At 43.0% G+C, this 72089-nt stretch overlaps 2 protein-coding genes across 2 annotated transcripts; one reads left to right on the top strand and one right to left on the bottom strand.

The window, feature by feature from the left end:
- Positions 1–448: 448 nt before the first annotated feature.
- On the bottom strand, positions 449–7697 carry LOC126323134 (uncharacterized). The gene is made up of 3 exons (XM_049994609.1): positions 7562–7697; positions 4837–4932; positions 449–872 (listed from the first exon to the last, which is right to left on the bottom strand). The coding sequence occupies exons 2-3, from the start codon at positions 4909–4911 to the stop codon at positions 663–665; spliced, it is 285 nt and encodes a 94-aa protein (XP_049850566.1). The 5' UTR covers positions 4912–4932; positions 7562–7697; the 3' UTR covers positions 449–662.
- An 18613-nt stretch (positions 7698–26310) lies between these two features.
- Positions 26311–32124, top strand: LOC126323199 (uncharacterized). The gene is made up of 3 exons (XM_049994614.1): positions 26311–26394; positions 28674–28786; positions 31673–32124. The coding sequence occupies exons 2-3, from the start codon at positions 28718–28720 to the stop codon at positions 31949–31951; spliced, it is 348 nt and encodes a 115-aa protein (XP_049850571.1). The 5' UTR covers positions 26311–26394; positions 28674–28717; the 3' UTR covers positions 31952–32124.
- Positions 32125–72089: the final 39965 nt, after the last annotated feature.

Below are 72089 nucleotides of genomic sequence, written 5' to 3' on the forward strand. Positions count from 1 at the left end.
TGACATGCATTTAAGCATTCTTGTGTTAGTCTGTGGTATTGCATTTGCTCACTCGTTACTCGTATTACTTTGATTAATTTAATGTCACGATTTATTCGGAGCTATGTGACATACTACTGGATTTGCTTATCATGTCAGGGTTTTCATGTATTGTATTGGATTTGCCTGACACCTTACAGCGTGTCAGGTACGATATGTGGCCTGCACGAAATCAGGCGGACACCCTCGGAAAGTGGCAGCACGCTCTTCACTCTCGGTGGGAGACTCTTTTGTTCTAGGCATCTTTACGTGCTCACTGTGCACTCAGAACTGAAAAGAGCTACGTGACGCGGTCGGACGGGCATACTAGAGACATCTCTGTGCAAAACTTCACCGAATTTTCACTTTGGTTTTAATATCGTGATACATTAGAACATATAACAATTTATCTTGGTGACACCCAGCACTGGGCGGAGCGTTACATAAAGAAAGGAAACAAAAAAGTTTTTATAAGGCGTTATTTATTACCAATTAAAGGTGCTGGTAACTAAATGTTGATGGTAAATAGTACAGGTACGAATGTGGGACTCGTTTCTGAAGAAACGTTGCATGGCGAAGTACAGCAATTCTGGCGACGAGGTACACTCCCTGGGGCTGTAGCGACAGGCAAGTGTTACAGGTGGTTACCGCCACCTGTGGGAGAAGCGGATGCCGCCGGAGTAGTTGGGTTTGCCGGCCCCAGGCCCGCGGTACACTCTCTGCCAGGAGCCTTCGGCGTCCACCCGGGTGTTGCCGTCGTCGCTCTTCCACACGTTTCCGTGGGCCTGGGCGTCCACCACCGTGCCCACTCCCTTCTCTTTGTGTACGTCCACGTCCACTCCGCCACGGTCCTCCTGAGAAAAATGGTTCAAATGGCTCTGAGCACCATGGGACTTAAATGCTGAGGTTTTCAGTAGCCTAGAACTTAGAACTATTTAAACCTAACTAACCTAAGGACATCACACATGCCCGAGGCAGGGTTAGAACCTGCGACCGTAGCGGTCGCTCGGTTCCAGACTGTCGCGCCTCCTGAGAAGCATTGGGAATATTGTCAAAATTACATCAAATGCAAAGTCACCTGATTTCTGCTGACCATAGTTTCCTCTACTGTCTAGGGCTACATTTGGTGGGACGCGGGTGGAGGGAGGGGGAGGGGGGGGGGAAGAAATTTGGTCAAAACATGACTATTTGTCTCCAAAAGACACTACATTTCGTTTAGTTAGTTCTTCCTTTCAGGAGAGTCAGTAAACGACGATGGAATTGGAAGATATGATGACGATCTTGTTGTGGTTGTCTCAAATACAAGGAAAAAAGAGAACAAAGCAGTGGTGTATCAGACAAAAAAATGGCTCTGAGCACTATGCGACTTAACATCTGTGGTCATCAGTCGCCTAGAACGTAGAACTACTTAAACCTAACTAACCTAAGACATCACACACATCCATGCCCGAGGCAGGATTCGAACCTGCGACCGTAGCAGTCGCGCGGTTCCGGACTGAGCGCCTAGAACCGCGAGACCACCGCGGCCGGCGTGTATCAGACAAAATCTAGCAATAGGCATCATTAAAAACTCATTTGTAGCAAATAACGAGGAAAGTTATTTACACGGAAATATACTTTAAGACAAAAGAATGACGCACCGCAAAGGAATTACCCAAATGGGATGGAAATCTGTAGATGTGATGAACGTGTACAGACAAACGAACTATTACTATTTCAGAAAAAAATGGATGACTTCTTCAAGAGAAACCGCTACACAAATTTAGTAAGTCAATAACGCGTTGGTCAATCTTTGGCCCTTATACTAGCAGTTATTCGCCTTGGCACTCATTGATTTGTTGGATGTCCTGCTGAGTTATATCGTGCCATTTTCTCTCCCACTGGTCCGCTAGATCGTGAAAATCACGAGGTGGTTGGAGGGCCCTGATCATAGTGTCCCACACGTACTCAACTGGGGAGAGGTCGTTCTTGTTGGCCAAGGCAGGGTTAGGCAAGCACGAAGACGGGCAGTAGAAACTTTCGGCGTGCGTCAGCGAGCGCTATCTTGCTGGAATGTAAGCTCAGGACGGCTTGCCATGAGGGCAACACAACGGGGCGTGCTGTAAAGATGACGTAGGTGGCAACCAAAGGACTAGAGGTGAACGAACGCATTAATGACCTGCTCTGTCTCTCGAATGAATCATATAGTTTTTCTGAAACTGTAATGATTTGTCTATACATGTACATCACATCTACCAATTTACGTCCCATTCGGATAGTTCTTTTGTGGTGCGTCTTTTTTTTTCCTTTGTATATTTCAAAAAGCAGTAACATCAAATGTACTCTTGTCACAAATATAAGCTCCATTCACTAACGAAGCAAGCGTAACATACAATACCGAACAAAGTTGTAGTTCAAAACAAGCCTCGTAACTTGCGGAAATTGACACGCTTATGGATACTGTATAGCACGCTATCCCACGTAGCTATGCAGGGTGTCAACGGTATAAAGTGCCAAAAAACTCCAATTAACAGAACACATGTAATGGATTTAAAACGTCTAGTAACATGTTGGTCCATTTCCTACTGTTTTCCCAGCCAAAACTGTTCATCTCGTGACAATGTTTTTAGAAAGGACTCTGGACAGAACATACGGATTAGGCGTGACTTGTGGAAACGTTTTGCACAATGAAATGGGAGAATTCATGAAACAGGATGAGTACACTACGGGTTACGTCGTCCATCCCTCCCCCAACACAGGTACATTTATATAAGCGATCGGTTCGAGTTATTTGCCTCTGCACGTATTGACATCGCAGGCGTAAGTCGCAAACAAGTAGGCAACAATGTCCTGCTGCCGCGTGAGGTAGCCGCGCGGTCTGGGGGCCTTACCACGGTGCGCGCGGCTGCCCCCGTCGGAGGTTCGAGTCCTCCCTCGGGCATGGTGTGTGTGTGTGTGTGTGTGTGTGTGTGTGTGTGTGTGTGTGTGTGTGTGTGTGTGCGTTACCATCAGCGTAAGTTAGTTTAACTTAGATTAAGTAGTGTGTAAGCCTAGGGGACGATGACTTCAGGAGTTTGGTCCCATAAGAACTTACTATAAATTTCTAACAATGGCCTGCTTGGTTGAGTCACTGTAATATGTCGATCGTCGGCAGTCGTCGAGTTATCTGTGCAGACGTAGCAACTCCGTTAAATGTTAGGAAGGAAGGGAGTTTTACTATCACTGAACTAGGCGATATTCATTTAATTTATGGCGAGGCAAATGGTATTGTGATGGGAGCTCTACGAATTTATCCAAAACACTTCCCACAACGAAGACTTCCTGCACGATCGATACTTTTCGTTACTACCGCGACCTTCGTTCTGACAATGTAAAAGAGAAAACGACTGGTTGTACTTAATTCATTGTTTACGTAAAACGAATTACACGGTCTTGACACCCCAATGACTATTTAAATTTCTTGTTTCGGTAGTACCTAGCCGCCGGCATGCGCTGTTGTACACGCCCAATGTTTACATTGCTTGACTCGTCCGTTATCTTTCTTGGCCGCCACATCGCTGTCGATAATACACAAGCAAGATCGTGTGCCGACAGTTGACAAAGTAAACAGAGATGTGTCTACTATCAAACATACAAATATCTGTCTTTTAGGAACAGGAAAATAAATAACGTGACACAACGGTATGCCAACGGGCTTGCCGCAGTGTTTACATTGGTTCTCGTCAGATCACCGAAGTTAAGCGCAGACGGGCTTGGCTAGCGCTTGCGCTCTGCCGACCGCTGTTGCAAAACGGGATGCAATCACCTCTTCTGAGGCAAATCGAGGAGCGACTTGAAATGGCTCTGAGCACTATGGGACTTAATTTCTGAGGTCATCAGTCCCCTAGAACTTAGAACTACTTAAACCTAACTAACCTAGAGACATCACACACATCCATGCCCGAGGCAGGATTCGAACCTGAGACCGTAGCGGTCGCACTGTTCCAGACTGTAGCGCCTAGAACCGTTCGGCCACCCCGGCCGGCGAGGAGCGACTTGATTGAGAAGTAGCGGCATTATGACATCACACCCCTCCATATCCGCATCCGGTGACACCTATAGGCTGAGGATGACACGGCGGTTGGTTAGTACCGTTAGGGGTTTTCCGAGACGTTTTCCGTAAAGCACACCGGGATGTACCTTTCCGTATAATATTGGCAGTTTATTCTGTTTACACCCTGTGTGGTATTACTGATGATGATATTTGCCAGACGTCAGCGGTAACGATGTCACTTTATTTACGATTATTTCCTCTCTTTATCTTCCTAACAAAGCTAACGTATTGTAATTTTACTTTTTACGTAATTTGGTTTTAATTACATTGTTTCAAACTGCAGAGGTATAAGCGTAAGAGACAATACGAACGGAAAATATGGAGAGCCTCTTCCAGTATACCTGTATAATTTTAAGTCTCTGTATGTCCATCTTTTCAAAGATGGTTCCGGGACTCGGCCGTTCACTATAGGGTGTCAATTCAAACACCTTTCAGCCATCTAATTTCCAAACTTATTTTAATTCGCTATCTGTTTCGGGATTTAATACGCCATCTTCAGGCCCCTGACCGACGTGTAGGAAGATTCCACCTCGGTTCTGGTCAAAACAATACTTGTGTCTGTCGATTTCTGCTTGTTGTATGGATCACTTCAACCATCATCTGCCGACTGATGATAGATCGATTTCATTAACTCTTGTCTGATTTAATTACGAACCAGTTAGCTTTCAAGCCACGTAATAAATCTCTGTTGTTTGGGCAAATGAAAGTTCTTTTTTTTTCTCTGCAAACAAATAAACATGCTTTACCTTGTCCTCTGGAGACGGGAAAGCACAGCTGAGAACTACGGCGTTCAGAACGAGGAACAGCACGACTGTCTTCATAGTGGTTGACTCTGCGTGACTCTGGAACAGAAAAGTTGATGGCTGCTGCGTCCAGATGAAACGAACAACAATAATAAGGGAGTATCATAAGTTATGATCTTTGTATCAACAGGAATGCGAGTATCCAGCGACTCCAAAGTACGAGAGTGCGTATTGTAATTTAATGATTGGGGCAAAATATTTCACACTATGAGTTCTTTTAACTGGAAAACCGATATTAGTGTGTGTCACAGAAAAGTAGCTTAACTCTAATTATACAAAAAGGAATAACTACATGTTAAACGTGTCGGGTGAGAAGAATTTTATAGGTTCTTGTATGACCAGCACATCTGGGAAACCAATTCTACTCGGAAGCGATTCAGCTCGGGTTCGACTCTGAACTTCGTACGGTCCTTCTATGGCTGTTGAAAGATCAGACCCACAGATATAAGGCAGACCTTGCCTGCAAATTCAGTGCGGTCTTAAAGCAGACGTTACACACCGCTACCATGTTCTATTTTGCCATCGTCCTGTTACCCACGATTTTATTTTACACTTCAACGCAGGAGATGTCCTCTCTACAGGATCTCTCCTCTGTCCCAAGAGCTGCCAGTCAAATTTTCCCTTGTGTTTCGGCGGATATTTGCAATTTAGTTTTTCAACATTTAGCTGGAGTTGGTCCAAACAAATACTGCTTTCATGTCTTTCATGCAACGAGCGGGGTCGACGGGAAGCGTCAGTTTGTTTCTTGTTACTGAGAAAGTGATTTTTAAATCAGAATTTCAAGAGTCCACTCGACAGACCGGTCCCAAATTAGTTTAATGAGACAGTCGTCTTATCGATATGTATTAAATGTGACAGTGAAACACGAAGACTAACCAGTACTCCAGCATTCGCTGCTGGAGTATTGTGTTTCTTCCTGTTTTAATGTCCCTGTGAAAACACATCGATATAAAGGACCATCGCAGTAGACTAACTAGTGACTGCACTGACGATTGAGTGTGTACAACTCCAGCTTTCATGACATGATAAGCAGTATGTCTTAGGGCTGACTTCAGCTATCCAATGGGAAAAAACGAGCTTTCAAATATCTGGTGAAACATCAGAGAAATGAAGATTCATAGGAAGGACAACCGACATAAGATTAAATAATTCTCCCCGTCTTCTGATCTATCGCCATGAATTAAACAAGAGCGGCGTCTTACTAGAAAGGAAGTTATTTTTTGTACGAACGCCCATAGCTGAGCGTAGCTCACTGTTGTCCCTGGAGGTAGCTCATAAAGCAAACTAACTGGTCATTACCAGCACTTCACTAGACCGCACGAGATTCGGATATTGATGAAGAGATTTGTCACCGACGTACAGACTTCATTCCAGTGTTGAGTATAGCAATCTTTACCATTCTTAACGAAAATGGAAATTCAATTCTTCGGAACGTATTGTTAACTCATCAGACGTGCTTAAGAATTGGAAACATAAGATTCCTGAAAATAACTTATGGTAAAGTCACATTGTCTACCCGATACTGTAGCAGCATGAGGGTCAATGTGGAGATCAAACCGATTATTCTACACAGATAAACGTCTGTGGCCTCTTCTCTATTAAAACTGTTCTGTTGCAATATAATTAGGCAGTAAGTAATTCCGTATATGTTGCAGCTCGCAAGATATAATTGAAATTAATTTTTTCTCCTTGAGAACACGTTCCTGTCACACAGAGAGCTTTTAACAATTAGATAACTGAAGAAAGCGGGAAAACTGTTTTAAAACATAGTCGTGGTTTTGTTCCTTGATGGTGAATGGTTAGGCTGTTGTATAAAAAGGATTGTATTAATCATTAATCTGAACCGATGCTAACTGTAGTGTAATGTATATTACTGTCGAACGATACGTACTAGTCAACCTGTATACGACTGGGGTCCAGGAAGGATTAAACAGCTTCTAGTGGAGAAAAAATTCTTAGCTGCTGTTAGTTTTGTATTACCAGTAGCCTGCTCAAGGTGAAACTTTGTTTCAAAATTGGTGATTATCATACAAATTATAGGCCCTACTGTTAACACATTAACGTGATATGATGAAAAATTAGATATGTGATGACAATGTCAAAATCGACAGTAATTTCTAATTTCGTTGGCCACAGTATGTTACTTATTGTGCTGCAGCTGAGCTTGAAGTGCATGAAACATGTAAAATGCGCCCTCTGACATAGATTCCGTACCTACGCTGAAAAGGAGAAAGAAGATCGCTATTAACTGCGAACGTCAAGATTCTCAGTAGCTTCGCACGGTGTTAAACTAAATGTGCACCTCCTGTTGACTGCATATCAAACTGGTTAAGGGCAATAAAGCAATAGGAAAATACTGTCTGGCTGCCATCAGTTCCTTTAGTACTAACTGACTAATATTGTACGACATCTTTCTTTATTACCAATTGGCAAGACTAACAGGGAAGGTGCGAATAAACTTGCCAGTAACAGTAACAAAATTTAAACATTTTGTGTGTCACTCTCACCTATTAGTAATCTTAATCAGTGTCTAGCTTTACTAGAATTAACACGTAAAATGTCTGTATTACTTCCATATTTCCTATGAAAGTTCGTAGCATTAATACTGTGTATCTCACATCAAGGACCAGCATCTTTGCCGGAAGTATAGCTGCCTCCTCATACTTACTTGTTCCTCCGCGGCGGTCGGGCTGATGCTGCTGTTTTCTCTGCCAGCCAGTGGATGCCTCAAGCTCCCAGCTGACAGCAACCTTTATACCCCGGCGTCTGGGGTCAGTCTTCCCGTCGGTGCATCCCCACACTGCGCGCAGACGACATTGTTTGCTCCCGGTTAGACCGCGAGGCGCGCCTGCGGCGGCCGTGACGTCAGCGCCTTCCTGGCAGAGAGCAGTAACCGCCGTGGACTCAAAGAACGGACTCGGCCTTTCCTTAACGATGAATGGCGGTGGCAAGTGCTACAAGTTCTCATTACAGTCTATTCGTCACGGTTAATGGATATTTCCAAGAACAATTTCATCTCAAGTAACTCTATTGCATGTTTTCTTTGAGAGAGCTTTTACATTAGTCTGCGCAGTTATAGCTACAGTCATCTTGTTTCCCTTACTCACAAAAAGAGCCCTAGAAATAACACTATCAGGTACAGTGGCGGGAGCCGCTCCACGGTAAGTGGCCCCGTAATTATGGAGGACACGCAAACTTTTTCGAAATCATATATTTTTTCCGGAAGATTGTATTGGAGCATTCTTCACACTAAAAAGTAGTATGATATGTTACTTAATGAAATTATAAAATCCAATGGTATAAGAATATACTTTCGTCGATTATTTTATATTTTTTCCATCCTTTGCATATCAGTCGTTTTAATTTTTGAAGAGGAGTATTAATCAGACGTGAAATTCTGAAGTGAAAAAAGGTATTTTTGTTTCAAAAAAGTTTCAATTCCACCGTAAATGGACATTAAACTAAAGTATTAAGCTTTGAAGTGAAAGAACATTGACTCGAATAATCTAAGCTTCATAAAGCACTTGTTTAACAGAATAGAACAACATCGATATAAATAATGTAACGTTCAGTGACACATTTATGACACAAGTGTAGTGCTCAGCTCTTTACGGGCACAATTCTCATGGGCCCAACACCAATGAATGTAGCACTCAACCCAGTCTTGTGAGAGATTTTTCGAATTAGTTGATGTGTGAGAAGTGTGGCAACCTGTATAGCTGCTATAACTTAATAATTATCAGTTAAAACTTTAAGTACCGATTCAGTTATTTCTTTCTCGGTGAGATTAGTACCTGATTTTTCATTTGTTTTCTTTGTTTTCTTTGACTACACACTTGCACTGCACATCGCGAGTTCTGTGCTGAATAACATTTTTGAGTACTGATGAAATCCCACCTCCGTTTGCACATCGCTTGATTTTGGCAATCAGATGGTTATTTTTTTTATACACTCCTGGAAATTGAAATAAGAACACCGTGAATTCATTGTCCCAGGAAGGGGAAACTTTATTGACACATTCCTGGGGTCAGATACATCACATGATCACACTGACAGAACCACAGGCACAACGACACAGGCAACAGAGCATGCACAATGTCGGCACTAGTACAGTGTATATCCACCTTTCGCAGCAATGCAGGCTGCTGTTCTCCCATGGAGACGATCGTAGAGATGCTGGATGTAGTCCTGTGGAACGGCTTGCCATGTCATTTCCACCTGGCGCCTCAGTTGGACCAGCGTTCGTGCTGGACGTGCAGACCGAGTGTGACGACGCTTCATCCAGTCCCAAACATGCTCAATGGGGGACAGATCCGGAGATCTTGCTGGCCAGGGTAGTTGACTTACACCTTCTAGAGCACGTTGGGTGGCACGGGATACATGCGGACGTGCATTGTCCTGTTGGAACAGCAAGTTCCCTTGCCGGTCTAGGAATGGTAGAACGATGGGTTCGATGACGGTTTGGATGTGCCGTGCACTATTCAGCGTCCCCTCGACGATCACTAGAGGTGTACGGCCAGTGTAGGAGATCGCTCCCCACACCATGATGCCGGGCGTTGGCCCTGTGTGCCTCGGTCGCATGCAGTCCTGACTGTGGCGCTCACCTGCACGGCGCCAAACACGCATACGACCATCATTGGCACCAAGGCAGAAGCGACTCTCATCGCTGAAGACGACACGTCTCCATTCGTCCCTCCATTCACGCCTGTCGCGAAACCACTGGAGGCGGGCTGCACGATGTTGGGGCGTGAGCGGAAGACGGCCTAACGGTGTGCGGGACCGTAGCCCAGCTTCATGGAGACGGTAGCGAATGGTCCTCGCCAATACCCCAGGAGCAACAGTGTCCCTAATTTGCTGGGAAGTGGCGGTGCGGTCCCCTACGGCACTGCGTAGGATCCTACGGTCTTGGCGTGCATCCGTGCGCCGCTGCGGTCCGGTCCCAGGTCGACGGCCACGTGCACCTTCCGCCGACCACTGGCGACAACATCGATGTACTGTGGAGACCTCACGCCCCACGTGTTGAGCAATTCGGTGGTACGTCCACCCGGCCGCCCGCATGCCCACTATACGCCCTCGCTCAAAGTCCGTCAACTGCACATACGGTTCACGTCCACGCTGTCGCGGCATGCGACCAGTGTTAAAGACTGCGATGGAGCTCCGTATGCCATGGCAAACTGGCTGACACTGACGGCGGCGGTGCACAAATGCTGCGCAGCTAGCGCCATTCGACGGCCAACACCGGGGTTCCTGGTGTGTCCGCTGTGCCGTGCGTGTGATCATTGCTTGTACAGCCCTCTCGCAGTGTCCGGAGCAAGTATGGTGGGTCTGACACACCGGTGTCAATGTGTTCTTTTTTCCATTTCCAGGAGTGTAGAAAGAAGCAAGGTTGGAGTGAAATATTTTATGGAAGTGCTACATTGTGAATTCAAACAGATTTGACAGATAAAGTCAAATGCGTTTTATTCAGTGATCATTTATTTTGTATTGACGACAACAGATCTGGTAAACAGTCACAGCATTCAGGGCCAACATTTAACATAAAGTCATCAAAATTTAATTGAGAACAGATTTCTTTCTCGCAGTCCAATTGTGAGCTCGACCGATTACCTGGAATTCACATGAGCTTCACAGACTCCATCTCAAGCAAGTTACTCAGCTTTGCATAGTTTACTGTTTGACTTCAGAATTATAGGAACCTTAAAACATTTTAAAGGATGATTTTACATATAACTTGTTGCCATTCCGAAACTTATTATTGTTTTGAAACAAAACATGAGAGGTATCGTTGCTCCATTGTCCAATCTTCAGTGGCGTTTCAAGCGCTTCCATCAGCCCCAGAGTTGAGAAACTGCTGTCCGATACTGCTCGACTGTCTCTTACAAGCGTTAACGGTCACAGTTCCCCCTGAGCAGCCATAGCGTACGGATCACCTGATGATGGCGACATGTTTGATCGCCGAAATATTGTGCTCGTTGGACGCTATAGACCGGCAGTACACCCGTGTATATTTTGATTATGACTGGTCTGGATTCTCCGCCTCCCCTGATCTACTCCACATATCCCGCGGAACAGTGCAAAAGGAGACTTGCTCATTGTGCCTTAACTGTTTTCAGTGGGTGATAGTTTGACTGTGCGATTCATTGAAATCGCTTTTTTTCCTTTCATCTCATTTATACATGATGGAGTAGGGTTTTATGTTCCGTCGTCATCGAGGTAATTGGATAGGGAGCTCGAGCAAGGAATGCTTGAAGGACGGGGAAGGAAATCGGCCATACCCTTTCAAAGGTACCATACCAGAATCTGCCTGGAGCGATTTAGCGAAATCACGGGAAACCAAATCTAGAGGGCCGGACGCAGTTTCGAAATGTCGTCCTCCTGAATGCGCGTCCAGTGTGCTAACCACTGCGCCATCTCGCTCGGTACAAAAGGTCTCATTGTATCAAACTAACATAAATCTCTGGTGTATGTAGTTCCAATCGCATTACATTTGTTGAGACTGTTCTCTAGGAACATTTTACTTTCATCAGTTAGTTTCGTAGACCTGAAAATCCTGTTTAACGATTTTTCGTCTCTGTCCTAAGTTTACCTTCTCTGCCGTCATGTTACATGACAGACAATGTTTACCTGTGATTGTACTAGTGGAAATGTTACTGTGGTCACGGATGCAACAAGTGAGCAACGACAATTTGTCGTCGTGCGACATTTGTAAGATACTAAATGATAGCAAATCGTCACACTACTACAACTATAACAGACAGAGTGATAGCTCAGAACGATTTCTCGGATGATCCATTGCAAATGGAAAACAAATAAGAACATTTTGAACACTGCATGAAGTTCAGAAACTGGTCTTCAACATGAGATGTTCACAAAGTGTGATGATACTATATACGCAGCGCCCCTTTATATGCGCCAAATTCGGTACGAATAATTTATTGTGTTTATAATAAAACGATATCATTGACTATGATTATGTGAGTTGTCGCATTTGACTTGTACTGATAATTTTTTTTTTATTTGCTTGTCTGGATGAACAGACATTAATGATGATTGACAGCCGTCTGAAATCGATTCGAAGTAAATTCCCTGACTGCGAATACTTGATTCAAAAATGGTTCAAATGGCTCTGAGTACTATGGGACTTAACATCTGAGGTCATCAGTCCCCTAGAACTTAGAACTACTTAAACCTAACGAACCTAAGGACATCACACACATCCATGCCCGAGGCAGGATTCGAACCTTAGTTAGGTTTAAGTAGTTCTAAGTTACAGGGGACTGTTGTCTCAGAAGTTAAGACCCATACTGCTCAGAGCCATTTGAACCATTTTCTGTTCCCCAGACATTCACGTAATCAACACATGCTGAAACGACCACAAGACGATAGTATAATAGGTCCGGTTTTCTCGTAGCCTCGTTCTCACTGGTGCAGGAATACAAAGTAAAGCTGCGAGTATTACGTTATGAATGCAGGTGACTATGGAGTAGGGTGTAGACAGTGTGACTTATGGAAATTTGGGTCAGTGCAGGAGGCGTACACGGATACCCGAGGAAGCTGAGGCGACGGCTAACGATCAGTGATAAATACGTGTTCTAGAAGAGGTCTGACACAAACTGTCATGTACCAATAATAGGTAGTGTGCTGACAGAGAATATGTTGGCACTAGCCATGTTAGGTATTAACATGGCTGGTGCCATCATTTTCTCTGTCAGCAAATTTATTTCGAATTGACAATTATTTGTTATTTTCAACAGAAGTCAATTCGTTTAAATAAAGAATATAATGCTATTGAATGACTGATGGAATAGTACAGGCAAGTTTAAAGAGTTATTCCTTCCTTCAAATTTTATAGAAAAATCCTCATATATATCTTTATTTGAGCTCGACACAATATAAAACAATATAAAATGATTTGTGTTACTGAGAATGTCGATTAAGAAATCTTTAGTCTAAACTTCATTAAGATAAGTGACTATTGTAAATGTTAGTTGTACACCGTGATACTGCTTGCCGCCTAAGATACCACTTTACAGACTATTTCAAAACTTCCGAAAATTCAGTAAATGCACTATCCATATGTTGAAAAAATCGTTCTGACGTACCATTTCCGACAGTTCACGCCCGGTACATCAATGAGATAGTCAAACCAATGATTCAGTTGACGGGGACTGAAGTACAATATTTATTTTTTACTTCAACTTAAGGGACCTTACAAAAGGAAAAAGTGAAACCTGGCAGGAGGAAAAGGTCGAGAGGGGCGGGGGTAGTAATAAAAGAAGATTACAAAAACGTAACGGCTTCGCAAAAGTGATAGCTCTCTGATGGTGATTGTATTAACTGAAGCATAAAAACTGTAAATAAATCAGCAAATAAAAGAATAATATTGTTTCACTTTTCGTTTGTTTTAGAAGCTTCTTAGGTGGCTGGAAATCTAAGTAGAAAGTCCATCAGAAAGCCTTCCCTGGAATCTGGGCTAGAAACAAGTGTTGCGTGCTTGGCTTCCTCCCATACAACATCGTAGTGCAAACTTCCTCCGATAACGAATGCCACACCTCGATGGAACGATGAATAGCAAAATTTTGGTTACTGATGAGACCAGATGCAGCCTTGGCGTCAGCATTCGGCAGCAGCTGCTCCGCCAGAAGACTATGACTTCCAGGGCCCGTTCCAGGCATGATGATGTGGGAAGTCATAGCCTGCAGTAGCTTTACACGTCGGCTGTCGTTGAGAAAGGATGCATCTTTAACACTGTCCAGCCCATTCTGTAGCCGTTCCTACAACGTCAGTGCGGGTTGCTCTTCCAAGAGAACACCACCAGTACACACACTTTATAATGGAGTACACACACTTTATAATGGAGCAGTGTTAATGTCCATGTATAAAAACGTGCTGTCGAAATCTGACGTGTTTATTCACTAAATTTTCTAAATATTTAATTGCAATGATAAATACACAATTAAATTATTATTTTAGAGTAAAGCAGAAAATCATTTGCGTACATTGAGAGTTTATTATTCACTTATTATTAATTATTATTGCAAAAAATATAAAAACATGCAAAAGAAAGAAGGAAGCCATTAGGCTTGATGGATTCCTAGCTTTTGTCCTTCCCGTTTCCTTTTGGTGAACGCCTTTTCAACAAGGAAAAGGCGGAGCATGCAGCCCTGGCGGACAGTGCTGACATAGAGGTAACAGGTGGCCTTGTCGCTTTACGTTTTGACAACACCTTTTACGTGGAAGACACTTTCCTGCACGCGGCTTGAGCATAGCAGAAGTAACCAGACAGCAGTGACAGTGGAAGACCACGTTTTTTTATGTGTTCCGCAAGACTTTACTGTTTATGCTAATACCTGTATAAACTATGAGAGGAAAATGTTTATAAATGCTTCTGTTCTAAAAAGTCGTCTCTGGTAATTATTAGCCGCGTCTGCAAACTTTACCAGGCTCAATGACTGCGCAACTTTTCTTCATGCACGTAGGAAATGTGGAGTCTGGCATTGCCAATGTCATATCGTTTGAACCAGAGGTGTGTGTGTGTGTGTGTGTGTGTGTGTGTGTGTGTGTGTGTATGTATGTGTGTAAGTATTTTTTCCGTTGCACATCCTCAGTTGCTCTCTACACAACAAGGCAGGATACGAAATACTTAATGGTCATTTTGTAGAGGAGAGCCAGGCCTAATTCAAATCGTTTTGTGATCAAGTGTGTTTTGTTGAGTATATTGTCATTTACAATACAGAGTGTTATTTTTTTATTTCGAAATCCATTGCATTTTTCTGGTCAGACTTTCAGCTGTAACTACAATTGTAACAGCAGAAACGGTAGCTGCAGTGTTTCCTTAAATTTAAAGAGGCAGAGTATTACTCATTTAACACTGGACTCGCATTCGGGAGGACGACGGTTCAATCCCGCGTACGGCCATTCTGATTTAGGTTTTCCGTGATTTCCCTAAATCGCTCCAAGCAAATGCCGGGATGGTTCCTTTCAATTGGCACGGCCGACTTCCTTCCCCGTCCTTCCCTAATCCGATGAGACCGATGGCCTCGCTGGTCTTCTTCCCCAAAACAACCCGACGCCCATTACCCATTTACTGATGGATCGCTTTGCTACATCACTTGAGGAAAATTGATTTCCACAACTGTAGTAAGGTCGCCTTCAATATTATTTATTGTTTATGACCGGTTTCAACAGTTAAGATTGTCATCTTCTGATCTGTAAAGTGATGGATTTACATACACAGCATTTGCAATTACTATTTCTATTTGCCATTACAAATGACGACATGACAAGTCTACTTTCAGATTTTCTTTTTATACTTCCTGTTTCGTTATGACTGTATCCAAATGCCATGTTCACGTTGTAGTATATAGTTGTTACAATATATATGCAGTCGGCATATATATCAGCATATCGTTTCCGTAAAGTCATATTCTTAAAGTATGAAAAGTACATTACCTTTATTCAAATGACAAGTATTAGCTTTAAAATACTGAAAAGAGTCAGTTTCATTCTGGTACCCAAAAGCGATTGTTTATTTCATTAAAAACTAACTTGAATAAGTTCCAACTTGAATGAACAGATTCAACTTTCAATCTTCGTGACGTCCCTATATAGCAAATGTTATTTTTAATGTTCAGCAGGAAGTTCTCAAGGTGAGTACAGTCACAGTTCTAGTCACGGCTCCTGTTCGAGTGGTGGATGTAGCCACTATGATATGGAAAACAGAAAGTAAGGTGCACAGTGAATGCTTCGAATACTTTGTTGGTAAATACAGCTACGCAGCTTTTGAACACTTCAAAAGAAGACCAGTAGCCAAATTAAATCTTAATGAGGTAGAGACGACATCAAGATTAACCAAAGCGTGAATTATAGATTAATATAGTGTTCAAATTCAAGTATTGTTGTTCAGGTTCGCGCTCACGCTTTTACACGCTGTGTAAGACAGGCGCGGTCGTAGGGATGTTAGTCTGCTTCACGCACGCAACAACACTCTCGAAAAAATTTACATAAAGAGGTATTTGAATATGGGAAAAGAGGCGACAGTATCGTTGTAACTTCTCTCATTATTGAACACAGACTCCAGATGTTCATCAAAACCCTTGTCCAGTACCATTCCCAAACCTGTACCCTCTTTAGTATCTGCGGGATCTGACAGGGCAGCGTCATCCCACGATGACAACCGACACTGCTGACTGGACAATACGAATTACACTACTCCATTGCAACTGAAGCTTAGTGAAACTCCGCTCATATGGACCCAACTCTGGTAACATCCCTTGAATTTGTATCGACAAGGGATGAGTAACACGGAACACCATCTCAGAAGTTGACATCTGACGCCTCTAGGATGACAATCTCTGTACACGATCTGCGAGACTCTGTTGCAATTGCAGGAAAACGAAATTGTTCTATAGTACGCTATAGTGACCTAAACCTGCCCTTAGTGGCTACAGCACTCGACATATTGCGTCAAGAGATGGAAATAACACAGAACACGATGTCCCAACATGAAAACCGATACCTTTAAGCCGACAAACTTTATGCATGAATGCACAGGACTCCACTGCAACTGAATGATAATAAAACTGCTCTCCAATACAGTATTTCTACTGGGACCAACGTCATCTTAGTAAGTACTCTGCCTACCGCAGTGGCCGAGCGCTTATAGGCGCTGCAGTCTGGAAGCGCACGACCGCTACGGTCGCAGGTTCGAATCCTGCCTCGAGCGTGGATTTGTGTGATGTCCTTAGGTTAGTTAGGTTTAAGTAGTTCTAAGTTGTAGGGGACTGATGACCTTAGATGTTAAGCCCCATAGTGCTCAGAGCCATTTGAACCATTTGAGTAAATACTCTGTTGTGGTCACCGGTGTAATATAAGAATGAAAATTTACTTGAACTCATTGCTTCAGCCTATTATTTTGTATTAATTTTCCGCTACTGGGGCTTATATACACTGCATACACCCTTGCATTTCATTGAACTGCTTAACGTGTACTATGTTTTACTAAGCAAAAGTGGTAATCGTCTTTTGATAGAGCTAATGCATATAAATAAGTAACTGTGTTGTGCTTAATTTAGTGAACACATCAATTATTTTAGGTGGAAGTGGTCAGATGAAAGCTTGAAAATGCATTTACCACGTATTCATAGCAATTTTCTAACTAAAAATGCAGAATTTTGCAGTATGACGCTCATTTCCGTCTTGTTTTCTTTGCTATTCGAAGCCTAATTGTTCATTAAGTTATTTGATTAGTTTGAAATCTCTACTTACCTCGATTCACGTTATTTTCTAGTGGGTGACAGCTACTTGTTTACAGGAGAGCTACCATAGCAACAACCGGTCAGAGCACGAGTTTTGTCATACCTTCCGTCCTGTGCACAGTTATCATATCGCTCTGCTCCCTCAGGTGCCGGTTGCGTCAGCTGGAGACGGCAGTTGTGGTCAGTAACACAACTGTTGTTATTTTTTCTCACATCCTTTGTTTCTCTGTGCAGGATGTTTCTTTTACGCAATGTGTTAATCTGTCTGTGAAACAACTATGGAAGTATTGTAAATACCTGATTTTGTCGGCTGGAGAGCGGTTAAAGAATTCAGTGTCAATAAAGTTTCAGATTTGAAGTTTTTTTATCGCCTTGATTGCGTTTAGCTACCCTGGATTAGTAGTTTTGACCGGGCTAAGCTGCCATCTTCAGATCCACAGTGTACAGATTATGAAATCACGCTGTACGATAAAACGTACGTTTGCTTCCGAACCGTCGTAACGGACTCATAATAAAACGAGAGTAGACACTGATAATGTTACTGCCCTCTTATGGCAAGACAGAGCCATACAAGTGTGCCACATCAAGAAGCGCCCCATATCTTCTGGCTTGGCTGCGGCAACATACTGAAAATCTGTGCTAAGTTCCTATGGGACCAAACTGCAACCTAGCTTCAACATACGCTAAGGACAACGCACGCGCACACACACACACACACACACACACACACACACACACACACACACACACACACACACACACACACCTGAGGGAGGACTCGAACCTCTAACGGTGAGAGCCGCGCGAACCGTGGCCAGGCGGTTACCCCGCGCAGCACAACATACTGATTATATGTAGCTACATAAAATACAGCCGGCAGCCAAGCCAGGCACATGGGGCACTTCTTGATGTGCCACACTTGTATGACTTTGTCTTGTTATGATGTCACAGTTACATTTTTAATATCCTACTCTCTCTTTATTACGGAAATAAAGTCCCTTTTATCGCACAGCGTCAGTTGACAACCAGTGGAGTGTGAATCCAAAGATGGTTGCTTAGTCCTATCGAAACTAGTAATCCAGAGTACCTACACGCGATCAAGGCAATAAAAAATTCCATACTAGAAACTTTCTTTACATTGAACTTAGGAAGTGATAAGACCATTTGGATTTTGCTTTGCGGATTCAATACCGCATAGTAAAGATAAACGTACGAATGTACTCAGTTCGGAATGGCGCAGCTGAATATATATATATATATATATATATATATATATATATATATATATATATATATATATATATATATATATGCACTTTCACGTAAAGCTGAATTGACAATGTCTCCATCCCCCATCCCCCTCTTCCATGCGCTCAACTGATAATCAACAATCGCTTTCTTATTACGGGTATCATTATGAGCAGTTTGCCATTAATTTCACATTTTCTGATATGATTCATCCATATTCTCTTTGAATTCTGCAAATAACTTTCTTGGTACCCCTAGTATCCGACTACATGTCTAGGTTATCTCTATTTTTTATAGGAGCAGGCGTATTACCTATAACGACACACAGCAATTGTGAGAATATTATAACACATTACTCATTAAAGTCACAGTTGCTATGTGTTATAGGTGATTACCGGCTTCGTTCGTTACCTTACCATAACAGTCAAAAATGGTATTAATTTAATCACATCACAACTACACTTACAAAATCTCCATTTTGCACTACGTAGATAAAATCTTAGTTTAATTTGTACAACGTAGACAATCTTGTACTCAGTTCCCTGATCCAGTCCTAACATTTGAATCGCTTTTGCATTAAAAGTCACTGTCTCACTAGATGAAAGCAAAATAGTAGGTTTAAAACTCCCTTTCCAGACGTAGTGAATGTAAAGGAAGACTTCATTCAGTTAACTAAAAACGTTCCAGGCTGTTTTTACTGTCCTGTCCCTGCGTCTCATCATCGCCGTACAGTCTTTATCTTCGATTTTGCTATACACAATAAGCCACCAAATTATTCAGTGTTCATATGTACTATTTTCTTTTCGATGCTTTGATTGCACATTACTTCAGGTTTATTATAATTTATTTTAAAACTGCCTTTCATTATTTTCAAACTTGCATAATTTTAAGTTTATCTGCACTGAAGGCAAACAACACAGCGTCATCGCCAACGCCAAGATTGTGCATAGAAGGTCAGTTAAAACGTATTTCTTCTTACTTTCCACTGAAAACTTTATTTAGGGCTCCTGGTAAAAGTAGCTTGTTTCTTCATTCAATTACGCGTTGTCCGCTAATTGGTGAAATGTAAAGAAAGCTACAGCACTGATGTGTTTTGGGTGAAGCAGTGCCTTCTTCCTCAAGGCTTTTTGTATACATTTCAGTCAAAAACAATGTTCTGTAGTTAGTTCACGACTCTCTTGTGATACATTGACCTATACTCACGTATAAAATCTGATCGTACGTTTAACTGATTGAAATTAAATCTTTTTTTCGAGCTGGCTGGTGATAATTGTAGACAATGTCTTGTACGTTACGGAGAGGAGGTTGATATGTTTACAGTTTTTTGTCTTGTCTATCTCTTTCCTTCAGAAGGAGAATAATAAAAGCAATGCTCCGGTGTTAAGGTATTCTCTTTCTCAGCAGCAATTCCGTAAAGGAGGAGACTCATTTCACAGAACTGAATGCGAGCGAATCGAGGTGTGTAGATAGAAAAGGTTGGAAGACAGTTGTCTACAAGACAACATTCTGGAATGATATTTTCATCTTTAACCCTCTGCATTTATTTTTAAAAAAACTTTAAATACTTATATCTTTTTCTCCCTATTGCTACAGACATTGACATCATAATTGATGGTATATCCACAAGAAAAATTGTTGTATTCGTTTTTTTTACACATATTTTCCATTCAGTTCGAGAATAATGTTGTATATACTACATAATTTTAAGTATCTTTGGATACAGCACGCAAGATTAGAATATTCAACGGTCACTGGCATTGAACCTAGTAATGCGTCCCTGTGGAATACGTATAACAAAACAGGAAGAAGAACCGAAGCTTGACGTGGCTAACGTGTCTTCACAGAGGAATCGTTAGGTGGATGACATTCTACATGCCGAAGGTGACCAACTAACCACAAGTTTTCACACATAGAACTGAGAATAAGAGTCTTGTAAATTGGCAGCCTGCCACACCGTCTCGTACCATAGTTTTCTGCACTACCTACTGCTTCAGTTTCACTTCAGCCGAATCTGCAAGCCTTCACCAAAAATTAAATTCAAAATTGCAACAGAAGTTTGATTTTTGAGAAAAGTAGTGCACTCTTGGCAGAACCACGATTTTAACCATTGACTATGTGCTGTTAACTATTTGTTACGTTATGGTTACATCCAAAATAACAGTCTGATTGGCGAACAGCGTGTATCGTAGACATTTAAGCATGTAAGACTGCTGCGCTGTCATGAGTGATCCTAAATTAAATATCGATAGCTCCTTGCTGAAGTCCAAGCAATAGCCTACATGCTACAAGCACAGGCAGCACAGTTTGAGTGAATAATATAATTTATTCATTAATCATACAGCTGCAAACAACCCTCACCAAATAGACGTTATTTATTACATCAGGTTTATCTGCTACCTCTCTCTGTCACGAGACACGCGTAAAGTCAACAGGCAAATTTGCAGATGGAGGGACTATCGTCAACGTCATTCATGCGTGAAGATGGCAGGTAATATCGTTCTCAGGGAGTGAAGTGGCATAGGAGTATTTGATGCGCACGAAATCTCTCCGTATCACGTCTTACCTAGTTATCCAGAACTGCCCACACTGAACGTGTACCTTCTCCAATGATGTCTGTGTCAACAGGAGGTTTAATATAAAAATCATTTCCCACTTTCATACCAAACTACGACTAAAGTTAGGAAGACTTTGGTATGGCTCACTGGTTGTTTACAAAGGAGAAAAATCTAGAGTGTGCACTATACATGTTAACATGAAAGAATGAAATTTTCAAGCTACAGCGGCCTGTGTGCTGATATGAAACTTCCTCGCAGATCAAAACTATGTGGCCGATCGAGATTCCAACTCGAGGCCTTTGCCTACGTGGATAAGTGCTCTACAGACTCTTTTTCCGACTGATCTACTCAAAAATAACACACAACCTCTCCTCTCAGCTTTTCTTCCGCCGGTGTCTCATCTCGGAAGGTAAGAGTCCCATATTCGAGTCTCGGTCGGGCAATTTGTTTTTATCTAGCACGAAGTTTAACATGAAAAGGCATTCGTACTTAATAAGTTACGGTGTACTGTCATCACAGAAACACTGTGCCCCTTACTATACGAAAACCAGGTATGTCTTGTTGTGGTTTTGAGTCCGAAAATGCAGCTCTCATGCTACTCTGTCGTAGACAAGCCTCGACATCTCCGAATAAGGACCCCGACCTGCGTCCATTTGTACTTTCTCGCCGTAGTCAAGCCTTGCTCTTCCACAACAATGTTTGCCATCCACACTTCCCTCCGTTGCCAAACTTCTCTCAGCAGTCGTCCTTCGAAGCAATACTTTCCTTTAGCCACCTTGTGCTTCAAATGCCTTTTCTCCACAACGTGGTTCTGTACTGCCTCGTCAGTTGTCCTAGCTACAGACCTGAACTACAGCGGCCTTCTCTAATACCACATTTCACAAGCTTCCGTTCTATTCTTAACTTCGATACTTACCATTAACGTTTCACTCCCGTAGAAGTCTACATTCCGAACAGCTTCAGAAAAGACAACCTAGCACTTAACACTGTATTCGATGTGAAAAGAATTCAGAAATAATTTCAGTGCTGTTGTTAGCCTGCAGTTTATATACTCTCTACTTTGGCTGCTGTCAGTTATTTTTATGCCCAAATAACGAAAGTCATCTAATACTTTCCGTATGCTATTCCCAACGTAATTCCGTCAGCGTCGCCTGATTTGATTCAATTATATTCCATTTCTCTCGTTTTGCTTTTAATAATGTTAATCTTGTGAGACACCATTCGTTTCGTTCAGCTTCTCTTCCAAGCCATTTGCCATCTGTTACGGATTTATAACGTCATCGGTAGGGCGTGCAGGAGGTAAACTCGGAAAATACCGGGAGATATGGAAAGATTTCCTTTGCACTACATCATGGTCAGGCATGGACTCAGAAATCAGCCACTGGATTGAAAAGTGTACAGAGTACAAGATATAGACTCAGATGAGTAGTGGTGAAGAGTAGCTTGAAGTTCAAGAAATTAGTCAGGAAGAATCAATATGTAAAGAATTGAGATACGGCAGTACCAAGGAATGAACAGATACTTATGAAGGCAGTTAGAAAAATCGAAACAACCTTCCGTGAAATTAAAAACAGGGCTGGTAACGTTAAAGCTGCAATGGGAATGCCACTGTTTAATGCAGAGAAGAGAGCGGATAGGTGGAATGAGCACACTGGAGGCCTCTGAGGGTGAAGACTTGTCTGGAGACGTGATAGAAAAAGAAACAGGAGTCGATGTAGAAGAGACAGGGGCTCCAGTATTGGAAACAGAATTTAAAAGAGCTTTGAATGAATTAAGAAAATCAGGAGGGATGGATATTATTCCATCGGAATTTCTGAAATCTTTGGGGAAGAGGCAGCAGGTGTGCTGAATGTATGAGTCTGGGAATATAGCATATGACTTTCGCAAAAATATCATCCACAAAATTCCGAAGACTGCAAGAACGGACAAGTGCGAAAATTACCGCACATTCAGCTTAACAGCTCATGCGTCCAATTTTCTGACAAGAATAATATACAGAACAATGAAGAAGAAGATTGAGGATGTGTGAGATGACGAATAGTTTGGCTTTAGGAAAGGTAAAGGCGCCAGAGAGATATTTCTGACGTTGCGGTTTATAGTGGAAGCACGACTAAAGAAAAATCAAGACACTCTCACAGGATTTGTCGACCCGTAAGATGGTGCAAGATGTTCGAAATTCTGAGAATAGTATGGGTAAGCTATAGGGAGAGAGGGGTAATATACAACATGTAAAAGAAGCAAGAGGGAATAATACGACTAGAAGACCAAGAACGAAGTGTTCAGTTTAAAAATGGTTTTAGACAGGGATGTAGTCTGCACCCCTGTTATTCAATACATCCCTAGAAGAAGCAATGAGGGAAATAAAATGAAGGTTCAAAAGAGGAACTAAAAGTCAAGATGAAAGGATATCGATGATAAGATTGGCTGATTATATTCCTATTTTCAGTGAAAGTGAAGAATAATTACAGGATCTACTGTATGGAATGGGCAGTCTAATGACTACAAAATATGAACAGAAAGTAAATAGAAGAAAGACAAAAGTAATGAGAAGTAGCAGAAATGAGAAGTGCGAGGAACTTAACATTAGGATTGCTGATCGCGAAGTAGAGGAAGTTAAGAACTTTTGCTACTTAGGCAGTAGAGCCACCCGTAACGGACGGAGCAAGGAGGACATCAAAAGCAGACTAGTACTGGCAAAAAGGGCATTACTGGCCAAGATAAATCTACTTATATCAACAAGTAGGCCTTAATTTGAGGAAGAAATGTCTGAGAATGTGATTTTGGAGCACAGTACTGTATGGTAATTACACATGGACTGTGGGAAAACCGGAAGACAATCGAAGTATTTGAAATGTGGTGCTACGGAAGAATGTTGAAAATTAGGTGAACTGATCAGATGAGGGATGAGGTGGTATTGCGCAGAATAGGAGATGAAAGGAATATGTGAAAACACTGACAAGAAGAAGAGACAGGATGATAGGATATCTGTTAAGATGACACGGAATAACTTCCATGGTACCAGAGGGTAAAAACTGTAGAGGGAGACAAAGATGGAATGCATCCAGCAAATAACTGAGGTCGCGGGTTGCAAGTGGTGCTCTGAGATGAAGAGATTGGCATAGGAGAGGAATTTGTGGCGGGCCATATAAAAATTAGTGACTCAAAAGAAAATGTACAGGCCCAAATCACCCACAAATCTAATCATTTATTCTTCCAACTGCGCACAGTAAGTACAATTTCGTTATTTGCTATCCTTACTGGTCTTGCAATTTTGATAGCCAGACGTATTTTATCGAAAGAGTGCTGATACAAAAATAAGTAAATTCCTGGAAGTCGAAGAATAGCACAGAGAAGATAGAAGACTAGCACAACTGCTTACGTTAGTGCTGCCCACAGTCTCGTATTCAGGAAGAGCCTGAAGTAGATTAAAAATCGATTACAGCGACGCCTGATTACCACAGAAGTGTTGTTGCGTTACACTAGAAAATATCATGTATTTGCTCTGAATCAGTAGACATGAGACTGTTTGCAACAAATTTGTTTACTTACAAAATATATTCATTTAGTGGAGGTTCCTTAAAAATTTGCACTTTTATTCTGCACACGTTTGCATTCGTTACTAACACTGTAAACAACATTTCTACATAATGGTACACGAGACGCCGGACAGGAGCTCCGCAGGTGTTTTGGCATTAGAAGGATAAAGGGCACGTCTCTAGAAAACTTCTCATATGTGCTACTGAACTGATCTACTCTAGCCGTAACCAGACAGTGAAAGCACTACTCCACCACGAATAACAGTTGTCTAATAATATGAACAGTTATGTTTGTTTTATGACAAACTCCGCACCAATATTCTTTTTGCTTTACGTGATTTTCATATGTCATAATAAATTAAGTTAATGTGATTAACACAACATTTCTCACATCGGTAACTGATTCTTTCTCTAGATTGACTTCTGCAAGGCGTTCGATACTGTTTCGTACAGTCGTTTAACGAACAAAGTAAGAGCATATGGACCATCAGACCAATTGTGTGATTGGATTGAAGAGTTCCTAGATAACAGAACGCCGCATCTCATTCTCAATGGAGCGAAGTCTTCCGAAGTAAGAGTAATTTCAGGTGTGCCGCAAGGCAGTGTCGTAGGACCGTTGCTTTTCACGATATACATGAATGACCTTGTGGATAACATCGGAAATTTACTGAGGCTTTTTGCGGATGATGCTGTAGTACATCGAGAGGTTGTAACAATGGAAAATTGTACTGAAATGCAGGAGGATCTGCAACTAATTGATGCATGACGCAGGGAACGGCAATTGAATCTCAACGTAGACAATTGTGATGTGCTGTGAATACATAGAAAGAAAGATCCTTTATCATTTAGCTCAATATAGTAGGTCAGCAACTGGAAGCAGTTAATTCCATAAATTATCTGGGAGTACGCATTAGGAGTGATTTAAAATGGAATGATCATATAAAGTTGATCGTCGGTAAAGCAGATGCCAGACTGAGATTCATTGGAAGAATCCTAAGGAAAATGCAATCCGAAAACAAAGGAAGTAGGTTACAGTACACTTGTTCGCCCACTGCTTGAATATTGCTCACCAGTGTGGGATCCGTACCAGATAGGGTTGATAGAAGAGATAGAGAAGATCCAACGAAGAGCAGCGCTCTTCGTGACAGGATCATTTAGTAATGGCGAAAGCATTACGGAGATGATAGATAAACTCCAGTGGAAGACTCTGCAGGAGGGACGCTCAGTAGCTCGGTACGGGCTTTTGTGAAATTTCGAGAACATGCCTTCACTGAGGAGTCGAGCACTATATTGCTCACTCCTACGTATATCTCGCGAAGAGAGCATGAGGATAAAATCAGAGAGATTAGAGCCCAAACAGAGGCATACTGACAATCTTTCTTTTCACGAACTATGCGAGACTGGAATAGAAGGGAGAACCGATAGAGGTACTCAAGGTACCCTCCACCACATGCCGTCAGATGGCTTGCGGAGTATGGATGTAGATGTAGATGAATGTGTACTGTATGACAAGGCAGGCCAACCACGTATCAAAAATACATTTGTTCTAATGGCGACGTTACTTCTTCAGTGACAATAAGATGACGCATACAATCATCGGCCAACGACAGATCTCCAGTTTGTGGAAACCACACTATGAGAAGTCGCTTAACACTCATTTCATTGGTGCCTGAGATGCACAATTTCGTAACGAATGCCCGCTTCGAGAACCAGAGGGCCCGACCGGTGCTCGGTTGATGACGCAATGTTCCTGGAGGTCTCAGCGCTGGCGGCGTCACACAGAAAGCACCAGAGAGTAGGTGCCCGCGGAGGGGATGCACCTACGGCCCCGCCACAGCCGTTAAATAGCGGGCCAGCGACCTTCGTCTGCACTGTACCACAGGCACAGCGCACGCACCGCACGAGGTAAGTGCTAGCTCTGCGCAGACAGATCGATTGTCTATTTCTGTAGTCATCAGACTTGTGATCTGATTTGATGCGGCCCGCCACGAGTTCTTTTCTTGTGCCAACCTCTTCATCTCAGAGTAGCACTTGTAACCTGCGTCGTGAATTAATTACCCGATGTACTCCAATGTCTCTCTTCCTCTACAGCTCTCTCTAGCACCATTAATTTATTCCGTGCTGTTTTAACAGATGTCCTACCATCGAGTTATTTCTTCTTGTCAGTGTTTTGTATATATTCTTTTCCTCACCGATTCTGCGTATAACCTCCTCATTGCACGCCTTATCAACCCACCTAATGTTCAACATTCGTCTGTATAGCACTACAAATCCCCAAGCAAGCGATTGTCTAGGTCACTATTGCGTAGTAAACCTGAGGCGAAAGCTAGCCAATACATAGGCTCTTGTAAGACTCTGCTTGCCCATCGATCCTTCTCGCGCTGCCTCTGCAGTGGAGCGCAGGATTAGACGAATCTTTGCTGTTTCTTTCGTTGTGTAAGCAGGCTTTACCGTAAGAGGTAATAGTGTAGTGCCTGGAGAAATTATAAATGTCTTTTTAAAGATTTTATGCTGTTGAGAATAATTCTATTACGTTACAAAGAACGTAGTTTCATTTTTCGGCGAGTGGGACGAGAAGATGAAAGAAATTGTACTGGACATAATAGTAAAAAGGTTCGCTTGTATTTAAGAAACACAATCTGACGGATTATCTTCATAAAACATCGGCTGTCATTGATTTCAAACTGCTGAAAGGTGAACTGACTGAGAATAAGTTGTTGCACTTGATACTGCAGACCGTTGATACTTTGGAAACTAGAAGGGAGTTGTTTAAGGAAGAACTGGAATATGCTATAAGGGAGTTGTCCAGACAATGATTCAGAATAAAGTGAAGAAAAGTAAATGGAAAAAGAAAATACTATTGATGGTGAAGAAAGTCTCTATGTAGAAAAACGTTGATGCCGTGGAAACTAGAAGTGAGTCGTCTAGGGAAGGACTGTAACATCCTATAAGGGAGCTGTCTAGGACGAATTGGAATATGGTACACCAAAAGTACATTGTTACTTAATTCTACAAATGATGCAAGAGGAAGAAGGCTGCCAGTGTCAGATGGAAAGTGGAAAATCCTTACTGAGGACTGGCGGGCATGTGCTAAGTAGATCAAGACTAGCAGTGTGAAGGATGGATGCGGTGGAAGAAGTTCAGAATAAACAGGTCCAAAGAATGTGTACTACAAACGCAGGAAGCGCTTTTAGACCTCAAGGTGATCAGACAAAGTAATGGCGACAGAGGAACTACCTGCAAAATGGCCCAAGAATTTCAAGTAAACGTGAAGAGAGAATCGTACACAAACACACACACACACACACACACACACACACACACACACACACACACACACACACACACACAAAAACCATGAAATAATATTCAGCATGAAGAGACATTAGTTGAAAGATCTTCTCTGGCTGTTAAGATAGTTAATTTGGAGTAGGTAGAATGACGTTAAAAAAAGCAAAATGTATTCAATCGGCTGTTCTATAGCTTACCTCTGACAGATGATAATAGTGCGCTTGGAAAGTACTCTTATTCTGCTGCCCAGAAAAGACTCAGGGAGTCTGATTCCAGCAGACATCCATATATCAATTCTGTAACTTCTTTTCATCTCAAAGATGTCAAGAAATGTTTCTGAAATCTGAATTGTATAATAGTTTAAATACATTTATGTCTTACTTTCATAAATAAAAATGGATTAGATTTATAAGGACTTCCAATGGTATACAATTATACAGTTTTACTGAACTTATAGGAAGGCCTTGTAGTATTAGTGTATAAAAAGCACTAAACTATTCTGAACATTTACTGCAGTCTTGACTCGGGGGAGGGGGGTTGATGTACAAAAGGGTCGTTAGGAATTTCATTGCTTCTGTACTATTTAATGTTTAGGTGGGAGTAAACTTCTTTCGTGTTGAACTGTTCTTGTAAAAGTTACGCCTGCAAGTTGTTGCCATCAGACAGGAAGAACTTAATTTAATGGCAAAAGTCGTGAAAGAAATTTAGCTGATTGTGGTGGTATCTCAATGCAACTTTATTATGACCAGCGTAAGTGATTTCTAAGCAATTGTTTGAAATAGCTTCAAATGTGCCGAAAATGTGTCCGAACATACATTAAATATCGATGCCGTCAATAATCACGTATTATGAAACTATGTAGCTCCTAATGCTCTCTGTCTCCTCTGTTCCAGACTGACAACTGGACCAGTCGCAGCCCCGCTAAACACGCCACACAATGAGGACGACCTTGGCTCTTCTCCTCATCAGCGTCTTCGCTGTCATTTGTTCCGCTCAAGTGGAAGAGGTATGTAGACGCCGGAACTTAGCAGTTCTCCAGTGTGGCCGGTGCGGACGTATGTATCATTGAATGTTTCGTGAGGGTGCGAGATTAGTAACACTATTTGGTGTTGGAAGCAGACGGGTTGAATCTTGAGTAGGAAGAGACAGTTTGCGATGTATAGCCTGATCCTGATTTCTGAACTGACTACCAAAACTTATGGATAGTGCCAGAGGTCTTTGTAAGGATTTTTAGGGCCCGCGTTTAAACATTTTCCGTTGTGATCTGTCCGATCAGAGAGATAGTTTTACCTAGAAGGCGTCTCAGTGTTTTTTAAAAGGAGGCGGCAAAGTGATAGAACCTATTTTCATTTTGCCTGGTCTTTCACCGTTCTGATAAACCTAGTAGCCAAACTGGCACATGGCAGTCCTTCATATGATACTTGATTCTCATACAAGCACCAGGAACTTGACATAGCTATTTAATTATCAGCTGTCTGTTACTGAAACGATAGTAGCTAATGATTGTTCCTAGGCCTCTCCTACGTGTGTTTTGGTATTCGGCTTTCGCCCAAGAGGGCTACATCGTCTATGAATTTTGAAACTGTTGCTCTTTAGCTACTTCGACCGTTCTTGGCAACGTTCTTGACTCTAAACTGAGTTGCATTGTACACTTAATTATACTGCCCTAATGGTAAAAGGAACGAAGGTATTTTTATTACTTTATCTTCTAGTCGGACGTATTACTGAAAATGTACATGTAATTTCAAATGTTTCATGACGGCAACTCGTCTAAGTTCAGCCAGAAAAGTACGAATGCAAGCCGAGTGCTTCATTGACCCGAAGAAATGGGTAGTCACACTGTAAAAACACTATCGGAATGATGTCATGCCTCGTATTGAACAATCGCGTGACGCCACATTCACTGAGACGCAATCACCAGAGTAGAGTCCGAAAGGCCTCAAGCGCAGCACTGGAAGAATCTTATGGGTTTCTCCTCACACTCAGTCGCCCTGGCCATACCCCCGATAGATATTCTGGTTATGCTTCATTACCAATGAAACAAATTTTCACTGCTGACGAAGACTAAATTGCAAAATAATTGAGAGAAAACAGCAAAATAAGCAAAGTAACGCTGTTTGGCGATACCTGCAACTCGTCTGTGCTTTTTGGATCCTGTTCGATGCTTCAGCAGCCAGCTGCAAGCGATCCTCACGCGATCTAGGATGAGGAGCGTTCCAGCTTTCACATGCAGGCGCGACCAAAAATACGCCACCAAATACTACTGAACATTGGCGTGACTATCACTTCAAAGAAATTAGTAAACCTAAACGACCATCGATATATTTGGCACATAGTTTGGAGGAGAAAACCCATGTAGCATTGGTACATTCTAGAAGATAAATGGACTGAAAAACGGACTCCTTTCTACTATAGCAACGGTATTACTGTTGTAATCCTAGTCATATATCTTTTCTTCACTTGCTTCATTACTCCTGCGACCGAACGAGGTGGTGCAGTGGTTAGCATACTGGACTCGCATTCGTAAGACGACGGTTCAATCCCGTCTCCGGCCATCCTGATTTAGGTTTCCCGTGATTTCCCTAAATCGCTTCAGGCAAATGCCGGGATGGTTCCTTTTAAAGGGCACGGCCGATTTCCTTCCCCATCCTTCCCTCACGCGAGCTTGCGCTCCGTCTCTAATGACATCGTTCTCGACGGGACGTTAAACACTAATCTCCTGCGACTTATGAGTTGAATAACTGTTTCCATTAGCTCCTCACCGACCTTGCATCCTTTGTTATACATACTAGCTGCTGCTCCACAGCTTCTCCAGTGTACATTTACGGCACCTGTACCTTCGGCACGTATATTGCACCCATATCCTCGTGCCTCCTCTCTCTGCCGATCTCATTCAATTCCCACTCTCTTCCTTTCTGCCCCGCCCCATTTCTCTGTCCATTTCCTCCTCCTTCATTTCTCTGTCCACACCTACCTCCTCTCGCCACCTGTCCAACCCCTTCTCCCTGATTTTGGTTTTCCATGATTTCCCTAAATCGCTCCCGGCAAATGCCAGGATGGTTCATTTTAAAGGGCACGACCGACTTCCTTCCCTATCCTTCCCTAATCCGATGAGACCGAAGACCTCGCTGTTTGGTCTCCTTCCCCAAACAACCTAAACTTATCCCCAACCCTTCCTCCCACCCACTATGTCCTCCTGCCTCCACTCTCCTTGTCTGTGCATTTCTCTATATGTCCATCACCTCCTGCCCCCCCCCCCCCCCCCAAAATCACCATATCCTCACCATGTGTGTCCGTTTCTTCCACCCCAGTCTCACTGTTCATCAGCTTCCCCACTATCTATGACCTTATCTCCACTTTCCTACGTACATTACCCTCGTCTGTGACTATTCCCGCCTTGCCCTCCCTCTGTTCATCTCATTCCCTCTCCCCCATCTCAGCTCTTCTCCTCCTTCTCTCTCTCTTTGTCCCTCTCCTGTTCCCTCTCTCAGCCACCTCCTCCTCCTCCTCCTCGCCACTCTCTGTCCATAGCCTCCCTCCTCCCTATCTCCTCTGTCAATGTCCTCCTGCATCCCTCTCCCTATATCCGTGTCTCCTACATCACCTTCGTGTCGTATTCTTGTGCCTATCTCCCTGAATCCATGTGCCCCATCTCTCTGTCCATCACCTCCTGTTTCCTCTCCCTAATCATCACCTCCTGTCCCCTTTCTCTTCCCTACTGCCCCATCTCGATATACGTCTCCTCCTCCCCCTCTTCCTTTCTATCTCCTCCTCCCTGCCACCCTCTAGCTAGACATCAGAATATTCAGAAAAACAATTAGGTGGCTTCTTGGTCTCGCTCATTGCTGTAGGAGACTATTAGATATCTTCTTAATTGCCTTCATTATTCTAGGACTCCGTGGTGCGGGAGCGGCGCTTCGTGTCGAGGGTGGAGAACCCGCCGAAGCGGCAGGAGAGCCACGTGTCGGGCAGCGTGGACGGCGGCATCAGCCGCGACCGCCGCATCGGCACCATGGTGCACGGCCGGGCGGACGGCGTGTGGACCAGCAAGGACGGCAACACCAGGGTGGGCGCCGGCGTCAGCTACGGCCGCGTGCACAACGGGCCGGCAGCCGGGCCCGCCTCCAAGGGAGGCTACATCAACGTCCAGCACAGCTTCCCGGGCAAGTGAGCGGATAAGGAAGCAGCTACACAGCGTGCCACACACAGCCGGACTCTTGCTCTCTTAAAGTTCTATTTCATTCCTCTTATACCGATGTTTAGCATTTGAATGATATTTTGTTATTTATGTGAATAAGGATGTAAATAAATATTTATTTTTGATAAATAAATTAGTAAGACCAAGACTGTGTCAACCTTAGCTTTCCACTTACAGCAACGAACTATGGTACGGTGTATGGCGGAGAGTATGTTTAAGCCGCGCGGGCTTAGCCGAGCGGTCTAAGGCGTTGCAGTCATGGACTGTGCGGCTGGTCCCGGCGGAGGTTCGAGTCCTCCCTCGGGCATGGGTGTGTGTTTGTCCTTAGGATAAATTAGGTTAAGCAGTGTGTAAGCTTAGGGACTGATGACCTTAGCAGTAAAGTCTCATAAGATTTCACACACTTTTGAACATTTTTTGGTATGTTGTACCATTACAAATCATTTTCTTTCATGTTCCATTAGCAAATCGAGTGGGGGAAAAACAACCGTCTATATGGCTCCGACGAGCCCTAATTTTTCTTGTCTTGTCTTCACGGTCCTTATGCCAAACGTACGCTGGCGGCGTTCGAATCGTTCTGCAGTCAGTTGCAAACGCCTATTCTCTAAATTTTTTCAGTAATGTTTCGCGAGTAGAGCGTCGTCTCCCATCAAGGGGTATCCAACAAAGTTCGCGAAGGATCTCTTTAACACTTGTGTAAGGTGTCAGGCAAATCCAAAACCTTCTATGAAAACCTTGACATGATAAGCAAATCGCATAGCTCCGAATAAAGCGTGACATTAAATTAACCAAAGTAATACGAGTAACGAGTGAGGAAATGGAATACCACAGACTAACACAAGAATGCCTAAATGCATGTCGTACCCTCCTACCGTGAGAACGACCCAGTTCCGAGGGCAGAAACGAGGACAGAAGCCGAGAGCAGAACCGTGTTAAGCTAGAAGGCCCTACGATAAGGGACGGACTGGACACCCACGTCGCCAGCTAACCATTAGGACCACCCCAGCTGCAAAATTTAACGTGAGACTTTTTCGCGTCTCTGTTACGTCATGACCACCCCCCAGCCCATGTTAAAAGGTAGAGCCCTCCAGAAGAACAGTATAGATCTTACGATAACACAAAAAGGGCCACACCAGCTGCAAGTTTTAGCGTGAGACTTTTTCGGTCTCTGTTACGTTGCAAACTTTAAAAACATTGCCCCACCACGAAAAGTGTAACGTTTCTCATTGGATACACAGAATTTTTGTAGGCGGAGCTTAAGGTTAACATTGAGACCCAGATTGGCCAGATGAAAACACAGCCAGATAGTTTTTTTTATACCAACTTCGGTAAATTGTAGTAAGGAGAAGTTAGAGGAGAGTTAGTTCCGAGACGGCGAGCTGGATGGCTGCTGCGCCAGCCGCTGCTGCCTAACTAACGACAAGGTAATGAACGCACGCGTTGCCGCATAACAGCGCATAAAGCTTCACTCAGAACTGCAGAAGTCTCATCTGTTACACCTCCTTTTGCGTAATACTAGTGTCGATCGTAAATTAAAGCTCATGGTGTTCATATTTGCCACTTGAAGTAAAAATCTGAAACGCGCTGATTTCTCTTTTATATAATTATTGAGAAGCTACATCAGCCACTGTAATTGAGGACAAGTTAGATAAGTAATTAAAGATAATTGAGGGTCACTGTAGACCATTTTTATAGTTTTCTCTTTTGTGAAACTTAATTTAAAACTAGATTATAGATGTGATATGGCATAGGTCATCCTTCGATCCATTGTAGAACTTGGAAACCCATTCAGAGAATATTCGTTCACATTTTTGTTGAACGCAGTTGGTTTTTATCATTCTGTATTAAATCACTTCCTTTTATCAATAGTGCAATTTATAAACAATGTTTTGTGAGTAGAATAAAATTTCCACTGGTAAACGTAACTGCTTTTTCGACTCTATTTTAGCAGCTAACTAAAAATAGGAAAGCCTTGAACCCCTTCCACTAAATTTAGTTAGTACTATGATTCTTTTACAGGGAGTGCAGTGGAGCTGACGCTGAAATCATTAAGTATTTGGTTATATCATCGCTAGTCTCACTGAACTCTTCTGAGTTGTACATGTCATGTGTGGTCTGGCGCCAGGTTCAAACTAGTCAATTCCCTAAGAAACACGCTCAGAGCGTCGTTGCGCGATAGTTGTAGGGAGACACGATATAGAACAAACAGACACCACCATGAATGTTAGACTTGTGTTGACTGAACCGTCATACCGGTTATGTACCTAACAGCACACCTCTGAACTGCTTCGATGTCCTTTAATCTGGCCTGGCTGCAATTCCCAACAGTCGAGCATTTCTTAATAATAGGTCGTAAGTGTTCTATACGCAGTCACCTTCACGAGCTACACTTATCTAAAATTCTATCAATAAACCGTAGTCGATCATTCACGTTCCGTATTATCACTCTTACTTGCTCGTTTCAGTTAGTATCGCTTTACAACGTTCCAACTTGATGTTTAACTGACGTGACTGTCTCAGGCAACAAGTGATACCTGTTTACAAATTATCAGACTACTTTCTTTTTATTAGCACACAGACTATACATCAAAGCAAAAACCGTAAAGTAAACTCCAAAGAGCGAAGTTCAATTCAACGGAATGAATTTTCCACTCTGCAGTGTGTGCAGATATGAGACTTCCCGTCAGATTAAAACTGCTCTCCAAACACTGAGTCGCAAAAATACCTTCCTCAAATTAAAGCATTTGTTTGATAATAGCACAAATCATTTGTCGAGGACTACCCTCTGATGTGTCAGCACAGCATGGAATTCAACTTTTATACAACGACACAAGCTCAGCACAATAGGCTATAGGGTGGTAGGACTGGACCCAGTGACACATCAGGCAATCACCATGGACAGTTGCACTGATCATTTATTTGGCACATTTAAACAAGACAAATAAAAATAAAATCATCAACACATTTTCAAAATTGGCATTTAGGTGAGACCAAGTTACTTCAAAATTTAAACATTCATAAACCACGGCACTTATGGCCTATTACACATTTTGGTATATGCGTTAAAATTGTTTACTCAAAACTATTATCAACTACATTTACTAAAATTTAACGAGGAAATGTAGTCTTTCGTTACTACAGAGACTGGCACTACCAAAATAAATCAGAGTACAGGCAACAACAAATCAGATACCATGGCACACAATCACGTTACAAATGGCAGGCATCCTACAAAGCAGGATATAAAATATAAAATTTCACGTGACCAAGCAACCGCGTGGGATTCAACAAACTACGTCATAGAAGTGGACGCACGCCCACTCAGCTGTTTCCAATACAGGCTCGGCATGGACCCCCAAACGGGAGCAGCAACGGTAACGAATGGGCAAGAAAAGTCCCATAACTAGGGGTATCTGCCGTAAGTAGCCACAAACACAATAATTCATTACGGCACATCATCTGTAGAATTAATCAACCTACTAATGAACATCAGCTAAGCAGTACAAATCTATTATCTTATGTGCATAAGGCCAATTATACATTAAGCCACGGTCTAGACACAGGGCCGGCCGGCACGCGCGGGCAAAGGGGGCGGAAAATACACAACAGCACAAGCAGGACGCAACCCAGGACCCCGCGTCCGCTACCAAGACAAACAGCAGAAGTCCCGATAAAACGAAATCACATGCAAGTAACTAGAGTCCCCCACCCCCTCCCCCGACGCAACACAAGGCGACTTATAGCAAAGAACACACTTAAATTTGTGGTTATATGAGAATTAATTACCATATCCACATACTGTCATTGAAGGAATTCTTGTACTTTCGTTAATAGAAGCCGGCCGGTGTGGCCGAGCGGTTCCAGGCGATTCAGTCGGGAAGCGCGCGACGGCCACGGTCGCAGGTTCGAATCCTGCCTCGGGCACGGATGTGTGTGATGTCCTTAGGTTAGTTAGGTTTAAGTAGTTCTAACTTCTAGGGGACTGATGACCACAGATGTTAAGTCCCATAGTGCTCAGAGCCATTTTTGAACCAGCCGCCGCAGATCCCGGTTCCAGGAGACATGCAGGAAGCGAAATACACCAACGGCTTCCCAGTAACGTGACTGCTTCCACGCCGGCAATATTTGCTACGGCGTCGTCATTCGGGTAAACAGCTCCTTTTGGATGTGCTCTTCCTGCTGCCTCGCACGGCGCCTGTACTGTCCTCCAGACTTCTCAAAAGACGTTACTGCTAAGCGTCCCAAAGCAAAATGTGTTCAAATGTATGTGAAATCTTATGGGACTTAACTGCTAAGGTCATCAGTCCGTAAGCTTACACACTACTTAACCGAAAATATCATAAGGACAACCAGACACACCCATGCCCGAGGGAGGACTCGAACCTCCGCCGGTACCAGCCGCACAGTCCACGACTGCAGCGCCAAGGCAGCTTTCTTTTTTCTTTTCTTTTTTTTTCTCGTTACTGATCGTTGTGTTTTGTCGTTGCGTACGTCGCAAGACATCCTGTTCAAGTTCGGTGGTTGATCCTTCCTCTCAGTTTTTTTTATTACAGAGGCCAACCGGCTCTCTGACCGAACACGCTGAGCTACCGTGCCGCTAGACCGCTCGGCTAATCCCGCGCGGCCAGAGCAAAATCCTCCTACTTGCTACAGCTTAGCCTTCGCTACCCGATCAGCCCGTTAGGTGCCGCCACAGCGCGCTCTGCTCACACCACCTGAAAGATTTCCCATAACGGCGGCGGGAATTCGATGATCGAGCCACACGGCTCACCCTCTTTCGTTTCTTCACCCGTAATGTGTTTATTACTCTTCCTTCACATCATATACCATGTGATAACTAATTTTGACATTAAATTTATTGTTAATTCACTTCTAATACTTCTCATTGCGTTATTTATTAAGTTTTTTTGGTTCCGTCTCAGTCCACACATTGTGCTCATTAAACTGCTCTTTTCAATCAGTAAATTCTATATTTTTTCATATTCACTGAGGATTGTAATATCATCAAATCTTATAACTGAATTGCTTCATGTACCTGTCGAATTTCTGAAAGTTCTTGGCAGATAGAAACTGTTTGCCGGATCGGGGCTCGAAACCTGGACCTTTGTCTTTCGGGGGAAAGTGCTCTATTAACTAAGTTATTCAAGCACGACTCACAACCCACCCTCAAAGCTTCACATCCGCTAGTACCTCATCTCCTACCTCCTAATATCGTGCTTCGCCGCTCACTTGGTACAGCACATTCCCGCGAAAGGCAAAGGTCGCAGGTTTAAGTCTCAATCCGGTACACAGTTCTAAGTTGGCAGTTAGTTTCATTAATTCAACAGTTACACAGGAAACATTCAGTTATAAGATTCGCCGATATTATTATTAAAACTATAGAATTATTAAGAATCAGAGAAGGATAGGCGAAGAGTGTATAAAAAAACGACGTCGTTTGTTGTAATTGCAGAAGGCACAGTGTCATAGAGACTGGACTGTGGGTCAGTGGAAACGTGGCACCCGGTCAGGTCAATCGCGTTTCCTGTTACACCCGGTCGATGGTCGTGTCCGTATACGCAGAAGGGCAATCATCTGCTCAAACAATGCACTGTACAGTGGGTGTAGGGCGTTGGGAGCAATGTTACGCTTTGCGAGACGTTCACTTGGACTTCCATTGGACCGATGACACTAATCGGAGGAACGATGACAACTATTACGCTAGATTCTGCGCTTGGTTGGTTGCAAGTGGAAGGACGAAGAAAGGTTGTGACTGAACATCACACGCGACATTGACGAGTTCCTAAAATAAGATCTGTTAACGTTCAAGGACATTTGGTTTGACACAGGTACCAAGGTTAATGCTCAAGGTATCGAAGTTGAATAGGACAATTAAACATTTACCGATACTGAAACGTGCAAGTAATTTAACCAAACTGTTTAAGCCAGTTCATTTTTTAAGGAAACTTTTAATTGCTTATTAAAACATGAAATTGGTAAGGTCAGATTAATAACATTTTATAATATAAAAACCTGAGATACAATGAGTTTACTAGGAAGACAAAAATATTACTAACGTTAAAACCTGGGAATTAATTACACCAGCATCAGAGTTACAAATCAGAACAGCAAATATCTCCAGAGCGCAATATAACCAAGCTCTGGTCAATAGAATTCTACCAAATTCTGTTCAAATGACAATATAAAAATAATTGATTCATAGTGACCGTGGCCACTGACCTTAACTCAGAGCACTTAATTAATCGAACGGCTCATAATTCTGGCTCTCGGCGTCTAGAACACATGTAGGAGACACATGTGACGATATCTGCGTACATAATATAATTGACAATTAGACAATTTGAAATCATGGGGAAGATAGAAAATTCTGGGCCAGGCAGTACCGTAATGCCCAATGCAATTATATCGGAAGACTGACACTATAATTGCAAAATTCGCGTATCACTTATAGAAGAAGTGCCAGAAACTTCTTGTGGACTGTGCAGACGGTGTACACCACCAATAGGATAATAATAATAAATAAATTGTCAGCAATGCACCGAGAGTAATTTCTAATAAGAAAACCTGTGAAATCGAGGTAACAAATTTAGCAGACTAAAAAGTAATCCGTCTACTTGGTCCCTGTAGATTACAATAACTTCAGATGCCATCCGTTCAAATCCAAACGCAACTGGCACGGAACGGAGACGAATCGACGAGTCGTCAAGCGGGCAGAACTCAGTTTGTATCACCATAGCTCTAATGCTCTACTGATTTATTTTGCCTTTTGTTTTGTTTAATGTTACATCGTTGAGATTCTGTAAATGTGTTTGAATCGATAACGCAAAATTGTTTACTCCTTTCTTTGTTAAATCTTTGATGTCATGGTTTGATTCTATGCAAGTAGTATATCTGTCATTTAAATTCTTTGTCCCAATTGGAGGGAGACAAAACTAACTGTATATATTTGGAATTTGTTTTTAAATAATTTTGTTTAGAACTACCTATATGTGCAAAGGATATGTTTTGTTTAAAATGTTTGTTTGCTCTTATGTAAACTGCTGACCTTCACTTGGGATTCTTAGTTACTTTGTGTATAAGAGGTAGTGTTGCTTCCCTCGGAAACGGAACTTAGTAGAGCGCGCGCAAATTGTGGTTTAGTAGAGCACGCGCAAATTATGGTTGACCTAGGTAGAAAAGGTGGAACGAGAGTCAGTCGGGGACGAGCTACCAAATTGTGAACTGCCATGTAAAAGTTGCATATTGTGCTGATTCCGAGAAAGGCTTTTTCTGCCACTTTCCAATGCCTCGGATGGATGGATAAATAGCTCGAACGATTCTGGAATTGGTATCCATCATCGCCACCAAGAAGGGACAGAGTCCAGCAGTTCTGCTTGCAAATCCACCTACCAACATGCAGTTGGCACCACATTGCGCAATCACTGTAACGGAATACGATAATGATGTACAGTGAAGAATCAGCTTATTGGATGTGTTGTGTGCTCAAATATAAGGTAACTTACCTACCTTGATTTTTTCCCTATCACAACATCTCTCAGGTTCCTCTCCATTTAAACTATCATTACCGAGTGTCCTAGTTTGTGGAAAAAAATGAAAGCCTCAGATCATTAAATAATGTTGTTTGATCTTTGGTAAGAAGGAAGTGTTCAGATTTACTGTGGATTTAGTGAAATTGTGGGAGATAGTAAATGTAGTCTTGTGAAAGCCTCCCAGGGATGGAAACAGTCTCATTTAAAGTTTTGTGGAGTTTCAAAGTCACCTATTTAATCATTTACTTGAAAGTAGAAGACTGTGGTAATAAAGACAATTTGCGGTTTCTTTTAAAGATTAAAGCTCTTAAAACTGAGGCTTATAAAGTGTTGCTTAGTTAATTATAGTAGTGCTGCCAGTAGTATACTTTAAAAGGTGAGTCAGTTTCTTGCAGATACGTTAATTTTATGTCTCACTGTAATAAAAGTGGAAAATTGCAGTTGTGGAAAGTTATATGTTCATGTTTGCTATGTGTGTGTCTCTCTTGTGTATTGGAAGTGCATATTAATAGTATAACAGGATCCACAGTTTGTCTATTGTGCTAATGCTAGGCAACAAGTAACGGGAAGACCACTATTTATGAAAACCATAATTTATTTATTCAAAAGACAGTGAGAAGTAACCTGTTAGTGAATTTCAACTAACTTTCGTTTTAAATAGTAAAGTATTTAACTGAGAGAGACTTAACCTGTGGCCAGCTCATAATTTTGCAGTGCATTAAATTTATAATTTTATGTCAGCTAGGAAAATGTTTGAACAATAATACTGAACCTATGTCCAGTTAATGATTCTGCAGTGAATACTAATAGTAACGTTATAAAGACCATTCAGTTTGAATAAGCCCTGAAAGTGAGAGTGTGTTTCGTTATCTGTAACATTTTTGCAAATAGTTTGTACTGCTCTAGCTATTAGTTCCAACCTTAACGTTAACATATGCAGGTGTCAGAGTTCATTGCACTCGCGTGTGGTAAAGTATAGGTTGTGTTTATCCGTTAAAGTTACTCATACCAACTGTCTTAAACAAGAAAGTTAATCTTTATCTTGCCTAATTAGGCTGGCGACCGTTTTCCTTATTCTTTAAACAGTGTAGCTAGGTAAAACATTATTTGCTACTGTTTGAATAATTACGTAATTCTGAGTTTCACTTCCGTTAGGTACAACGGGGTCAATATAACAAAATTCCTCTCAGAAGGTAACACTGCTGCGCTTCTTCGTACTATAATTACTAGAATAAGAATAATTTCCTTAGCGGACTGCCTTAGGCTTTGAGGTTATGGTATCGTAGTAGCAGACGGAAGTGTTATAAGTTCACGTGCGTAAATACTGCCGAAATGTTGGCTTGAGAACCTCCTCCAGGTTGGGCCAGAAAGTTGTTGTTAATGTTTATTATTAATGGTTCACGAAAATTACTATAAAATACCGCAAGACATAAGTTTCAAGGAACGTGTCAGTAGCGGCTGGGAATCAGCACAGTACTTCAGTAATAATACATAAAATGTTAGCAAACAGGAAAAAAATAAATTTAACAAACTTCACAAGAACAACTTATCAAACTTTAAGGAAATCGTTGGAACTCACTGGGAGGCGGTCAGAAGCGGCATGCGCGGTGACGCAGGTCGTTCAATCAAATATGGAGACAGTACATTGGCGGCAACCACGAAATTCTAAATCACGAGGCTGCTGTGAAACACGAACCAGGAGACAACGAACCTGGATAAAACAGACGCTTGCACCAGGACTATAAGAACACCGTACACTCAGATACGGTGACCACTCAGAAATGACTCTTTTTCGGTTAAAATTAGCCTCGAGAAACGTGAGAGTTCCAAAACTTCCGGTGTTGTAAGAAGCTCGGACGTTGCAGCACATGGCTTCTTGCCACTTGTTGCCCCCAGGATGTGCCTACATCGATCCACTGAGTTGCCTTCCCCATGTTCGCCTCGTAAACGCGCCCAACGTGTTCAGGAGACGGCGAAGATCTGCAAAACCGGGCCCCATACCCAGCACGCAATCAGAACTCAAAATGGCGCTTCCAGCGTGTCTCACTAAGACCTCTGTCTCCAGCACCGATCAAATCGGCTGTCCGATACCAAGTCCCCTCAACTTCACTTCTAAAGCCGTGTGGCCCGCGCTCCAGAGATAGGACTGTATGAGGTGCGGTGTGACCTATTGCTTTCCGCAACGTCTCAACCTCCCCTCCTCCACCCCCCCCCCCCAAGACCCTGGGGGAAGGGTTCACAACAATGGAGTTACTAATCAGAACTGCAGACTGAAATTTTTACTCTGTAGTGGAATGTACACTAAAGTTCTTAGCAGATGAAAACTGTGTGCTAGACCGAGACTCAAACTCGAGACCTCTGCCTTCCACGGGCAAGTTCTTTACCGACTGAAGCACCCAAGCACGACTCACGACTCGCCCTCGCAGCTTTACTTCCGCCGGCACCTCGTCTCCTAACTTTCAAAGTTCACAGAAAATCTCCTGCGAAGCTTGCAGGACTAGCATCTTTGGGAAAAGGGTGCTGTGGAGACGTGGCTTACCCGCAGCCTGGGACTGTGGGCTGACTTGAAACTTACTGGCAGATTAAAAGTGTCTGCCGGATCGAAATTCTAACTCGGAAAATTCTGTAAAGATGTGAGGACGAGTCGTTGAGTCGTGCTTGGGTGGCTCAGTAGGCAGAGCTCTTGCCCACGAAAGGCAAAAGTCATGATTTCTCGTCTCGGTCCAGCACACAGTTTTAATTTAATCAGAACTGCCCACCTTGACTTGGCTCAATTGTACCCCGTGCTCAGTACCAGGGTCCTCATTACAGACCCCGAGAGTGATTGGAACTCGCAAGTCCAACATCTTGCGTGGCCCCACATAACTGGGTGACAACTTTTCTGATACCTTTCCCTACCAGCAAAGTCTCTTACAAGGAGCATGTCTCGACACCAATACTCCTCAGACGTCGACTACTTCCCTTTTGTGTGCCCTAGATAGTGAACGTAACCCTGCACCTATTGTTCTTGATGATTTCCGGGCTAATCTCGTTGGGCCGCAGGTCCTAGATCGATCAGATGTTGGACAAGGGCGAATTGAGAGAATATTTGAACAAGAGGGATGGTGGTGTCGCCTTATGGGCCTCGTGTTTCGCGTGTATTAAACGACAAGTTTAGCCAGGGCGGGGAACGGTGCCATTAAATTTCAGCCTCAGCGTGAAATATAATACAATTAACCTGTTTGGCAAATGAGTGTTGGGGATAGTAATCTGCCGTGGTGATGCATTTCACCCCTGACTGGAAGCAGGACAATACAAACGCTGTGGTATTACCACAAACGATAACTAACTCTCTGGGGCAAGAACAAGGAAAAGATTCTGGTCAGATATTTGAAGCTTTGCCATTACCCCCCCCCCCCTCTCCCCCAATGGGTACCAACCAGCTAAACCTATAAAACCTGTTCACTACCACAAAATAACGGCAGCCTAACTTGGGTACGAGGCAGAGGACCCGTGTAAACGGAGATGCTCCATCAGCCTCTTCACTCGGGCTGATTGGAGCAATCACCTGCAGACATCAGACGTCAATATGGCCACCTTATATTCGTGACACTGATTTATCATTTTCCGTACACCACGATGCAGCGTTGGCCAGGTCAGGGATTCCCAGGTCTTATGGATATTCTTATATATACCTAGGTGGCCACCCATCTCCGAACTCTGATAGCATTTTAGACCTCTGTACCAGCATCGCAGGCAGAGGTTTCCAAACAGATTTCCAGTGAGCATGGCAGTCACCATCTCTCCCGCCTCCCTGGGGCCCTCCATATGACGGCTTTCTTCCTCTTTCTTGAACATCCAGCTCAGGTTATGGTCCACGGCGTTATATTGCCTCATTACGTGTATCTCCGAGAACTTGGAGACGGTTGTGTGCACCACCCAAAGCATAATGCGCCTAGTGTAGCTGAGAGCCTGATTATCCATCTCTCGTGTAAATTCACGAGGTTTAAGATAGTATTTGGATTTCTCAGTGTCGAATAGCAGAGCCAGAGCTTGCAACTCATAGGTCGCATGTAGGATAACGTTCTACGAGTCCGTGCGTGGAATGTCAGAATCTTGAATTTGGTATGGAAGCTAAAAATTGTGAAAATGGGAATGCAAAGGCTCAGTCTAGATATAGTAAGGGTCAGTGAAGTTAAATGGAAAGAAGACAAGGATTTCCGGTAAGACGAGTATAGGGTAATACCAAGAGCAGCAGAAGATGGTATAACGTGTGTAGGATTCGTTATGAATAGGAAAGTAGGGCAAAGAGTGTGTTACAGTTAATAGTTCAGTGATAGGGTTGTTCTTGTCAGAATCGACAGCAAACCAACACCGATAAAGATAGTTCAGGTATACGAACTGACATTTCTAGCCGAAGATGAAGAGGTAGGAAAAGATTATGAGGATATTAAAAGGGTAATACAGTACACAAAAGGAGATGAAAATCTAATAGTCATGTGGGACTGGAATGAAGTTGTACTGCAAGGAGTCGAAGAGAAAGTTACAGGAGAAAGTGTGCTTGGGACAAGGAATTAGAGAGGAGAAAGACTAATTGTGTTCTGTAATAAACTTCAGCTTGTAATAGCGAATACTCTATTCAGGAATCACAAGAGGTGGAGGTGTACTTGGAAAAGGCCTGGTGATACGGGACGATTTCTGTTAGATTACATCAGAGTCAGACAGAGATTCCGAAATCAGATATTGGATTGTAAGGCGTACCCAGGAGCAGATATAGACTCAGATTACAATGTAGTAGTGAAGAAAAGTAGGCTGAAGATGAAGAGATCAGTGAGGAAGAATCAATACACAAATAAGTTGGATACGGAAGCACTAAGGAATGACGAGATAGGCTTGAAGTTCTCTGAGGCTGTAGATACTCCATTAAGGAATAGCTTAGTAGGCAGTACAGTTGAAGAGGTGATTCAAATGGCTCTAAGCACTATGGGACTTAACATCTGAGGTCATCAGTCCCCTAGACTAGGAACTACGTAAACCTAACTAACCTAAGGACATCACACACGTCCAAGCCCGAGGCACGATTCGAACTTGCGACCGTAGCAGCAGGACGGTTCCGGTCTGAAGCGCATAGAACCGCAACGGCCGGCAGTTGAAGAGGAATGGACGTGTTTAAAAAGGGAAATAACAGAGGTTGGAAAGAAAAACATAGGTACAAAGAAGTTAACTCCGAAGAAATCATTGGTAACTTAAAAAATACTTCAGTTGATCGATGAAAGGAGGAAGTACATAAATGTTGAGGGAAATTCAGGAATATCGAAATACAAGTCTCCGAGGAAGTAGATAAATAGGAAGTGCAGGGAAGCGAAGACGAAATGGCTGCATGAAAAGTATGAAGAAATCGAAAAAGAAATGATTTTCGGAAGGATTGACTCAACATACAGACTAGTGAAAACAACTTTCGGTGACACAAAAAGCAAGGCTCGCAACGTTAATAGTGGAACGTGAATTCCACCGTTAAATGCAGAGGAGAGAGCGGACAGGTGGAAACAGTACACTGAAGGCCTTTATGAGTGGGAAGATTTGTTAGATGTGACAGAAGAAGAAAGAAGAGTCGTTTTAGAAGAGATAGGGAAGCCGCTAAGAGAATCAGAATTTAAGTGTTTTGGAAGACTTAAAATCAAATAAGGTAGTAGGGATGGACAACATTCCATCAGAATTTCTAAAACCGTTGAAAGAAGTGGGCAATAAAACGACTATTCGACTATTCACGTTGTGTGTAGAATGTATGAATATGGCGACACACCACCCGACTTTTGAAAAAATATCATCCACACAATTCTGAAGACTGCAAAAGCTGACAAATTCGAGAATTATCGCACAATGAGCTTAACAGCTCATGCATCCAAGTTGCTGACAAGAAAAATATACAGAAGAATGGAAAAGATAATCGATTATGTGCTAGATGACTATCACTTTGGCTTTAGAAAAGATAAAGGCACCAGAGAGGCAGTTATGACGTTGCGGTTGATAATGGAAGCAAGACTAAAGAAAAGTCAAAACACGTTCATAGGATTTGTCGACCTGGAGAAAGCGTTCGACATTACAGACTGATGCAAGCTGTTCGAAATTCTGAAAGAAATAGGAGTAGACTATAGGGGAGACAATATGTACAAGGGCCAAGAAGGAATAATAATATTGGATGGTCAAGAACAAAGTGCTCAGATTGAAAAGGGTGTAAAACAGGGATGTCGTTTCTTACCCCCACCACCACCCTGTTTGATCTGTACATGCAATGGAAATAAACTAAAGGTTCAAGAGTGGAATTAAATTCAAGGTGAAAGGATATCAATGATACTATTCGTTGATGACATTGCTATTCTGAGTGAAAGTGAAAAATTACATGAACAATCTAACGAGTACAGAATATGGACTGAGAGAAGGCGAAAGTAATGAGAAGCAGTAGAAATGAGAACAGCGAGAAACTTAGCATCAAGATTAATGGTCACGAAGTAGATGAACTTAAGGAATTCTGCTACGTCGGCAGCAAAACAATCAATGATGGACGGAGCAAGGAGGACGTCGAAAGCAGATTAGCCCTGGCAAAAAGGGCATTTCTCGCCAAGAGAAGTCTATTAGTATCAAACATAGGCCTTAATTTGAGGAAGAAATTTCTGAGAACCTTACGGTATATTGATAATTTTTACTTATGGACCGTCTGACAGCAACTGAATAAAACACAATTTTAGTGCCATACGCGTTTCGCCTTTATTTTCTGCAAGGCATCATCAGTGGCCTGGAATACGTACATACGTTAGCTGTTTTATTTACATTTTTGTCTTTGTGCCTATAGGTTATAAACAAGTCATGGTACACCATGAGCTACACACATAAACTAACACAGAGAGTGGCAAACATCCTAAAGAGACAGGGCTTCAAAATAGCATATAAGCCTGGACAAACCCTTCAATCACACCTAAGCCAGCCAGCTACCAAGAGGGACAAATTCCAACATGCAGGAATTTTGAAACAAGATACAAAGAACATATCAGATGATGGAAGTATGAAACAAACCATTCCACATTTGCAGAGCATTTAAAACACTGCAACCATCATCCTACAAACATGGAACAAGAAATGAAAATAATGAGAATAAGCAACCGTGACAAACATCTCATACAAATGTAAGAAAACTTCCACATCCAGAAAGCCATAGCAGAAAACAAACATGTGATAAATAAACAAACACACATCAGCACAGGCTCCCTACTACACTTAATAAAGGAAATGATAACATAAAAAAACTCTTCCCCACACCATCTGGAGACACACACACACACACACACACACAAATATATATATATATATATATATATATATATATATATATATATATATATATATATATATATATATATATATATATAGCCAAAAAATTGTAATAACACCAAAATACGCACACACACAGCACAAAAATTATATATCACACCAAAACACACACACACACACATACACAAACGCACACACAAATGCATACATTTGACAGTCAGCAACAGAAACCAAAACATTGCATTACAACAAGCGTTCAGTGCATAGTGCTGCGGAATGTGGAAAAAACCGCAAATTGGCGTTCATAAGAAGAAGAACAACACCAAAAATGCAACAGGAGCGTAATATGTAAGAAATTGTCCACGCAACCTGTAAGTACAGTTCAAAACATTACTACTTAATAGGAAATACCAACCACCAGAACTATTTATAACCTATAGGCACAATGACAAAAATGTAAATAATATAGCTAACATATGTACGTATTCCAAGCCACTGATGATGCCTTGCAGAAAGTAAAGGCGAAACGCGTATGGCACTAAAATTGTGTTTTATTCAGTTGCTGTCAGACGGTCCATAAGTAAAAATTATCAATATACCGTAATATTACACGCAACTGAGGAAGACAGGACTATAAAAGTTGAAGATGTTCTGAGAACCTGTCTGTAGCACAGCATTGTATGGTAATGAGACACGGACAAGGAGAAGGACAGGATGATAGAACATCTGTTAAGACACCAGGGAATGACTTCCATGGTACTAGAGGGAGCTGTAGAGGGCAAAAACTGTAGAGGAAGACAGAGATTGGAATACATCCCGCGTATAACTGAGGACGTATGTTGCAACTGCTGCTGTGAGATGAAGAGGTTGGCACAGGAGACGAATTTGTGGAGGGCCGCATTAAATCTGCCAGACGACTGATGACTCCCCCCTCCTCCTCACCCCCTCCAAAAAAAGGTCGGATATTTCATTTCTCCTGGAGACAGAGACCTTAATGTGTACGCTAAGGGTCTGTGCTCGCTAACCGGCTCCTTAAGTAAGAGGGCTAGCTCACCCAAGTTGGAGGCGTCCATAAGCACTACGAATGGTTGACTGAAATCATTTACCGCGAACACGGGGAAGTTACTCAAGGTGGTATTTACTGCGTCAAAAGCTGCCTGTTGGCTTTCATGCCATACAAGTGGCTCCCATTTTTTGTGCAAGTGATTTGAAGACGCTGCCGCCTCAACAAACATGGGCACGGATTTACGAAAAAGATTGGTCATGACGATGAATCGGACTTGGGTGGGCGAAAGCTGTAAATGGCCTGAGTTCTATACTGGTCCATCCTCATTCCCTCAGCGGGCCCAAATGACTCCAAAAGGAGATTCCCGACTGCTAGAGTAACATCATATGGCTTTGGGGTTAAACATGACTCCCGCAGACACTCCAAAACCTGATGCAAATACTACAAATGTTCCGCAAACAACGCACTGTGTCTCGTTTCCCACGCCCGGGTTCCCGGGTTCGATTTCCGGCGCGGTCAGGGATTTTCTCTGCCTCGCGATGACTGGGTGTTGTGTGATGTCCTTAGGTTAGTTAGGTTTAAGTAGTTCTAAGTTCTAGGGGACTAATGACCATAGATGTTACGTCCCATAGCGTTCAGAGGCATTTGTTGACGCGATGTATGTCAAGACGTCACCCATGTAACTATAGACCACCTTAGATCACCGATTCGAGCAACCTGGAGAGCGCAGCCGCTCCGATAGGCAGACTAAAAGACACTTGACTGAACTCATATAAGGTCCAGTTGGTAGCAAAGATTGTGGTCGCCCTGGATTCTTCAGTCAGAGAGATTTGGCTGTATGTAAGCACAGAGAACTAGCGGGTCCCAGGAAGAACAGCCATGCAAATCGGGAAGGGGAATGGATTCCTTATGACTGAGTTCTCAGCGGGGAGATCTTGTAAGGTGTCAGCTGAAGAATAAGCCCAAGTATTGTCTGAAGCTTGGGCAGTACAGCAAACGGCTTCGTCTCAACTGCTCCCCTCAGAGTGAGCCCGCATCGATATGCTCAGTTACCTTGTCCACGTTCTTGTCGAAACATGCTCATCGTTTTCAGGAGGCAAGTCGCTAACGAACCACAGGTTCTACACCACGGTGTTCCACGCCCACCATGGACGCCGAATTCAAACTGACTCCTCCCATGCGCCTTACTGCGATCTCGGTCCTTGCCAACGCTCACGTCGGCCGTCCGATACCAAGTTCCCGCCTCATGCCACATGGTCCGCACACAGAAGATAAGCCTGTCCGGGGCGTGGCGCGACCTGTCTATTTGCGCAATGTATCAATAACTATTCCTCGAAGGCGATGACGTCTTCCAGCAGGAGATCAGTCCGTGCTATAACAAGGCCATTGTCGTGCAACTGTGGGTTTCCGAGCACAATTTCAAACTCACGTTGATGAAGTGCCCACCATATTCGCTGATCTGAACCCGATGGAACACGTCTGGGACGCTATCCGGCACTAGCTCCCCGCACACAGTTGTGTACAGAGAAGCTAGTGATCCAACAATATGATCCTGATAAACAAGTGTGCGAAGAACCGGAGATGCTGAAAACGTAAACTGCATTCTAGAGTGGTCAGTTCTGTATGAGGCCCCCGGTAGCTGAGTGGTGAGCGCGATAGAATGTCAATCCTAAGAGCCTAGGTTCAATTCCCGGCTGGGTCGGAGATTTTCTCCGCTCAGGGACTGGGTGTTGTGTTGTCCTAACCCAACCCGACGGATACCTATGGTAGATCGGGGAAAACCACCGTTCAGGTCGTGTTGTCGGTGGGGCCGGGAGGTGCTTGAGCCTGATGTACTTTACTAGGAGCCTTGTGGCTCAACACAAACTGTTAGCGTCATTACCTTTATTACTATTACCACAAAAACCCTTTCATTAGCAACTTTGAGCCAAGCGCAAAATCAGTTACCTCTCTATTTTATATCGTAAATAGTTTAGCAGGCTGGAATGGAGGCCTTAGTCTTAGTTTCTACCTTTAACGTATCATAATCTCTTGTAGTTAAGTTAGTTTTTACGATGAAAGATGTTAAAGGCATGGTGAGCGATGGCCAGTGTCTTGAGGGTCATTCCAAGACCCGGGCCACCATCCACAACCAAGTGACGGGCAATATTATACTTTTCTCTATTCAATTCTCTTCCTCCCTTCTTTCTAAATATTTAATTCCGTTTCGTTTATTAATATCTCACTTGATTTTATATTATAAATTTTTCTAATGCTGCACAAAAAAATATCAAATGGATGTAAACAAATAGAGCCTGTCTCCACGTGGCGGGATACGGGCAACGGTGTGAGTGGGGACGGGACCCGGGTGGTGTTACTTTCAGTCACACCGGTCGCCGGACCCAGTCACAGAGGCTAAGTGGCAACATACGAACCAACATAAGAAATTAGACGGTGGGTCATAAAAAATAAGCAGTTATTGAAAAAAAATGTCCTAATCATCATCATCATCATCATCATCTCATCCCTATCGACACGCAAGTCGCCGAAGTGGCGTCAAATAGAAATACTTGCACCCGGCGAACGGTCTACCCGACGGGAGGCCCTATTCAGACAACATTTACATTTTATTTACCGTCATTGTGCACTACGAGCCCATGAGCAGGAGCACCAGGTGTCTACAAACCAGTGGCTCGTAATTAAAGACACTGTGTGACCCAACATCACATCTGGTGCATGTGGTCGTGAGCTCTTTGTACTTAGTAATGACACTCAGGTATAACTGACCACGCTAGAGCGTTGTTTACGAAATCAGCGTCTCCAATTCTTCACACATTGGTTTCTGAATCTCGTTCCTCCATATTCAAATTGCAAACTGTGGGAGACCTACCGAGGTGCCTTGTCCTTGTTGCATATGGTCCCATGACCGGGAGCTGCTGGAATAACATGCTGGACATTTTTTCAGACGGAATGCGTGCCTATCAGTTAATACCAACGACTAAACCATACGAGCAAACTGTGTCTGCCATTTCTCAAGCATAATAGTATGTCATTTGATTGTGTACTTTGTTAACATTCCATAGAATCATTAACGTTACTCTGATGTTAGTACAATTTAAATATCATAAGTACGGAACGACTGATGCAAGAGACAGTTGTCAATGATGCGTCTGACCACAGCATATATAGCGTGTGCAGTGACTGATAGTGAGATATGAGTGAACAGTGTGGCATTACATTATTTAATAAGTTATTTGTAAGAAACGTATTGTGTACCAGGAGTAAATCTAATGATTGTCTCTAACTAGAATTCTGTAAAATATATGTGTATACGAATTAGCTTATTTTAAATTGATCTAAACTTGTAAATTCTTTGAGATGCCCTGTTGTTGTGGTCTTCAGTCTTCAGACTGGTTTGATGCAGCTCTCCATGCTACTCTATCCTGTGCAAGCATCTTCATCTTCCAGTACCTACCTCAACCTATATCCTTCTGAATCTGCTTAGTGTAGTCATCTCTTGGTCTCCCTCTACGCTTTTTACCCTCCACGCTGCCCTCCAGTGCTAAACTGGTGATCCCTTGATGCCTCAGAACATGACCTACCAACCGATCCCTTCTTCGGTCAAGTTGTGCCACAAACTTCTCTTCTCCCCAATCCTATTCAATACTTCACTAGTTATGTGATCTACCCATCTAATCTTCAGCATTTTTCTGTAGCACCACATTTCGAAAGCTTCTATTATCTTCTTGTCCAAACTATTTATCGTCCATGTTTCATTTCCACACATGGCTACACTCCATACAAATACTTTCAGAAACGACTTCCTGACACTTAAATCTATACTCGATGTTAACAAATTTTTCTTCTTCAGAAACGACTTCCTTGTCGTTGGCAGACTACATTTTATATCTTCTCTACTTCGACCATCATCAGTTATTTTGCTCCCCAAATAGCAAAACTCCTTTACTACTTTAAGTGTCTCATTTCCTAATCTAATTCCCTGAGCATCATCCGACTTAATTTGACAACATTGCATTATCCACGTTTTGCTTTTGTTGATGTTCATCTTATATCCTCCTTTCAAGACACTGTCCATTCCTTTCAACTGCTCTTCCAAGTCCTTTACTGTCTCTGACAGAACTACAATGTCATCGGCGAACCTCAAAGTTGTTATTTCTTCTCCATAGATTTTAATACCTACTCCGAATTTTTCTTTTGTTTCCTTCAGTGCTTGCTCAATATACAGATTGAATAATATCTTCAGGTCATAACGAATAGATTGTGGTCAGAGTGACATGTCCTATATCGCATTCTCTCTGGTTCCAGTGACACAGACAGAATGTCGTCATGACTGAATATGTCTTTGTTCTCCGAAAGAATCGTTAGTTAAAGGGCCGACCATTTGCTTATGACTCGTTGGCTCTGGATGTACGGAAAGATTTGCCCTCGTTTATCGGTCTCGTCTGTGCTCCTTGCCTCGCTCTGGTATTACGGTGATTATCCTGGGTCGCCGAGCTCGCGTCTTTGTGCCTACGTCCTACTGCTCTGAGGCAGAAGTTACGAAGTCTGATATAGGTTGATTCTTACATAGAAAATAATAGCGACCAGTCACTTTTTACAATGCTTTTTACTTATTTAAATACCACCATTACCGGTTTCGACCCGACGTGTTCATCTTGAGACGGCTAGTTCACGCTTTACATTAGCTTTCGCCTTTTGTTTTCCCAACTGACGAACATTCCTTGGGATGGTGGTGCTCCACAACCAAAACAAGATGTGAGACAGTGTCTTTTTTAACTCACAACGATTTTAAATGATGTAAACAAATTATTAAAGGGAAGACGTTTCGGTTACTGGAATAAAATGGCGCAGTAACCGAAAATTCTTCCGTTTAATAATTTATTTACATCTCTTAAAATCGTTGTGAGGCACAATTACAGTGAAAAAGATATTGTCTCACATCTTATTTTGGTTGTAGGGCACCACTACCCCAAGGAAATTTCATCAGTTGGGTGAATAAAAGGCGAAAGCCAATGTAAAACGTGAACTAGCCGTCTGAGGATGAACCTGTTGGTTCGAAATCGGCAAGGTGCTCTTTAAATAAATAAATAGCATTGTAAAAAGTGGCTGGTTGGTGTTCTATGTAAGAATCAACCTCTATTTTGTACACAGCCACGGACTCAAAATGTCGGTTTTGACAAAATAGCATTACGAAGTGTTGCTTTACACTGCCTTCTCGTGTAGCATGGCGACGTTTACGTTTCTGCTTTCCTCAATCGGAGGTTGTGTGGCAATGCACGCCTGGTGTCCTGACGTCTCTGTCGTCGGCGATACATCTTGTTCACACTCCGACGGGCACAATGGCTCCGAAAAAAGCCTTGTCGGTACTGCGTTCGCCTTGTAAAACTTTAAGAAATCTAAATATGTGCAATAAAATTTTTCTGCTGCGCAACTCAAGATACTGCATAAGTCAGTAGCTAAAGGAGAAGTCGGCAGCCTTAAATAATGCAGATAACAATCAGTTTGCCTAGAAGACAAAGTACAAGCAGGTACTCACAATACAGAGAAAGCCAGCGAAAAACAATACCAATCAGTTTACAACGCTCTAGTTATACGCAAAGACCTGGCCAAGGGTAAATGCAATTCCCCTGGAATTTCGTAACCAATTTTCGTAGTCGCTATTCGAAGTTTGTAGAGAAATTATATGAAGAAAATTTCTAACACATTTCCGTTACGTGTTACGAATTTTTCACATATATTATCACCATGTTCTGGTGTTTACCTTGGAATATTATACCAGACTACAGAGTTCGAATATTCTCGTGTACTTAAGTTATAGTGAACCAAACCAGTCTTTGGTTTTGGTTTGTTTCGTCATAGTACACACAGTAAAGCTATGCACGACCTGTGTACTTTTGTATAATATTCCGTGATGAAGACTGGAAAGATGTTTACACGTCAATGGAAACTGTGTTGACAACAACTCGCTTGAGTAGCTGAAGCATTCTTCTCTGCTGTTAGTAATTATTGCAGTGGTGGGACATCATATAGTCACATAGAACCATCAACAAAAAATAGTGAGAGTTCTAAGAGAAAGAAACAAAAAGAATTCGAAAGGAAGGCCTTACTACACTCCTGCAAATGGAAAAAAGAACACATTGACACCGGTGTGTCAGACCCACCATACTTGCTCCGGACACTGCGAGAGGGCTGTACAAGCAATGATCACACGCACGGCACTGCGGACACGCCAGGAACCGCGGTGTTGGCCGTCGAATGGCGCTAGCTGCGCAGCATTTATGCACCGCCGCCGTCAGTGTCAGCCAGTTTGCCGTGGCATACGGAGCTCCATCGTAGTCTTTAACACTGGTAGCATGCCGCGACAGCGTGGACGTGAACCGTATGTGCAGTTGTCGGACTTTGAGCGAGGGCGTATAGTGGGCATGCGGGAGGCCGGGTGGACGTACCGCCGAATTGCTCAACACGTGGGGCGTGAGGTCTCCACAGTACATCGATGTTGTCGCCAGTGGTCGGCGGAAGGTGCACGTGCCCGTCGACCTGGGACCGGACCGCAGCAACGCACGGATTCACGCCAAGACCGTAGGATCCTACGCAGTGCCGTAGGGGACCGCACCGCCACTTCCCAGCAAATTAGGGACACTGTTGCTCCTGGGGTATCGGCGAGGACCATTCGCAACCGTCTCCATGAAGCTGGGCTACGGTCCCGCACACCGTTAGGTCGTCTTCCGCTCACGCTCCAACATCGTGCAGCCTGCCTCCAGTGGTGTCGCGACAGGCGTGAATGGAGGGACGAATGGAGACGTGTCGTCTTCAGCGATGAGAGTCGCTTCTGCCTTGGTGCCAATGATGGACGTATGTGTGTTTGGCACCGTGCAGGTGAGCGCCACAATCAGGACTGCATACGACCGAGGCACACAGGGCCAACACCCGGCATCATGGTGTGGGGAGCGATCTCCTACACTGCCCGTGCACCTCTGGTGATCGTCGAGGGGACACTGAATAGTGCACGGTACATCCAAACCGTCATCGATTCCATCGTTCTACCATTCCTAGACCGGCAAGGGAACTTGCTGTTCCAACAGGACAATGCACGTCCGCATGTATCCTGTACCACCCAACGTGCTCTAGAAGGTGTAAGTCAACTACCCTGGCCAGCAAGATCTCCGGATCTGTCCCCCATTGAGCATGTTTGGGACTGGATGAAGCGTCGTCTCACGCGGTCTGCATGTCCAGCACGAACGCTGGTCCAACTGAGGCGCCAGGTGGAAATGGCGTGGCAAGCCATTCCACAGGACTACATCCAGCATCTCTACGATCGTCTCCATGGGAGAATAGCAGCCTGCATTGCTGCAAAGGTGGATATACACTGTACTAGTGCCGACATTGTGCATGCTCTGTTGCCTGTGTCTATGTGCCTGTGGTTCTGTCAGTGTGATCATGTGATGTATCTGTCCCCAGAAATGTGTCAATAAAGTTTCCCCTTCCTGGGACAATGAATTCACGGTGTTCGTATTGCAATTTCCAGGAGTGTGTATTAGTCATGTGATATAAGAGGACATCCTTACAGAAGGAAACCGTGCTTAGGATAGAAAATGTTACGTGTCATAAAGGAAAGTTGTATCTTTCATGTGATCATCTATATACTAATTATTCTTCAGCCATACGACCATACTTCATCGTTAACATATCACGAACGCTAAAACTCGCCACTTAATCTGAAAGTCTAGGCATAAGCTGGTAGGAATATCTTGATCGGACAGCTGTCTATGGTGAGCTGTACCACATTCAGAACAGAAGGTAGCAAGAAAAATCCTCAATGCACTAATGTAGCTAAACGCAGCAAGCGGCTACACGGGTAGCAGGGATTGTGTGGCGTGGACTGGACGGTTTTTTAGGTTAGAAGGCCTCGGGTAACTACAGAAAGGGCAGCAGCCTCAAAGGGTGCGGGGAAAACTCGCGACAGGCGGGAGCCAAGCAGCAATCGGTATTGTAATAGTAAACTGTCAGAGCTGCATTGGTAAAGTACCGGAACTTCAAGCGCTGATAGAAAGCACCGAAGCTGAAATCGTTATAGGTACAGAAAGCTGGCTGAAGCCAGAGATAAATTCTGCCGAAATTTTTACAAAGGCATAGACGGTGTTTAGAAAGGATAGATTGCATGCAACCGGTGATGGCGTCTTTGTCGCTGTTAGTAGTAGTTTATCCTGTAGTGAAGTAGAAGTGGATAGTTCCTGTGAATTATTATGGGTGGAGGTTACACTCAACAATCGAGCTAGGTTAATAATTGGCTCCTTTTACCGACCTCCCGACTCAGCAGCATTAGTGGCAGAACAACTGAGAGAAAATTTGGAATACACTTCACATAAATTTTCTTAGCATGTTACAGTCTTAGGTGGAGATTTCAATTTACCAGATATAGACTGGGACACTCAGATGTTTAGGATGAGTGGTAGGGACAGAGCATCGAGTGACATTATACTGAGTGCACTATCCGAAAATTACCTCGAGCAAGTAAACAGAGAACCGACTCGTGTAGATAACATCTTGGACCTACTGATAACAGACCCGAACTTTTCGACTCTGTAAGTGCAGAACAGGGAATCAGTGATCATAAGGCCGTTGCAGCATCCCTGAATATGGAAGTTAATAGGACTATAAAAAAAGGGAGGAAGGATTATCTGTTTAGCAAGAGTAATAGAAGGCAGATTTCAGACTACCTAACAGATCAAAACGAAAATTTATGTTCCGACACTGACAAAGTTGAGTGTTTATGGAAAAAGTTCAAGGTAATCGTAAAATGCGTTTTAGACAGGTACGTGCCGAGTAAAACTGTGAGGGACGGGAAAAACCCACCGTGGTTCAACAACAAAGTTAGGAAACTACTGCGAAAGCAAAGAGAGCTTCACTCCAAGTGTAAACGCAGCCAAAACCTCTCAGACAAACAGAAGCTAAACGATGTCAGAGTTAACGTAAGGAAGGCCATGCGTGAAGCGTTCAGTGAATTCTAAAGTAAAATTCTATGTACCGACTTGACAGAAAATCCTAGGAAGTTCTGGTCTTACGTTAAATCAGTAAGTGGCTCGAAACAGCGTATCCAGACACACTGGGATGATGATGGCATTGAAACAGAGGATGACACGCGTACAGCTGAAATACTAAACACCTTTTTCCAAAGCTGTTTCACAGAGGAAGACCGCACTGCAGTTCCTTCTCTAAATACTCACAAAAACGAAAAAAATTCTGACATCGAATAAGTGTCCAAGGAATTGAAAGGCAACTGGAATCACTCAACAGAGGAAAGTTCACTGGACCTGACGGGATACCAGTTCGATTCTACACAGAGTACGCGAAAGAACTTGCCCCCCTTCTAACAGCCGTGTACCGCAAGTCTCTAGAGGAACGGAAGGTTCCAGATGATTTGAAAAGAGCACAGGTAGACCCAGTCTTCAAGAAGGGTCCTCGACCAGATGCGCAAAGCTATAGACCTATATCCCTGACGTCGATCTGTTGTAGAATTTTAGAACATGTTTTTTGCTCGCGTATCATGACGTTTTTGGAAACCCAGAATCTACTCTGTAGGAATCAACATGGATTCCGGAAACAGCGATCGTGTGAGACCCAACTCGCTTTATTTGTTCATGAGACCCAGAAAATATTACATACAGGCTCCCAGGTAGATGCTATTTTCCTTGATTCCGGCAGGCATTCGATACAGTTCCGCGCCGTCGCCTGATAAACAAAGTAAGAGCCTACGGAATATCAGACCAGCTGTGTGGCTGGATGGAAGAGTTTTTAGCAAACAGAACACAGCATGTTGTTATCAATGGAGAGACTTCTACAGATGTTAAAGTAACCTCTGGCGTGCCACAGGGGAGTGTTATGGGACCATTGCTTTTCACAATATATATAAATGACCCAGTAGATAGTGTCGAAATTTCCATGCGGCTTTTCGCGGATGATGCTGTAGTATACAGAGAAGTTGCAGCATTAGAAAATTGTAGCGAAATGCAGGAAGATCTGCAGCGGATAGGCACTTGGTGCAGGGAGTGGCAACTGACCCTTAACATAGACAAGTGTAATGTATTGCGAATACATAGAAAGAAGGATCCTTTATTGTATGATTATATGATAGCGTTAGCGTTACAAACACTGTAGCAGTTACTTCTGTAAAATATCTGGGAGTACACGTGCGGAACGATTTGAAATGGAATAATCATATAAAATTAATTGTTGGTAAGGCGGGTACCAGGTTGAGATTCATTGGGAGAGTCCTTAGAAAATGTAGTCCATCAACAAAGGAGGTGGCTTACAAAACACTCATTCGACCTATACTTGAGTATTGCTCATCAGTGTGGGATCCGTACCAGATCGGGTTGACGGAGGAGATAGAGAAGATCCAAAGAAGAGCGGCGCGTTTCGTCACAGGGTTATTTGGTTACCGTGATAGCGTTACGGAGATGTTTATCAAACTCAAGTGGAAGACTCTTCAAGAGAGGCGCTCTGCATCGCGGTGTAGCTTGCTCGTCAGGTTTCGAAACGGTACCTTTCTGGATAAAGGTATCGAATATATTACTTTCCCCTATTTATATCTCCCGAGGAGATCACGAATGTAAAATAGAGAGATTAGAGCGCGCACGGAGGCTTTCAGACAGTCGTTCTTCCCGCGTACCATACGCGACTGGAACAGAAAAGGGAGGTAATGGCAGTGGCACGTATAGTGCCCTCCGCCACACACCGTTGGGTGGCTTGCGGAGTATAAATGAAGGTGTAGATGTAAAAACATAAATGTCGTACAGATTGTTGGATGGGACATCCCATGACTGGTGTCTACTGCCTGTCAGAAGGCTGTTTTTCCTTCGCGCACATCGAACCCTTTCCTTGCGGATAAGTGGATGGTGAGACGCATGTGTCTTTGTAGAGAGTAGGTCGGCGTGATGGATGTGATGTATAGTGAATTAGCGATTTGCGGCTCAGTTAAAATCCTCTACCACTTGGCAGTTGGCACCAGCACTGGTGATACATTTCCACCACAGCAGAGCACGTGTGATAGTGCACAAATAGCCATGTGCAGCACCACAGCGAGGCGATGTGCACCCATCAGTGACAATGGAGATAGTCTGGTGTGGGCCGAGATAGTGGCAATAACTTGGAACCAATGTCAGGGGTGTGGGCGAGACTTTGCGTTCAACGCAGGGCCGTGGATAGCGTGCTCGCCGGTCTTGTATACGTACGGAGTGACTGGTTCAGATAATTAGCTAGAGAGCGGTGGCGCATGGATTTAAGAGTGGCAGTTGGCTGCTGGCAGCCGACAGTAGCCGCTCCACGTGTGAGGGATGCGTACTGGAAGTTAGAGCAGCCTTAGTGAGAGCCGTGGAGACTACGCAGAGAGTTATGGAGGAAGCATGACAATAAGCGACCAGTGAGATTGGTCAGCTGAAGAAAAGAAGTTCACGTGGTAGCAGTGGAGTCAGACCGGAGGAGTCTGGGCCTGAGCTAGCAACGACTTGTTATCGACACGAGGCGTCGCTCTCTGTTCCAGGCGAGCGGATAGTGCCTGGCGTCTCGTCGTGAAGAGCTCCAAGCAGATATTAGCGGTGATGTGTGCTCCTGTACACAAGAAGTAATTGGGTCGGTACATGGCGTAAAATTTCGGGTCCGTGTCTGGCTGTGTTTGAGGCTAAGCACTAATTGATACATTGCCACAGCGGCGGGGTCCATCGGCACTGTGGTGCGAAAAGAAGGCGGGAAACGGAAACCTCTTATTGATGTAGTACCAGTAGCATTGGGGTTCGTTACTGGTGAGTTCAGGATCTGCCTGACTCCTGATAATCGTCTAAGAGGAGTATGGAGGCACCTGAGATGAGGGCACGTCTCAGGCACGTAGTCACACCTGTTCAGCAGGAATCTGAGTCTCCTTTTAGGCTGGTGTTCTGTATGGATGTTGGATGCTTCTGATCGCTAGCTTGGATAATTTCAGAGTTATGCAGTAACGGTATACTATTATCCAACGAATTGTCCAGCCGTACGGTTAACATTTTGGCGACGGGTTCCTCTTTGAAGAAGACAATGCACACCACGCCGACGTCATGAGCACCGTGAGGCAGGAATCAGCCAATGTAATGGCCTTTAGCAAATGTAATGACCTTTAGCATCTGGCCACAAGACTCCCACTGGCCATACACGGACTAGTTGTAACTTCCAGTATGTAGTTTCAGTAAACCTCCTTCCACATTAGGATTCCATAGGTGCACATCCGAACATACTGTCTTTATATTCATTATTATTTTGCTTAATAACACAGTGAAGTAATTTGCTCAAGTTCGTAAGTCATATCCTTTCAGTGGAGAAATCTGTCAAGTTCACATCCTTTCAGTCTCTGCTCTGCTGAACACAAACTCACACACATTCGCAGTTATGCAGGTGATGCCAAACACTTTTTGTGCCGTTTATATGGCTTAGAGTCGGCTGACTGCATACTTAACAATTTGGAACTTATTTCAGCAATATCAATTCAGTTTTCATAAACACCACAGCGCTAAATAAGGATAAGTGATGACCTGAAACATGTCGAAGACAACCCGTAATTCTGGTATTACTGCACTTGAGTAGAACTTTTGATATTGCGAACTCAGACACTGGGACAGCAAGAAGTTTCAAACAGCGCACCACAGTGGTTTGAATGCTGCTTGAGAGACAGACAGCGGCCAGTTGTGTGTGAGAATGGAAAGTCGTCATGCAAGAAAACTCTAAGGAGTGCCACAGGGATCAGTCCTGGTTCCCCAATTGTTTGTGTGTCAGTATTTACTCACTTTTATGAGGATGATGTCCAGCTTTCTTTTAAGTGCCAGACCAATCGTCCAAATAAGTAACGAGCTGCCATGAATGTTCAGATGAATGCATAACTGGAGCCTAAAATTAAATATAAAGAAGTCCCAACTGCTTCCGATATTTTGATCATACTTAACCATGACTTTCACGAATCATAGCCTTCTAGCGGAACTAACCGCTAGATACGAGAAACAGGCTTGGCAGCATAAAACGAGGCAGGGATTATTGTGTTGTAGCGCAGAAGTGATAACACCAGAAGGCGTCTGTCAGAAGAGATAAGTTGCTTCGTGCGTGGACCAGTCATTTGACGTCATCTGAGTAACAAATCCATCAGGTACATTCCAACCCTTGTGAAGCTGCCCTGGTCGACTGTTGATGACCTGATTTCGGAAACGCGAAGGAATAGCCACAGCTAATCTAAGAGCAGGCAGACCTCATGTAATGGCGGCTAAGGACCGTCGAGAACTGTGGAGAATTGTTATAAAAAATGCATAAAATAAGCAGAAGAAATCACTGATGAGTTCCCAAGCGATACCAGCAGCCTACCTATCACACAGCCTGTGCTCAGGGATTTAAAACGGATGGTGTACCATGGTCAACCAGTTCTTCGTAAGCCACACATTTTTTGCATTATTTTATTTTACACGTGTATTTCCGTAGGGCCAAACTGACGAGAAAATCTCCATGGTCGTGGAACGAGTCAATATATGTAGTTAACATCCGAAAAGTTAATAATAGATGAAGTGAAATATACAAAAAACCTGTGCAGGAGACAAGCTGATGAGTATACTAGCTTAATAAATATCGTAAAAAAGGAATTTACTTCATTCTTTTCCAAGAACTCTCCAACAGAATAGAGGGAATGTGCCGTGAGGTAATTCTTCCGCTTGGACTTGAAAAGTGCGTGGATTACTGATACGCTATTTAGTTCTTGCGGTAGCATACTGAAAATCAGTGCAGCAGAATACAATAAGTCTTTGCGCATAAGTTATAAAGCATCATCCTTGAGGCAATCGTTTTTGTTTAGTCATTACTAGCGACGCCTGAGGTGGTGTAAAGAGCAACGTCACAAGACAATGGATCAATAGATATGAGGGAACTGAAGTGATGAATTACGCTACAGTCTGTAACAATCCGATAGGAGGGTTTGGGTTTGACGAATGCCTGGGTACCGTTACCTGCCACCATATGCAGCGTCAACTGTGAAATACGGGGGAGTTGGTGTAATGGTAGGAAGGTGCTTTTCGCGGTTGGGGTGTTGTTCCCTTATTGTGTTTAAGGAAACGCTAAATTTGGAAGGGCATGTACACTATTTACTGCGCTGTATACTTCAGGCAGCAAAGGAACGGTTCGGAGACAATGATTGTATCATAATTACAATGCACTCCATCTTAAAGCAGCAACTGTGAGGTAATGGTTTATGGACGATAAAATTCCTGAAATGGACTACCCAGTCTAGAGTCGTGACCTGTATAAAATGGAACACCTTTGGGATGAGTTGGATCGTCGACTTCGTTCCAGATCTCAGTGCCAAACGTGACTACCTTCTCCTTCATCCACTCTTGAGGAAGAAGAGGGTGCCATTTCCTCACAGGCATTAAGACGCAATAATGAAAGTGTCCTCAACAAAGTACAAGGCGTAGGGTAGAAACATTCCATATCAGTGCGCTCTAATAGTCAAATGTTCAAATGTGTGTGAAATCGTATGGGACTTAACTGCTAAGGTCATCAGTCCCTAAGCACCGGGGGCCGAACCGCACAATAACCCTGGGTTCGGTGTGAGGCGGCAGAGGGGTGAAGTGGACTGCGGTAGTCATCGTGGGGTTGTGGACCACTGCGGCTGCGGCAGGGACGGAGCCTCTCCGTCGTTTCTAGGCTCCCGGTTAACATACAATACAATACAATACAATCGTATTTCTTAATCTGTTTTTATCTTATAGTTAATGCGGTTCTTCCTATTCGGCTGATAACTGTTTCTGACTGTTAGGATCCATACTAAAGGTATGATATCTTGTAACACGTGTGGCAAAAAGAATATGCAGCATAAATGAATAAAAAATAAATTTCCTCTTCTAGCGGGAGGACCTCATGGGGAAGACGAATATCATGATTTTCTCCATTGAACGCGCCAGTTCATCATGTGCTAACATCATCTCTGCCGTACAAAACCGGCTACATCAAGTTCAAGTAACACAGAACGCTGCCTACGAAGAAGACACCCAGGAACTCAGAGACCAAAACTACGTCCAATAACAAGGCTACTTTTTAACCGTAAAAATTTAGAATACAACGAAGTTGAGGTGCAAGATAGGCTATGCAAAGACATACGACGCTGTAATTAAGATCATACAATCTGTGAATTAAACTTCATGCACGTGCTGAGGTTTCACTTCCTATCTATGTGCATGAACATCAACAAAAGTAGAACAATAGTAATAACGTGTAGTGGAATTAAATCAGGTGAAGTTGGGGGAACTATATTAGGAAATGAGACATTAAAAGTAGAATATGAGGTTTTCTGTTTAGACAGAGAAAGATGTGATGATGGCAGAATTACAGATTTTGTAAAATCTTCCGGAAAGTTTCCTGAAAAAGAGAAATATGTTAAATCAATCTTTTATGGAGTCTTTTATAAAAGTAATTGTAGTGTGGCTTTATGTGAAAGTGAAACAGCACTGATGACAGAAGAGTAGAAGCTTCTGGAAAGTAGTGTTACAAAACAATGCTGTAGATTTGTAGGGTAGATCGAAAGGGTACTGAAGATTTACTAAATCATATAAAGGAGAAAATAAATTTATCGAACTTGACTAACGGTTTATAGGGCATATCCTCAAGCATCAAGGAATAGATGGTGTTTTAAAAATTGTATCTCATGTTCCTACAGGAAATGGAAGTTCCTGTAAAGACTGGCCTCGAAACCAAAACATGTCCACCCATTCCTATCTGCTTTTTACGTAGAAGTACACACAACAGGCAGTGCTGCGTGTGGTTACCACGCATCCCGACTTATCTCCAGCCCCTCCTCGCAGTGAGTCACGCGCCATTCGACTTGCGTCACGTGTCTTGACCACAGGCTGCAACACTAAGACGCTCTTTACCAGCGTATAGTACACTTTAATCACCACAAGTAAAACAGACTACCACAACAGGCATTGGTTTCCGGAAATATAATTATAGGCGCTTTTCTTTCAGTTCTGTTACACATTTTCTGAACATCCTGCATTAAATTCGGGAGTGGAAAGAGGTGGGTTTGGGGGGAGGGGAGGCTAAGTAAAAACTGTAAGTGAAGTGAAGACCAGGACCAGGCTAAAGTAAGCAGATTCAGATGGTTACGGATTCCAATAATGCAGAGATCACGAGACTTTTATGAGATAGACAATGGTGAAGGGCCGTATCAAAGAGGTTTATCGACTGAAGATCATGACAACGAAACCTGTCGTGTTTTGGGTTACCAAATACAGTATCACTTATGGAAGACTAAGTAAAGTAAATTAGTTTGTGTCTGCCGTAGGAGGAGATATTCTACAACATTCTGATGTTGAAGGCAGTTAGTTTATTCGATGGTAGATCGCTTAGACAGAGTGGATCGGTTCTCACGTCAGAAAGACTCACAATTTCCCCAATAAGACAGTGCTTAGTTAATTTACACTGCCTTCGACTCACAGCTCTACTTTATGCATCTATAATCATTATCTGCAAACGATTGTGAAATGTATCGTGAGCGGGACAATACATTGTACCACACGTTAGGGTTTCTTCCCGTGCCGTTCGCTTATGGAATACGGGAAGGATGACTGATTAAATGGCTGAGTGCTGGCCGTAATCGGTCTAAATTCGTCTACGTGGCCCCTCATAGAGCTGTGCAGCGGGGGCGGTCGTATACTCCTAGGTTCTTCAATTAGTATTTGTCCTTGGAACATTGTATTTGTGGGACATTTCTTTAACCGTCTTCCAGTTCTGCTTTCTCAACGTTCCTGTGACTGTCTCATGAGACGTTGTGCCGCTCTTATTATACGTTCGATACAACTTACTAGTCCTTGGATTTGGGCTCAACGCACTTGACCAATATTCTACGATGTGAAGCACGAAGGTTTTGTAATCATTTGCAGACTGACTGCATTTCTCTAGTGCCCTGACAATAGAGAGAAGCCAGCCACATGCTTTACCTAGTATTGCGGCAATCTAGTCATTTCATTTAATATCCACACAAATTGTTGCACCCATGTTTTTCTATGAGTTGATTACAAATAGTATTGATACTTTAGTCATAGAACACTGATTTTCTATATTTCGTGGAGGATAAAGTTTCTGAAGATTTAAAGTACGTCTGCATTTTTATATACTCTTTATTCCTGCCATCACCACTTCTTCTTGTGACCAGATAGCAAACGTGATCTAATACGAGGACGTGCTGAAAAGTAATAGTTCCAATTTTTTTATTCTGCTCTCAAGATCTGTTGAGGTATTACATATCATGGATATTACTGAGTCGATTTTTCCGCTTAGATGACGCAGGTTGCAACCGTCGGCTCCTAGAGGACTCCGAATTGTAATGTGTAATATGGCGGTGTGTAACGTAACTATGTCGTTGTACTGCGAAAGCGGCAGAAAAATTAAAGTACGAGTTCGAAGAGTTCATCCACACATGGAGAATCCTCTCCTTCAACATGACAATGGCAGACCACACGCGAGTGCTGCGACATCTGCAACAAGCCGTCTTTGTTTCACTGTCATCGATCACCCTCCATACACTTTAGACTTGGCCCCTTTCAATTTTCATCTGTTTGCAGAACTTAAAAAGCGCCTTCGAGGACTTAACTTAGGTAGTGATGAACAGGTGCACACGGAGGTGAGGGTGTGGCTCCGTTAACAATGTCAAACATTCTGCAGTGGCGATATCAGCAAACTTACATGAAATCTTCATTGGCTGTCAGCCGAGTAGCGTCGTCGTCTCGTAGCGACGTTTCGATGGAATGCGTCTCCATCATATTCAAACTTCTCCTGAAGATGATGGAGACACATTCAATCGAAACGTTGCTACGAGACGACGACGCTACTCGGCTAACAAACCGGGAAGACTTCACAAATGAAATTCGCCGAGAAAGCCTGCAGTCACATATCAGCAAACTTGTTTCTCATTGGGAGAAATATGTTCGTCGCCAGGGTGATTGCGTTGGAATATAAATAGAGGGTTACTTTTGTCCAACTACGTGGAATAAAATCGTCATAACTCCTGACTAGTGTATATTAGGGTATTCAAACTGCTCGGTTGGCGGCGGGGCATTAGTATAGTTTGTTTTAGCGACAAAGCCCACTTTCATATGGATGGGTTCGTCAATAAGCAAAACTGGCACATTTGGGGGACTGAGAACCCGCTTTTCGCGATAGAGAAATCGCTTCACCCTCAATGGGTGACTATGTGGTCTGCAGTGTCCAGTAACGGAATAATCGGTGCGATACTCCTGGATGGGACGGTGACTACCGAAAGATACGTGAAGGGTTTGGAAGACGATAGCATCCCCATTATCCAAAGTGACCCTGATTTCGGCAAGATGTGGTTCATACAAGACGGAGCTGGTCACCATTGAAACAGGAGAGTGATCACTTTGGGGACTGCATTCTGGCTCTGAGATACCCAGAGTACCCTGCGATGGGCCTCGATTGGCCGCCATATTGTCCAGTTCTGAACACATGTGACTTCTTTTGGAGGGACAATTTTAAAGACAAGGCGTACAGCAATAACTCCAAAACCATTTACTGAGCTCAAAACAGACATTCAGGGGGTCATCGAGAGCATAGATGTTCCGACACTTCAGCGGGTCATGCAGAATTTCGCTATTCGTCTGCGCCACATCATCGCCAATGATGGCAGGCATGTCTAACATTTCGTAACCTAAATCTGAAAATTTGTTGTGACGTTTGCATGTTGAATAAAGTGTGTGCACGCCATAGTTTGTAACTAATTTACATTTTTCTTTCATGTAGTTCAATAACAGTCATCCTGTATGTAGGCTTAAATAATAAAGACGTGGAATGTTAAAAATATTTATTTTATTCGAACTACTTTCAGAGTTTTCATGTAAAAAACGTGGAAGCATAGCTTTTCAGCACGCTCTTGTACTTTTAATGACCCATTTCCTAATCTAGACCCTCGAGCACGCCTGAGTACTGAGTGAGGTGCACTATACTACAAAAGCGGGTTCGTGAAAGCCGAATAATCACGAAAAGTGAACGTGCAGTCAGTAAGGCTCCGAACACACGCCTGTGAGGCACGTCGGGGATTACTTCAGCAACTGTTGAACGGCTTGACTTCATTACGCTGGATGCTTACAAGCAAGGAAGAGAAACAAAATGAAGATTTTTGGTAAATGCTGTTTATTGAATAACGTCTAAGATGTAAGGAAATGCAAATGCAAAGGAAATGGTGGCGTGAAACAAACAGAAGACTCATGGGGAGAAACAATCCACACGGAGTTCATTTCTGAAGAAACGTCGGGCGCCGACGAGCAGCGACGGTGGGAGGCAGTGCTGCTCTCTCTCCGGAGGCAGCAAGTCGTGCAGGCGGGCGGCGGGGTGTGGCGAGGCGGGCTCAGAACCTGTGCGAGAAGGTGAGGCCCCCCGAGAAGTTGGGCTTGCTGTGGCGGGCGGGCCCCCTGATGACGCGCTCGTACTGGCCTTGCACGTCCACCCTTGTCTTGCCGTCGTCGCTCCTGAAGATGTTGCCCTGGCCTTGGGCGTCCAGCACCGTGCCCACGCCCTTCTCGCGGTGCACGTTCACATCAATTCCGCCACGGTCCTCCTGCGAAACAAGGTGTGAACTAATAAGAGTAATTGCCAGCTCAGGAGATGTAGAAGTCAGTGTGTTAAGATACAACTGCGGAAAGGTGGCAACACCATAAAATAACTAATGAAGATTAATGAAATTGCGGGAATACATTAGCCTAGGTAACATATTAACGTGATTAACACTACAAGTTAATGTAAGCCCACGATAATCCAATGCAAATATTAAATGTTGTTGTTGTTGTGGTCTTCAGTCCTGAGACTGGTTTGATGCTGCTCTCCATGCTACTCTATCCTGTGCAAGCTTTTTCATCTCCCAGTACCTACTGCAACCCACATCCTTCTGAATATGCTTAGTGTATTCATCTCTTGGTCTACCTCTACGATTTTTACCCTCCACTCTGCTCTCCAACACTAAACTGGTGATCCGTTGATGCCTCAGAACATGTCCTACCAACCGATCCCTTCTCGTAGTCAAGTTGTGCCATAAACTCCTCTTCTCCCCAATTCTGTTCAATACCTCAGCATTCTTCTATGGCACCACATTTCCAAAGCTTCTATTCTCGTCTTGTCCATACTACTTATCGTCAATGTTTCACTTCCACACATATCGGAATTTCTCAGTCTAGGGCGCCAACTGGTCAGAATTTGGCACTGTATCCCTCAAGAGTATATGCAACATATCATTCATTGTGCATTCGATTAGCTGCTTGGCTAAGGGCCGCAGGTGACCCACCACAATTGGGTAAATCAATAACTGATTTCCTCAATTTCTGAAACTAGTTCTCTTGAATATATTATCCAATTTTTCTGAAATTGTAATCGTTTCTTTGTTTGTCCATGTACATCACATCTATGGATTTCAATCCCATTCTGACAAGCTCTTCGTGGTGCGTCTTTGTCTTTTTCATGTCTTTGAGTATATATTCAACTCAGCGTTCATTCTGCGTGCTACACAAGATTTCTGCACCATGACGTCTATGTGTCACACTACAGATATGTGAAAATGTGGCATATGATAAAGAGATATATTCTACATTATATCACCAAATGTTTTCGTTATTCTAAATGCATTACAATTTATAGTTGAACCATTTCATTAATGCATTTCTAACAGTGAAACCTTATCTATCTGGTGTCAGAAGGTCACATACGAGGCTTGTGGCTGGTAACTAAGCTGCAGTGTTCAGGACGTCCACATTTGTGCTTCATAGTTTTTTACAAACCGCTCGTCTATCTTATCTAAGTAATCCTTCAAGATACAGAACGTATTGCTTGTTGTTGTTGTTGTTGTTGTTGTCTTCAGTCCTGAGACTGGTTTGATGCAGCTCTCCATGCTACTCTATGCTGTGCAAGCTTCTTCATCTCCCAGTACATACTGCAACCGACATCCTTCTGTATCTGCTTAGTGTGTTCATCTCTTGGTCTCCCTCTACGATTTTTAACCTCCACGGTGTCCTCCAATGCCAAATTGGTGACCACTTGATGCCTCAGAACATGTTCTACCAACCGGTCCCTTCTTCTTGTCAAGTTGTGCCACAAACTCCTCTTCTCCCCAATTCTATTCAATACCTCCATAATTATGTGATGTACCCATCTAATCTTCAGCATTCTTCTATGGCACCACATTTCGAAAGCTTCTATTCTCTTCTTATCCAAACTATTTATCGTCCATGTTTCACTTCCATACATGGCTACACTCCATACAAATAGTTTCAGAAACGACTTCCTGACACTTAAATCTATAATGCATGTTAACAAATTTCTCTTCTTCAGAAACGCCTTCCTTAACATTGCCAGTCTACAGTTTATATCCTCTCTACTTCGACCATAATCAGTTATTTTGCTCCCAAAAAAGCAAAACTCCTTTACTACTTTAAGTGTCTCATTTCCTAATCTAATTCCCTCTGCATGATCCGTCTTAATTCGACTACACTCCATTATTCTAGTTTCGCTTTTGTTGATGCTCATCTTATATCCTCCTTTGAAGACACTGTCCATTCCTTTCAACTGCTCTTCCAAGTCCTTTACTGTCTCCGACATAATTACAATGTCATCGGCGAACCTCAAAGTTTTGTTTCTTCTCCATGAATTTTACTACCTACTTCGAATTTATCTTTTGTTTCCTTTATTGGTTGCTCAATATACAGATTGAATAACATCGGGGAGAGGCTACAAAATATGAAATGCAGAAATGCAGGCGCACTAAAAGCCGGTGTAACCGCCAGACTGTTGAATGAATGCACGCATACTTGCACGCATTGAGTTGCACAGCTGCAAGATGCCTTTCGCACTCGATCAATACTTGGGCGGTTAATGCTGTTCGTGTATAACTCTGCAGTTATCCTATGATGATGTCCCGCATATGTTCGATTGCAGACAAATATGGTGATCGAGAGGGCCAAGGCAATATGTCGACACTCCGTAGACTATGTTGCGTTACAAGAGCGGTATGTATGTGAACGAGCGTTATCCTGCTGGAAAACAGCCCCTGTAATGCTGCTCGTGAATGTCAGCGTAACAGGTCGAACCACCAGACTGACGAACGATTTTTCGGTCATGGTGCGTTTATAACCAGGAGAGTGCTCCTGCTGGCGTTCGAAATCGCACCACAGACCATGACTCCAGGCATAAGTCCAGCGTGTCTAGCTCGCAGCCAGACTGGTTACAGATCCTCAACTGGCCTCCTCCTGACCAACACGCGGCCATCGCTGGCACCGCTATAGAACTAGCTCTCATCAGAAAACACAACAGACCACTAATCGGCGCTCCAATGAAGTCCTTGAAGTAATTGACTTCGTTGTGTCACCGTGGTGCCAACTGCCTCTGAAACTGCTGCTGTAGATACAGTACGTTGCGTCAGAGCCATACGCCGAAGTGCGCTTACCGTCCTGAGCCCAGTCTTCTTGCGACCGTACGTTCTTGTGACCACAATTACCAGCAGTCATTCACAGTGGCTACATTCATGCCAAGTATTTCTACAATATCGCAGAAAGAATATCCAGCTTCTCGCAGTACTATTACACGACCTAGTTCAAACTCTGTGTCGTGTTGATAATGACATCTTTGTTGCTTTAAAGGCATTCTTTACTAATACCAATTCACTAAGTCCAATCTCCAAGGTAACTAACACTCACGACCATTATAATGTGCATTTAAAGCTAAACTCATTTTCATCCTCAAAGTCGCGGTATAAGGGCAAATCTTATGTGATTGGCGCTAAATTTGAATACACTCGTCTTTCCGGTGTAGAAACGCGCTTACCAACTTTCGTCTGTGTCACATACCTCGTTCCACGCACTCTCATTTTTTTTCCATCAGCATATTTAGCATTTTTTCATTCACGAATGCTTTATGGAATCAGATTTTGTGGTACTTGCTCACTTGGGCAAAAACAGAGAGTAATAAGAATTATGTGCGATGTTAACAAACGTATATCTTGCAGGCATCTCTTTAAGCAGCTGGAAATACTAACCACGGCTTCACAGATTATTTATTCTCTAGTAAAATTTGCTATTTGCAATCCATCTGAGCTTCAGAGATATTCACAGGTAGACTACCACTAGCCTGCATTACCACTACTGACCTGCATTGCTACTATTTACCTGCACTGCCGTTTAATGAATCAACTTTTGCACAGAAAGGTATCAAATATGCAGCTATAAAACTTTTTGACAGTCTATTCACGGAAATAAAGCATCTGAGAACTGTTTTCAAACGTAGATTAAAGAGGTTTCTGCGAACAACATTTATGCACAGAGGAATTCTTCAGAAAATGGAATAAATAACGAACAAACTACCTAAATGTTATGTAGATGCACCTCTACAGACTGCGTAACATACACAAAACTTGAAGAAATGAATACTGATTGTCATTTGAAGTGGTTTGAACACACAAAGATAGTAGGAAACAGAATGCCATCAGCATGTTATGCACGCAGATTCGTCATCGGTGTGCAGCAGCCAGTTTAATTACAAAGTTCTGCACTTCACAAAACGAAACAAAAAGCAGTATTCTGTGTCTACAGTATCAACGAGTCACAACTGGAACCGAACGATTCATACACTAAAGCGTGCTGAAAATTAATGCCTCAGTATTTTTTATGTCAAAATTAAAAGCTTTTAACTAAAGCTATATCTTCATTATTCATGTCTACATATTTATTTCTCAACATGGTCACCCTGGCGACGAACGCATTTTTGGCAACGAGGGATCAGTTTGTTGACGTGAGATCTTACTTCCTCTCAGCGTATATAATGTTCAAATTACTTATAGGAAAGCAGTCGTCGACAACCGATGATGTTTAGACACGGGTACATCCTGCCATTTTCAAGGCAAAACTGCAGCAAGTAAGTTCTGTGGATGCGAATTTAAAACTTCCGTAATGATACAATACGCACAAATGTGCGTGCGCCCTCACACACACACACAAACACACACACACACACACACACACACACACACACACACAGACACACACACACACACACACACAGTAAACACTAATGCTATCACAAACCAAGGATTACTGACGTCAGAAGTTATCGATATTGAAATAAATAAGCCACAGGTGGGGAAGCATAAACTCTGTCCCTCTGTTTTCTGACAAGTGCGAGAGCAGGATTCCATTCTGAATTTAAACAGAAACCTCCATCTCTA

The sequence above is a fragment of the Schistocerca gregaria genome, chromosome 2, assembly GCF_023897955.1.
Source record: "Schistocerca gregaria isolate iqSchGreg1 chromosome 2, iqSchGreg1.2, whole genome shotgun sequence".
Taxonomy (NCBI): Eukaryota; Metazoa; Arthropoda; class Insecta; order Orthoptera; family Acrididae; genus Schistocerca; species Schistocerca gregaria.

What these genes read in the sequence shown, in the direction of transcription:
- LOC126323134 (XM_049994609.1), bottom strand. Translation starts at nt 4,911, where the DNA reads ATGAAGACAGTCGTGCTGTTCCTCGTTCTGAACGCCGTAGTTCTCAGC. An exon ending in TCCCGTCTCCAGAGGACAAG is followed by an intron (nt 873 to 4,836) that starts GTAAAGCATGTT and finishes CATTTTTCTCAG; the next exon opens with GAGGACCGTGGCGGAGTGGA.
- LOC126323199 (XM_049994614.1), top strand. Translation starts at nt 28,718, where the DNA reads ATGAGGACGACCTTGGCTCTTCTCCTCATCAGCGTCTTCGCTGTCATT. An exon ending in GTTCCGCTCAAGTGGAAGAG is followed by an intron (nt 28,787 to 31,672) that starts GTATGTAGACGC and finishes TCATTATTCTAG; the next exon opens with GACTCCGTGGTGCGGGAGCG.